General features: G+C 40.0%; 1 long non-coding RNA gene across 1 annotated transcript; it reads left to right on the top strand.

Annotated features, from left to right (window-relative positions):
- The first annotated feature begins 35,579 nt into the window (after positions 1–35,579).
- On the top strand, positions 35,580–42,652 carry LOC121066290. The gene is made up of 4 exons (XR_005817637.1): positions 35,580–35,600; positions 38,006–38,078; positions 38,937–39,142; positions 42,504–42,652. It is a non-coding gene; the product is annotated as an uncharacterized LOC121066290 (long non-coding RNA).
- The last annotated feature ends 29,437 nt before the right edge of the window (positions 42,653–72,089 follow it).

The raw sequence follows: 72,089 nt of genomic DNA, 5'->3' as shown, positions 1-72,089 counted from the left end.
AAGGTCCAGGATGCACAGTATTAGCAGCATGAGACTTGAAAACTAATTGGTGTGCATTGGCCTCCATTGCCAGACAGGATTAGGTAATACACTCTCAATTTAAAAGAAATTTATAAAATATAAAAATATTTTAAAATTACTTTATATCTCATCAGTTCCCTTTTTACCATAAATCACTAACAGTGTAGTGTAAACCAGTTCTAGAGAAACATTCTGAAATGACCTCTACTGCAGCTTATGTAGGTGATGTTAATGACATATACAAAGGCAAGTTGAATCTTAGTCAACATAGACCGCTCTGTGCCATCTACTCCTTCTTCTGCTCAGTATCTCAAGCTGAATTTCATTTGAAACGTGCCATGTTTAGCTGTTTGCTTCTGCCTTGTGCCCAGTCTGGATGCCACAGAAATAATTGAACTGGGGGTGTTTGTCAGGTAAGTGGATTCCAAAAGAGATCAGTGAATGGAGGATGATTGCTCAAGCTGCATTGCAGTTGCAGACAGTTTGGATGGCTTTGCATATTTTTGTAAAGATTTTTTTTTTTCTTTCTATGCACGAAATTGCATCTTGCTTACCTTCGGAAAAACACAACAAACCAACCCCCTTGAGAATATATGCTGAGGCGCTACTATAGCATCTGTGTAGTAGTAGTTTTGCTGTTCTCCTAAATGCACCTTATCGTACTTCCATGCTGAGTCTCGATACAAATGCAGACTCCCAGGATGGTGAAGAATTGCTTGCTATTTTCAGTTAACCTTTGGGCTTTCTGGGAGGCTGGCGAAGAAACAGAGGGGGTTGCATGGCCTGTTCTGAATATCTCATTGCTGCCAACTTGCTTCCATCTGTACTTGGATGTACAGCTTCATTTTTCTTTCTTCCGATATGACCAGGAAAAGCTGCTCCCCACCCTGAGGCATAAACACCAGGCAAGCCAGGAGAGGTGATGTTTCCTCCTGTTATAGTTATGGCTTAGGAGCTCCATGCAGCTTTTCCAGGGGTGAGTGTTGTTTGTTCTTCCTTTAGAGCTGTTTTTATCTCGATTATATTTTTCCTATTATATGAAGCTGTTAGAAATTGCAGATAAAACTTCTCATTTTATGGAGTGGCAGGCAAGCTATTTCCAATCTGAAGCGCCTGGGGCGGGAGTGAAATAGAGCCACACATCATAAAGTGACACTTCTGAGACTTGCTCATGACTTGATAAGTGTCCTGACTTTGATAATAGTGTCTTGGCTTTCTACCTGTGGTCTGAAGTAGGTGTCAGGTCTGAGAGAGATCTACCTGTATGTGGGGGGCAGCATGGGCTGGTTGGGATGTGTAAGTACAAATATCATCTTTCCTGGGCCCAGTGTGCTGGATGAATTCCTGGTATTCATCTTTAATTAAACTGATGCCTGCATACATAAAATACTGGGTATATAATATAATAATTCCTAATACTATGTATAACAACTTCTGGTTTACTTTTAAAGGGGTTCCTCACTGGTGACCAAAGGTCAAACCTTTAATGTTTTTGCCGAGCCTTTGGAAACTGCTGTCAGACTGTAGCAACTCATCATTCCACTTGAGGTACCTGCTTGCTATGGTACTTTGGATGCAATAACTGCCACAGAAAGCTTTAGGCTTTTACAGATGGGTCACCATAGAGCCTCTCTAAATGTCTGGGAATTTGCTTACTGTAAACATTACTTTTTGCAAAAACACATGCCCTTTTCCCAACATCGTTGAAGTGGCAGAATGGAGATGAGTGTCTAGTAACTAGTAAGAGAGTGATCAAAGTAGAAGGCAGATGGTGCTTTTTCTCAGCACAACTTTGCAGTGAAGGAGGGAAAAATAAAGGTTACAGTATTATCAGGAGCTCTTGTCTAGCAAGAAAATGAAACCAGTGCTTGGAAATGCTATTTAATCACCGCTGTTGCAGCACAGGGTTTATAAAAAGCCGAAGAGGCCAAACAAAAACCATTTGTGTTCTGATGTAATTTATTATGAAAATAGTTGTTATGCGATGTGGAGAGAGCAGGTTCCCCAGTTAACTGGCCGTGCAGCCTCCCTTCTGGGCTGCAGCATCAAGAGACCCCGTTTTGTACAGAGCAGCAAGGCTTTGATGGGAGGGCCCAGCTTTTGGAAGAGGTGCCAGGAGCAGTGTGTGGCACGGCCTGGTAACCCCAGGCTCACCAGAGTGTTAGGCCAGCACGCACAGGGGCCCTGTGAGGGACTGGTGGTGCTCTGCTGTACCACTAGGTTGCTCACACCGTAAGAATTACTGTTGATTTCATCCCTTTTAGAGGCTGATTCCATAACCTGGTTTCCAAGGGCAGATCCTTGCAGCAACCTCTCCTGAACTGCGGGATTCAGACTACTGCCTGTTTGTGCCCATGATGATGTTGCAGCAGGGCATGGAAATAAAATACCTTCTCACACAAACAAAAATCTTATTCTTGAGTAACATGCACATAACTAATGAGCTGGTGCATAACTGGAGATTTAATTACCAAACTGATATGCTATTGTCGTTGGGTCAGGTCTGTGGCTTTCTGGGGAAGACTGGTATTGTATCTAAATTAAAAAAAAAAAAAAAGTGTTTTAATTAAGATGTTTACACACACAGCTTTTTTGTTGTTGTTGCTGTTATTGTTTTGTAGAGGAGCAAAACAGCTCTTGTAAATGTGATACTTCACAATCATCTTGTGACTGAGTCTGCTGTTTGGACTTTTTTCCACACAGAATGAACCACCCTGCAGTATGACAATATGCTTCCCTGATTTTGTTACCTGAATTTTTCTCTTGCATCCAAAGAATTATGTGGCCAAATATGTCAATCTTCACTTCCTTCTTACCTAAGCGACATAGGATGGTAATTTAGAAATGCATTACTCCATTTCTATGGTAATGTTTTCTTCTTGAAGAGAAAAGTCAGTTCTGTTGTCTCTGAGTTGTTGTTTTTTTCCCCAGGAAACTGTTTTCCTTTGAATATTTTCTGTCTCTGATGTAACTGCTACTATGTTCTGTTAACATCACACAGCTATACTTGTTTCATCATTGCCTTCCTAGTGGTCTCTTAATTTATTTGATGCATATGAAATTGAAGATATGAAGGGAAGATGAAGATATGTAACATTAAATAAACCTTAAATTTGAGATAATTTGAGTGCTACCTTATTTACTAATCATTAGTCCTTGATGTCAGTGCCCTTCCTGTGCTGACCCATTTCATGTAAATATTAGTGCTGTCCAAAATTATTTTAGGTCCCGTCTGTCCATCCTCCCCTATTTCAGTTGTCCACTCTGTTCAGTCTACATGGGCAGATAAGACAAAACACAGGCTTCTGTAACTTAATTCTTGACTTAGAGTAAATGAGAACCATCTGTGTTCTTAATGAAAGCGACTAGTATAATCCTGCAAAAACTTGTCAGGGTTTGGAAGGTTATTGAATATAAGGGTAGGATTTATTTTTTTTGTGTTGCTAATTTTGCTAGCAGAGCAGATGAAGCTCTTCTGGTAGTTCTGAAGCTAAGAAGAGGTTAACTTCTGCTTTTGTTCACAAGACTTAACAGTATGTTAATGTGTTGTCCTGAAATGCAGGATTTTTATTACATGCATGTGGTTGCATAGCAAGATTTGATTAAGAGGTTTTGCAGTCCTTTTCCTGAACTGAACTGCACTGAAATCACAGAATCATCTAGGTTGGAAGAGACCTCCAAGATCACCTAGTCCAACCTCTGACCTAACACTAACAGGTCCTCCACTAAACCATATCACTAAGCTCTACATCTAAATGTCTTTTAAAGACCTTCAGGGATGGTGACTCAACCACTTCCCTGGGCAGTCCATTCCAATGCCTAACAATCCTTTTGGTAAAGAAGTTTTTCATAATATCCAACCTAAACCTCCCCTGGCGCAACTTTACCCCATTCCCCCTCGTCCTGTCACCAGGCACGTGGGAGAATAGACCAACGCCCACCTCTCTACAGCCTCCTTTAAGGTACCAATAGAGAGCGACAAGGTCGCCCCTGAGCCTCCTCTTCTCCAGGCTGAACAATCCCAGCTCCCTCAGCCTTTCCTCATAAGACTTGTTCTCCAAACCCCTCACCAGCTTCGTTGCCCTTCTCTGGACTCTCTCGAGCACCTCCATGTCATTCTTGTAGCGAGGGGCCCAAAAAATATTTCCAAAGTTTAATGGGCTGCTGTTAATGTAGCATAAAATTGTCTTTTTGCTAAAACATGTTTGGGTCACAAGTTCTTGGTGATTTTACCTTAACAAAATTACTTAGATATTATGGTATTGGTAACTACTCTGAGTATGATACCAGTTCTCCAGTATGTTTACCTTAAAAGCAGATAATTAGTAACTGTTGAACTAATGATGCTAACAGGAGACTCCCTGAGAGAATGAGCTGGGGGCTGGCGGGTTCCCAGTCCGAAATTGTAGTCACCATCTTTGGAGGCCTCTAGCTTGTGGACAGTGGAACTGATGCTGGAAACTGGACATGTACTGATGCATTACTCTTTACTTTACACAGAGCATTAAACATTGAGGCAGAGAGTGGGAAAAAGCACCTGCTTTGGGCACAGAAGGCAGAGGTTGTACCTATCTTACTGAATCAGTACCTATCTCAGTGAATCAGCTATATGAAATGAAGCTGTTGCAGCAAAGCAGATGGAGAAGCTTCCAAGGAAGTCCAGGCTGGAGCTCCCACCTCCCTTCTGGAGAGAGAGGACTGGTTTCAAACTCAAATTAGGCAGATGAGATATTTGAACAGTAGCGTTCACAACCTGATGAGTCTAACCACTGTTTTGAGGCTTGCTGATTTTTCTGTTTTGACCTAAGTTCCTAAATAGCTTAAATGCTTTGGAGTTAATGGGAACTCCGAAGTGTAATAAGTAGAACAGAAATTAAATCCAGCCAGGCAAACCTGATTTCGTCTTATAGGGCATTAGAAGTTAATCCACTTAACACCTAGATAGGAGATATCTCCTGTGCGCACAGAAGAGCTAATATAATATTGTCTTGATTTTTAATGTGGTGCTTTATTGTTTCTCTCTTAACTTTGCTGTAAAATTTCATTCAGTTGGATAGAAGTGGTATCAAGTGGATTGCTACAGAAGTTACTGGATTTGAGATGAAGTTTGTTCATAAAAATGCCTATGAGCAAGCTGTGATTCCATCAGTGCTTCTTTATTCGTTAATTTGACTTAATTTTCTCTTCAGAACTATGTTTTGCTACTTTCTGTGTTATTGTTAGTAGCAGTTATGTAATTAACTGATGTTAAATTTGAGTTTGATGAGCTGCTGTAATTATGTAAGTCACAATCTATCACTTATATATCTTGACTGGACTAAAACAACATTGTAATTAGGAGAAGAACTGGAGGCTACAGGATGGGGAGAAGCATTTGACTCCTGGGGAGCAGCCATAAATGGAGAGGATCAGGAAACTTCTCTTGACCTAAACAGTATCTGAAATGTCAGCCCTAAACACAATGGCCTATTTTTATTTCTGTTCTGAGTTTGGATGTTAAATGAGATCTTCTTTTGCAAATAATTTATATTACAGTAGTTTCTCCCTACACCCAATGGGGGCTGTTGCCCTTTTCGCTCAGCAATGTGCACTCTAAGAGCATCTTGCTTGTTTGCCTGAAATAGGGCCCATCATCCCATATGTGCTGTACTAGCTGCAGAGCCTTGGTGGTTTAAATGCTGAGCACTTTGAGTTATAATTATATCTTGTCTATATGCAATATTGTTTTCTTGTTCTGGGAAGCAGACAAAAGAAATGTGATTACATTCAAGACAGTCATTTGTTACACAGCCTCCTTTAGGTACATACGCTACAGCATAAACAGAATTGCCAGAAGTTATGGACAGCGACAAATGTGGATTTGGTAGGGGGGCAGATCTCAGTATTAGGAGGGGAAAAAAAAAAAAAAAAAAACTGTTCTGATAACTTTTGATTGATACATGCTTTTCCCTGTGAGTAGCTGTCAGCTGGGCCCTTTTGGGAAGAGTCATCAGCTTTGCAGCCCTTCTGGTTACAAGTCGATGATAACTTAAAGATTTCTACTTATGGGTTATGGCAAATCTGCAAGATGTTTTCACCTTTCAGGCTGAGAAACAGCAACTTCTCCCCTGTTCAGTCTATGGCTGACTGTGATTCAGGCCTGAACAGAAGGACCTAGGTGCTTAACTCCTGAGTCTTGCTGGGAATCTTGGCAAACCCAACAGGGAAGGTAGAGGAGGACAGAGCTGCCAAATGTTGCTTCTCTATCAAGGGGGAGGCCTTGGGCCCTTATACTGACTCTGCAGGTTGTATTATCTTAGCTGCTCAGTTGTGTTTTTGGTTCAAGAATTTGTATCATTTTATGACCTGAGTTGCATAGATAGGGGAAAAAGATGTTGTCAGTGTTCCGCAGGCTTTGCTATGCCCGGCTTATCCCGTCCTTCTGGGGGTATATCTGCACTAGCCTTTGGAAAGGCAATAGGCTCTGGCTGCCCAAGAAAATGGGTGTCTTACAGCATCTTAAATCCTCAGATTTTCTGCAAGAGCTGTTGGAGCAGAGCTCCTGTTGTTAAGCTTTCTGTGGACTAACTATGGAAACAGCAGGTGTTTTTCACCAGCTGAGAAACAGCTATCTGAAACAAGGCCGGTAATTGCATGCAAGAGCCCAGGTCAAAAGGAGAATTGAATCCTATGCACATATCTTTAGTGGTGGCTTCATTTGCATCTCCCCCCCCCCCCCCCTCCGTATAATGAATTGTATTTCTGCTGGTTACTGAGGGACTGCTATTTTTTTTTTTAAACCTAGGTCCTTATTTAAAAAAAAAATACAAGCTCCCTATAGCTCTTCACTGAAGTGTTTTTTTCCCCTATGATCTGTATTACAGGGCAATATTTAGTTCAAGTGATTTGTTATTTGTTGGGTTTCCAGTGCTTTTGAAATGCGTGTTCATATTTTTAGATCATTTGTTATTATGGGTATCCTAAAGCTTATAACTCTTTTTCTGTGAAGGTTGGCTGAAATAAGAAGAAAAAAGAATAGATCAATTATTTGTAAGAACAGCAATCCCTTCTAAAGCAATAGGCTTCATAATTTTCTTTCATGAAACTTTATGTTCCTCTTAAGCCTGGTTTTCCTATGGAATTATTTAAAGTAAAAACTAGTAACAGCCTAAAGCATTTAGATCTCAAAGATGCTCTGGAAATACTAGGTGGTACTCCTACTTTGCTATTCATCTTCAAATACAGACAGAAAAGGATGCTGTCACATGCTCTTTACTTGGTCAGCTCACAAGTATTTTGTTCAGTGGAATGAAAGAATAAAATATAGGACTTTGTTCCTTTATCTTCAGCTTGATTAAATTAAGAATGATGAATAAACCACCTGAAATTTTGAAGAATTGGTTTATCTAGACAAGTTATTTCTCCATCTATTTTTCCTCCTCCCCTCTTTTTCTACCTTCAAATAGAAAAAACAAAAAATGTTTAATGGAAAAATTAAATATACTCCATACAAACTTTGAAAAATGATTTGTAGTCTGAATTTAGAATGAAGTAGGTTAGCATATGAATACCACCATGGGCTTCAAACTGCACAGAAAGGATTGTGTTATCTGCATAAACACTATTGTGCAAAATACTTTTCTACACTCTTTGTGCAATACTTTGTGATTTAAATCTTATGTAAAGCAACAGCACAGGTTACCACTCCTTTGCTATATTTTAATTTCTGTCTTCAAACATACCTTCAAGCTACAGTTCCCCAAAGCATAGTTCTCTAATGTTCCCTCAATATTATTTTTCCTCTCCTGATACCTGAGAGAGTATATTTTGCACTCACTAGCTATGGACTGTTATGTAAAAAAAAGGCACGTTCTTTATATGTACAGTTGAGCAAAAAACATGGGGGCTGAAGTAGATTGAAGTCAACAGAATTATTTTGTTGACATAAAACTGGTTAAATGAGACATCGTAATAAAGGCTGTAATAATGAAGGCATAGCAAAAATCCAAGGATTAAGAGGAGAGGTAAGATACTTTAAGAATCTGTAACCAATTTGTGGTGGTGTGGCAGAAATGCCTAGGAGAAGCTCTGTATACGGCATAAGCTCTTTCGGTGTAAGCAGAAAACAGTGGCTGGTTGTGTGTTGGTGCTTTCCACCTTGAGCCTTGGCCAAGGGTGAGCCTGATGGGAACACTTAGATAAGGCCTTGCTGACTGTGAACTGGCACTGAAGGTGTGGTGACAGTTTTTGCCGAGCACATCCCCACCTGTTTGACTAACAGCTCACCAAAGGGGAACAAGAGGTTGTGGGGCCTCTCCAGGAGGTGACCCTGGCACCACTGTGCACACCCATCTACCCTCAGACACACAACGTGCATGGGAGTTTTCTCTCATTTAAAGCAAAGTAAATTCCTGGGGCCAAGCAGTGGCATATGAGTTAGCTGTGTGCTGCCCGTGCCTTCCTGTTGCTCTGGATCAGTGCCTCTGCTTAGATAAAATAAGATCCCCTCTGAGCAGCTGCAGTCGTTGGCTTTTCTCTGCTCGGAGACTGAGCTCCAGTGTCCCCAGAGGGCTGTGATCAAGGGGCAGCTGCAGGGAGCTGGTGTCACAGGCAGGACAACAATCCAACCCCATGTTTTTCAAAGTTTACAAAGGCATAATTTCTCATTTCCTTGCTTTACATGGACTCTAAATTATGTGCAATAGAGAGTGAAAAGTGAATCATCTCTTTCATAAGGTCAGGCTAGAAGAAACGTCCATGACATCAGAACAACTGTACTTCAAAGGAGAGGTTTAACAAATGCCTGCTGGGCTGCTCTTCATCTGTGTGGTAGGAAAGAGGTAGCACAAAAACACTTGTAGGCTTTTTAAATGATGAAAGGTGTGTTTGTGATTGAGCAGCTGCCAATTGTTTAAAAGATGAAAAGGCATATTAATAAAACTGACATTAAAAAAAAAGGAAGGAAGATGGAGATTTAAAGAGATTTTATCTTTCTCTGTTCAATAATCCATCATCAGTGGTCGTTAAACCTCTGCAAGGTGAAATAAATATAGTAATGATTGGATCACAATCCTTTTACTTAAATAGCAAGCAAAGCATCTTCGGGGTCTTCTTGTGGATAACAGCACCAAAATCATGTGTATGCTGAATGAAACTTAAAATGATAGCAATTTTTTGGAGTGATTTAGTTATGGGCTGTTTGGAATCATTTAAAAACCCTAACCCTATAATACAGATGATGAGCATTATGTTAAATGTATATGGGTAAAACTTCAGGGGTTATAAACTATCTGATATTAGCTTTATATGTACACACTGTGTAGTGTCTGCTGGAGTGCATTGGACTGTGAGTGTGTTGAAATCATATTGGTGAGTTCGTAATAATTTCAAAGGAAATTTTCCCAATATCTGTTCGTCTTGGACCTGTTTTTACACCAGGAAAGAAAAAGAGATTGTCATTGAGATCTCTTCAGGTCTGGCTTTTGCCATATAGAGCAGGTGTTTATGAAACTTGCTCTCATGGTCTCTTGTTACTGGGCCTTCTGGCACCAAACACAGGAGGAATTCAGCTGAAGCTTGTAAGTGAATAGCATGGGAAATGGACTGGTGGCATCACTGGATTGTACCTCTCTTTATAATGTTTGCTTCTGGCACTTAAACCGTGAGTATGCAGTTTGCAGGAAGAATACTGGTTATAAAAATTTAGTTGGATTAGGGTGAAGAGGGCACTTCTTTCTTAGCATTAACCCAGAGGAAAAGCATCTCCATCAGAAAGACACCAGACAATCTCACCATGTTTGTGGCAGACTAGAGACTAAAATCAATTCCTGAGCAGAAGGCTGACATACAGGACTCTGTGCTATTGATAGCCATGGGGGAAAGAGAAGGACAATAAACTAGCTTGGCAGAAATCCTTTACTTCTCTGGCAAGGCTTAAGAAGGGGATATGTACCTTCAAGCTAGATAACAGGCTGAACACTTGAGTCTCTTGGAAAGCTAAATCAATAAATATTTGTAACTCACTACTAAAGCACTGAATAGCTCTGTGGATATTTTGAGCCCCTTCTTTGGAGAAGTAGCTGTGGGAAGATGACTGTGCTGTGAATGATTTGGGGTGTTATTTAACTAAGGGCTTCTGGCAGAAGTAGACCTTGGAAAAATATGTTGCAAGAGATGTCATTTTGTGTTCTCTGGGAAACAAAGCTTTTTCTCAGTGAAGTTTGATCCGTTGTAAGGCTCACCTGCTTGGAGAAGTTATGGCAGAATAACTAAAGTGTGGTTTTATGGCTCCATTGGTGACTCATTTTATTCCCATAACACTATTTCTGTATCGGGGCAGCCTTCCCAGTGCAGTACTAGGGGGCACAGGGGGGTTGTACTTGGCACAGAGAGAAGGTCTGTACTCGCTGAGGCCAGAAATTTGTTTGGCAGCCCCAGCATAGCAGACACAGTGGGAGGGTAGGATAGGCTCTGTAATCCCCTGAAGTGTTTTGCTGGCATCCAGTAAAGTTCAGGGGCTTCTGGAACCCGAGGGGGGTTGTTTGTTTACACCAAAATCTTTCTCTAGTAATCTTGAGGCTTAATTTGTTCTGCACAAATTTTCCAGCACCCTTTTTGAGCTCAACTCTTCACATTTATAGCGTCCTGTGACAGAGTGCTGCAGCCTAGCCACCTCTTGCGTGAAGAAATTGCCAGTGTGGGGGTTTTGGTTTTGTTTTTCTCCAGAATTGCTAGCTATCTGTAAGCACAGACCTTTAGCTTCCCTCCTGGAGCCATCTTGATGTTAGTATTGCTGTATAGACAGACACCAACAGACAGTAGTATTATTATCGGACAGACACCAACATGGAGCCTCCACACAGCCCAGAGAGTATGGCTGGGAGACAAAATGATTTCCTGGAGTATAAAACACTATAGGCATTCAAGTTAGCAATTTTTGCTCGTTTATCTTTGATCTGTTAGCATTTAGTTGGAAAGAAATTGCACACTTGCTCTTGCTGCCCTTTTGTAAAGATGAAAGCAAAGACTCAAAGGTGTTTTCCTTTCTAGCTGTGAAATCTTCTTCCCAGAATGAGTAAAAACACGGCTGCACGGATCATAGACTCAGTTCTTGTGAAGAACCGTGAATGTATTTAAAAGCACATATGTTCTTTGGTTTTCAGGTCTTGGGAGATACCAGTAGATGAAATCCCAAACAGTAAAGACAGTGTTTCATATACAGAAGTTAAGGAAAACTTTATTGGATCCTTTAATAAAAACTGGTTTTGAGTTGCCTGCTATCTTAAAGAGCAGGATCAAGCAGCATCAGTCCAAGGAAGACTTGGATTCTGTCTCGTTTTCCTTGCATGCTGTGTTGTTGCTTCTGAATTTTCCAAACAATATTTTCAAAGCAGATTAGAAATCTGCTTCAGTGAATAGTTTGCACTATAACTGCCAATATTCCATTAGCATTTTTCCTGAAGCTCACTCTTATCTGCAAATGTCTGTAAGCACAAATGGAGTATTAGTAAGGTTGACCGCTATAAAACTGACACCCCGTACAGTTCTGATAAAATTTCCCCCCACAAGTAATATTTTGAAAGGCTTTTGTTTTATTGATTTTCAAAATATTTAGCCTGAGTGCCACTGTCTGTGACAGAATGTTTAAATAATGCAACAGCAGAGAAAGATAAACATAATCCATAAAAAACAGCAGTTGCCCAGCTGGAAAGATTAAGGCAGCATTATGACACTAGACCTACAGAAAAAGACAAACTTTTCCTCTCAGAAGTAGAGGTGAACAGGAGGGGTCTCATGCTGTTTCAATAATATATGTGCATTATTCTAGGCAAAGGGAAAAACAAATCCCCAAAAGACCCCAAAGACTATTTAGCAGAGACTGTTCTCTTCATAACTTTTTTTTTTTTTTTTTCTAGTTGAAGGGGCCTTTGTTGGGATTCTGCTGCTGACAGACCAAAAGGAGATCAGCTCTGGGTCTGCATGAGGCTTTCTGAACTGATCCCAACTCTGGCAGCACCAAAGATGCAGGAGCAGCCTTCTGGCATTCAAGGTACAGATGTGGGTAGTGTTGGCATATCGCATGTAGATTAGCAAGCAGCTCCCGGGCTCTGCATGAGCTTGAACTGACTGGGAGATGTGGGGTGATGGGAATGAGTGTCCACAGGCTTGGCAGAGTCCAACAAACAAACCCAACAAATTCCACATTAAGAAGGTTTTGCATTCTGTGAAACATCTTACAAGCAGATTTTTTTTCTAAAGATGAAGTTGATGGCTTCAGCTGTGAGTTTTGCACACCAGTACAGCTCCAGCAGATTTAGATGAGTGCTTGTACCAGCAAGAGCCCCTCAGATTGGTAGGGGATGGTGGTCGGGGTGTGTGTGTGTGGGGGGATATGGGACACACACAAAATGAAACAGAAAAAAGCACTTTCAACTGTGTGCATTTCTAAAGTAGTCTGTATTAATAGTCACCTATGCACTCTACAGAAAGATAATCGTGATCTGGGAATTTAAAAACAAACACACCCTTGAAGAAACAAACAAAAAACATAAGCAAAATCCCCTAAACCAGAGTCCATATTCAATGACTATGTATATGCCTGCTGGATGTTATGGGCTTGAAAATGCTGCTGCCTGCAAGGAAGGAAACCCGTTCTGCCTAGCTCTGGCTAGGAAGAATATGCCGTTTTAGAGAAACCAAGTGTGTAAATTCAGAGCCTCCCACAGGGAGGGAGGAGAAATTCCTCGACTGGCATACCTCCCCACCCTCTAGTTCCCCAGTGGCTGGACTTGGCACTGCCAGCAAGAGCTTGGTGCAGTCATTGCTTTCCTTCAGGGGTGAGGGATGCTGAGCTCATAGGGATGGGCATGGGCTTCCTGTCTTCAGCTCCAGGGGAGAGAAGATCTTGGCTTCCAAGAGCTGCCCCCTTTCACCATGTTGTCTCCACAGCCACATTTGGCTGAGAGCCTTGCCAAATCCCCTGGTATAAGAGTAGAGGCTGAGGCTCAGGTGCTGAGGAGACAATGCAAGGTTGAGGCATATGGTTACCATTGCGCTGGGGAGGTGAGGGGGAAGGCCTCTAGCACAACAGATGTAAGTTATTTGTCTGAACAAGGGTATCTAGTGCAATTTGAGATGCTGTAGAGAGTACCAGTCATATAAGTCAGCCAGTGCTGGGGCATAGGATTCCCCAAGGCATCTTGGGTGGCACCAGGTGCTGAGGTTCGGCTGACTGAGTCAAGCCAGAGCTCAGCACATAGGAGATGCTTGCTAAGCAACAGTGAAAGAAGCTGAAATATCTGTAAGGCATGTGCACAAGAACAGCAGCTGCTTCTGCTGAAATGAGTGACCTTCACATACCCCCACTCCCGCTTTGGGGGCATGCAATGTCTAAACAAACTTCAGTAGCTACTGAAATTACTGATTTCAGGATTTATAAAAATCCTGAAACTTTGAAAAATGTGAACCCGAACACTAGAGAAAAGCCAGAACACACAATTTAGATTGCACAAGGACAAGTAACTGGGTCCACGTGTGAAACTAGTTTAGATAACTTAAATAATCTTTAGAGGAGTTAGCAAATTCCAAAGATAATAGGGTACTGATTATTTTGTGAAAGTTCTGTGAACACTGAAAATAAGTCTAGTATCTTGATGTTCAGCTGTGGGTACATAGATCACCAGGCACCATCTCTGTTCATCTTGTGCCATTTCCCACTTGCATTTCGGCAATGTACTGTGGTCTGATCCCTGGTCAGGAGCCAGAGGTGGTGATGGTGTAACCTCTCCTATGTTCTGGTGTCTTCACACACTCTCCTTGTGAGAGGTCTGTCCTTCCTCTAAAATCTGTTTCTGCTTTGCAACATGGTTGCAGGAAAAAGGCATAACAAGTGGGAAGGATGTGATCCAATTCCAATGAAATAGTGAAAGTTTTCCTGGTTACGTATGTGAACTTTGAACAGAGATGCTTATAAATGCTGGTTTGGAGCTGAGGGTGATCAGAAGTGTGCAGTGTCAGACTGTATATGAGCAAACTTGCTGGTTTCAGGTTATCCTATACCTGGAAGGAATCTACATACACACATACATATATATATATATATATATATATATATATATATATATAATTTCCTAGTACAGTCTTTTAGCTGCTCCTTTCATCTATGCAAACAGTTTTGTGAACTTTGAGAATAGTCCTCTCTGCATTAAAATATATTTGCTGTTGAAATGTTAAATCAAACACCAGCTTGAATATTTTTAAAGGTCATAGTCACTGAAGGAAAACACATATTGCATACACCTTTTTGAACTGCTTTTTTTAAAAAAAAAAAACAAACAAAACATGGAATCCTGAAGAATAAGACAATGCTGCAACTTAAACATGTGGAGAGAAGTCTAATTTTGTATTACAGGAATTAAAAAGCACGATGACTGGCATCTTCCACCTACCTTTCATAGGTGATTAACAAAAAAGAACAAACCAAACCAACCAACCAAGCAACAACAACAAAACCACAAAAGAACGGTGATGATCTTGTTTCAGGAAAAGCCAAAGGCATTTAGTAATCCACCTTTGCACTATTTTCTCCATCACTGTGAGGTCCACGAGCCTTTCTGGGGTACGTGCATCAGTGGCCTAAGTAAAAGCCAAAGTCTGGGAGCACAGTTCTGCAACCAGGGCTGAATGGTGCAGTGACTTCTCTGGCTGTGGTACTGCAGCTCAGTGAGGCTCTAAACAAATGCTCTGTCGTCTGCAGCAATAAGGCACACTAGACATATGCCAGATAAGCAGGCATTCTCTGCAAAGATAAAATATTGTTATATTGGGAAGAATCTCTTTGGTTGTGTCAGGTCACCTGGTTACTGTTAATGTGTTAAATCCCACCTTAATTTGTCTCTTCTGGCTGTCAACAATATGTAAATGTAAATATTTATAATATTTACAGTAGTTCTAAGCACTCATTTATAAAGTAGTGGACCAGTAGAATTGCATAGACTTTGATACTGAGGTTTCTGGATATACTATATTCTTCTGCTGTCCGTTCAAGATAAAGAATTACACACCCAAATGCGAAGACTGATTCATCAGTAGCATCAGAGGGATAATTGTCCTAAGCGTTGTTCCAAGCAACAGACACAAAGCCTGAGAGATGATCAGAAAGTTTAAAAGCTTGCACCAGGGTCAGGTCTCAGAGGCGCAGGCTCTATCAGTTCAGGCTGTCAGCATGGGGCAGTCACAAGCTCTAGCCCATGCCTGCAGGCTTGGTGCTGCTTCTCCTTACTCGAGGTCAAATGTCCTTAGAGTTCTGGTACATGGACCTGTCATCGTCATATCAGAAACTGAGGGGGATTATTTGGACTTAAAATTAATGAGCTAGGATCTAAGTCATTAAATACAAGACCAGTCCGTCCGTCCTGTGTGCATTATTAGATATTTTTCCTTCCTCTTCCTTTTCCTTATTTGTGAATATTAAACACAGGTGATGATGCAATTATTTCTTTCAAGGTAATTAATTCATAACTTTATTTAATAAAAAGCACTCATCAGCTACAGTGGAAAAATCCAATGAAATTAAAAAAAAAAATCTAATCTTCTCCCCGCTCTTGGGCGTGGGATTAGGATTCATACAAATTGCGTAAGTTTGCTTTAACAAACAAAGACAAAAGTGAAGAACTTCATGTAGATTAGGATTTCAACAGCATTAGTTTTATTTCTCACAAGGACAGCAGGGGTATGTGGTCATTCACTGTCAGCAGAGGTTAAGGTCTTGAGTTGCCTCCATGGTGGATAGACATTAGATTGGACATTAGGAAGAATTTTTTCATGGAAAGGGTGGTTAAGCATTCAAATGGGCTGTCCAAGGAAGTGGTGGGCTCCCTATCCCTGGAGATACTTAAGGGATGTGTAGATGTGGCGCTAAGGGACATGGTTTAGTGATGGAACTCGGTAGGTCAGGTTGGTGGGTGGACCCAATGATCCTGAAGGTCTGTTCCAGCCACCAGGATTTCATGACTCTACTCCAGTCGCTGCTTGGAGTGGAAACCATCCGGCAGAGTTTAGTCCCACAAAGTGCTGGGCATCTTTCAGTAGTCCTCCACTCCTGCTACAGGGAGCACTCGGCACCTTATGGACCTTGATCAAACTGATTGTAATTAAGGATTTGGATCTGTGTCCTGCGAGGCATAGAGTCATTTGTCTTGAATTATTTTATTTTGCTTACTTCTACTTGAAGCAGGCACAACATGGAAGGGAAAACGCTTGAACTATGCCTAAAAGAAGCAGCATGATTTTTATTAGCCCTTGAATGTATTATAAATCTGTCCATAAGTCTTTTTCTGATGTAATATTTCTTTTTGTTTCTGTGAGGAAGTCATTAGCTTCCTTGTGCTCCGAATCAAAATCATTTAAATAAGAAAACGTTAGGGCTTTGTGGTGCTAGCACTGACTGAGTTATAATAGTTATTAATTTGACCGACTACCATCATCTAGGCAGAGTCCAATCCTGTAATTAGAATTTCTGTAGTGTAAGCATCTGGTAACAGCACAACATCAATATGCATATGGCTCTACAGGCAGAGTGTTTCAGTAATTCGGAAGAAAGGGTGCCCAAGTCATCTGTGAGGATGCTAGTGGAGGCAACTGGGGGGGAAAAATACCATTTGTTTCTACAGCTGTGAGGTTGTTCATTCATCAGCATGCTTTTGCTCTCTGGAAATACAGAAGTGATGCATTCAAGCCTGAGTACCTCCTTGACTCTTAAAAGACAGTTGCACAATCTGGTGCTATGGATGATGTATAAATGTATAAAGAATGATGTAATTTGTGTGCTTTGGGAATGATCGTGAGCAGCAGGACTGGTTAACAAAATTTAACTGTGTGTGCTTTTAAATAGCTGAAGATTTGGGAAAGTTCTCTCAAAGTATTCATATGCTTCAAATGAAGAAAAAAACTGCAAGAGCAACCAAACATGCTGAAATACTCTAAAATCATTTAACTGAAAAGGAGAATACTGTAGTGCCCAATTAGAAACAAAATGATTTGTCACTATGCTAATATTCATTAATTTGACAGAATGCCACTGTCTGGGCAACATCGAATTATTGTAATTAGTACTTCTGTGATGTAACTCCTGGGAACAACACAGCCTCTGTGTTTTGCCCCTTTCTTTGCATTTTCATTTGTTTCTTCTGCTGGGTGAAATCTTCCAAGCCATATGAGTGTCCACTGGAGCTCAAAACCCCCAAAATTTCATCATGCACTAATTTCAAGTTACATAAAGTCAATGTGAATGCCTCAAATGGTGCAATGCTACACCAAAACGTTGTGAGTAGAGTTACAGAGCCTCTTGTTCCTGACACGTCTTGGTGTGGCAGCAAAATGAACGGTGTGAAATGCCTTCCCCAGCCCCAGATCTGCACAATTTGTGCTGTTGCTGTCTTCTGGCAGTAAAAAGAGGAGGTCATCAGAAAACCAGACCTTGCAGTGCTTGGCTGTGGATTAGCAGCTTTCCTCTGGGTACCGTAAAGGAACTGAAAACATTGGCACTGTGCAGCAGAGCCTTGAGTCTTTGTGGGCTCAGTAGTCGTATGTCACAACCACAGACTAATGAGTGGATGTTTTAAATCAACTATCTGTAAAAATGTGCGGGGTGAGGTGTAATGTAGAAGGCAAAATATTTCAATTCCAGTTACTGCAGGCTTAATATTTGTATGAGTTATTAGAGAGGTGCTGGGAGCGTGTGACTCTTCTCCAAGGCAGGGCAGCCAGCTCTCCCTTTGCCCATTTACTCAGATCCTAGTGTGGAAGACATCTTTTGCCATCTTTTTCAGAGCAGCTTTTGCTGAGCTGAACCATCCTGAAAGGCTGAGTAGTGCAAACCACAGCTGTTATGGCTGAAACTGGAGCAGCTCATTTAGGCAAGAAGCACAGGATGTTTTACGATATTAAGGGCTTATTGTAGTGTTTTATTAATGAGGAAGCGCTAGCTTCCAGAGGAGGGGAGATTGGATGGGGTAGTGCTGGTGGAGAAATTGAGAATAATGGGACTGGACAATTGTCAGCAGACAACTTAGAAATTTTATGAAGGCTGTGGTACACCCTTCATTCTTGGGAGACGCATACACATGTGCCACAGCCTCGTTTAGCCCTTGATGATATTTTGCATCCTCAGCATCATGTCTTAAAAAGGAAAGAAGGCTCTCACCCTGGTGGTCTGAGGCTCTGTGGCTGGAGATGTACTGTAGTCCTTTGTCCTTTGCAACCTATCCCTCTGAGCGGGGTGCACCCTGATAGCACTGCAGGGTCTGGCTGTGCTGTACTCATGTGTTTGTGCTGCTCCACATGTGTCTGTGCCCCAGCAGGCTGTCAGGGTGTTGGCATGAATTGGGGACCTAGCTTTGGTCGCTGCCGTGTTCCCCAAGACCTAGGTGGAGAGAAGCAGGGACCAGCCTGTCTTAGGATATCTAGCTGGCTGCCTGCTTAACATCCCGTCCCCAAAGAAGCCTTTGCCCAAAATGCATGCACACCTCTCCAGGAGGAGGAGAAATAGGTATACAGCAAGATAAACAGAGGGGAAAGGGTTTTGCTGAGCTTTAAGAACGTATCAGTGTTCTGGGAGCTGTCAGACTTACTGAGCTCTTTAGCAGACAAATGGGTAGGCAGTGAGATTAGCGTATTCACGAGTTTCCCAGCAGCTTCTGTCAAAATAAACATTATTTTGTTACCAAAAGAAGTAGCAATGCCTATGCATTGTATAGAAACATGACTATTTTCCCTTCATATTGCAACAACTCTGGAACAAGAAAAGTCAAATAGCACAATCCACTTAATTGCACACACTTTAGCTATGATAAACAGGTTGTTGTCAAAAAAGCTTGGGTGATTTATGAATCGGGATGACATACTTCTGTAACAGCTCAGGCATTAGAAATGTGACATTTTTTGGAAATCAGCAGTACTTACACTCTAAAACTATTTAAATGCTTTTAAAATAGTCTTTAATGATTTAGAAGATAAGTTGTTTAGAGGTAAACAATTAGTTTTGTATTAAATAGAGGTTTAGGCTAATTTTAAGACTATCTTGTGTTCCTGAATCTCATAAGCTAGGTATCTATGTTTATAATCACAACTGGGATCATCTTAATCTATTTACATAAATATTAAATTTTATTACACATCATAGATTGTTTCCAGTGTCCATAATTTAAAATACTTGCTATGTTCTGTTTACTGTTACAACTATTCCCCAACATGCACACCAGTATTCACCATTCCACTCCACTGTTTTTACTGCTGCATGAAAAGTTACTTTACTTTTAAAAAATTGAATATTTTTTTTTTATTCTTCCCAGGGCTGAACCCTCCCCTTTAGGAAGAAGATGAAGCCAGTAATCCAGAGATCACTTGGGACATAAGTCTTCTGATTAAAAGAATTCTTTTAGATCAGATATGTAAAACTATTTCTCACAGCCCTGGCTAATGCTCTCATCATGAGGACCTTCTCAGGACCTTGCTTGCAGGAGGTGAGGAGGCTGCTGTTCTGCAGCTGGATGTTCTACTTGAGAACTATAAAATCTTTCTAGATGACAAATGTTACTTAATTTGACATATTTCTAGAATAAGTTTTGGAACAGCAAATTTCAAGCAATGTACCAGACAATTCCATCCAGTTTTGGTAGCAAATACTCTTGCCATGGTATTGCCTGCAGGCCCTACTTCACTTCTATCATGTACCAACGCAGCGCATGGGAGAGACTCCTTTCCTCAGCAGGGGATCTTCCCTGCAAATGGAGGAGCAGTCAAAGGGCATCAGGAGCAAAATTTATGTGGCAGCTCCTTGCTAACCAGCTCAGAAAGTTACTTTGCCAGGACTGGACCCTACTTGCTGTATTATTTTGTTATCTGCCTAAATTATTTAGGGAGTCATTATGGAACTGAGAAAAGGTTTGGGGCTTTGTTTTACAGCACCAATGCACATATATATATATATATATATATATATATATACACATATATATATATGTATATATATATTTGTTTTCATACACACCTTGTTAGTGAATATTGTTGAAGTCCAAGAGGAGCTTTATGGATGTAATTATAACAGCTGGGGCTGATGGCCAACGTTCGGACACCACTATTGCATTTGTACTATGTCTATTGGGCAGACCTCAACTGAGTGAAAGCTGGCATGATGGTTAAATCAGGGCTACCTTGCTTGTGGACCCCTATCTGGTGTAAGAGGAAGTATTCTTTTCCCCTTATAGAAAGTGATCCTAGCACATACTTTCTGGGATCACAAGGTTGTTTGTGTGTGTCTATCAGATCCATGAAAACTGTGGATAAGGTGCTTCTTAGGCTGGAGGAAAATCTTTTTCCACTCTGCTTGATTTTGAGCAAGGAACCAAGATCAGATGTGCACCCTAGGGAAAAGAGCCAGCTACAAAACTCCTGAATACTCCACGATTAGCCTCTCTGTCTCTTCTTCTGGAAATGTACCACCCACTGCAAAGAGGATGTGAACATAAACGTGCCAATTCCAAGGTGAGTGCTTCTGCAAAAAGGCTTAAGAGAGAGGATCATTTTCATCCTGGAAATGTTGCGTGGCAATGCAGAGAGAGATGCCGTAATTTAGAAAAGACAAGGTGCCATTTTACATGAAATATGTGCCTTTAATCGCTTTACAAATGAAATGAGAATAATGAATATTGCAACAATATCATATCTGAATAATCCAGTAATAGCTCTGCATGTTCTGGATTATTATCAACTTTCATAAAATATTACATTGGAAAGATAATATTTTTATAGATAAAGAAATATAATTTAAAATGTAATTCTAAAAAACATTCTGAGTAAAAGGAAGCCCAACTCAATGGCTTTCTCAATCTTTATTTTGAAACTGAACAGAAGAAATCTTTTCACACACTAATTGAAATGTCCAGGGTTCAGCAGTCCCATGGCCGCAGGGAGTTATACTTGTGACCAACTCTTACATATACATGAACATCTTGTGAGGAAACTTGCCATTAGCTAATATTTCAGTAGGCTTTTATTAATTTGTTTTGTTAGCATTCGGAGAGGAATTAGAAATAAAGTAATTTTGCTATTCTGCTGCCGGGCTAGTTAATCAAAATTAAATGACTGGAGAGCTCTGCAGATCTCTGATAGCTAGCCAGCAGATCTCATTATTCCTTGTTTCTCCCCTTTTTAACAGACAATTCTGCTTGATGTCTGGCTGTTATTTTGGCTGCCTGTCTAGAAAGCTCGCTTGTAAACGTTTTTCTTTTGAAAATGTCTCAGCCAGTCTTAGAAAGATTTCTCGAAAAATTGCTAGCGGAGTTTAAAATTGGCTTAAACTGCTCCATAGGCGTTCCAAGTGTGGAAATGAGTGGGTGAGGGATGGCTTGAAAGTGAATAGCAATTGGGAACTCTGGAGTGATTGTGTCCTGCTTTACTGTACAACAGCTGAGATTTATCTTAGGTATTAAAGTGTAATTTTTATGCTATTGATGATACAAAAGAAATCGCTACGAGGGAAAAGATCTCATCATAAACTATGTGCATTTGATTTTATTGCTGTAGAAATCATGAACTAGAAACTCTGCTAGTTGCAGATACAGGGGCTTTTGAAGTACTTACTGCAGCTCATAAACTCCACTGTAGCTATTAGATGATAATTTTTAAAATGCAGTTAACAACTTTACAGGAGGGGTCACAGTAAAGCCAACATACCAATTCTCAACTATGTTGTTAAAGAAGAGCCCTTGTGGAAAATGTAAGCCTGAGTTTGAGATCACAACATTGCAGCACTCTAGTCCCTGAACAATGCAAGGAAAAAGGAAGGGAAAAATTGAAGTGCATGAAGCCAGATGTGAACAAAAATAACCAAATGTGCTTCTGCCGTAACTGGTCTGCAATGAGCCTGCTGGAAAATGGTACCACCATGGGATAAGTGCTTTCTGTCATGTGAGACTTCTTCATATCAGTTTTTGTTACCAAAGAGATTGATGACACCTATTCAGGCCTGCTTTTCAGTAAAGATGAACTATGGACCAGGGTGTGATGTGACGAGCCTAAACCAAACACTTTTAAAGGAGAAATATGCAATGGTGTTTCTTTTAAATAGTAATTCAGATCGGCAGGATCCATTTCAAGCTTGGAAAGCCGAGAGAGGAATAATTTAGTTATACCTACAGAATAATTTGCTGTGAGCATTTGAAAATTCTGGACGAAGAAAAAAAGCATCACATACACATTGAAGAACAAAGCAATTACATATTAAATGTCTTTGATAGTTTAAAACTCTTGCACTTTCCACAGGAGGAATATCTCATAGTTGGTTCCCCCGCTTCCCCTGCCCCAGAGATCTGCGACCTGTCCTCTGGTCTCAAAGAAATTGGGAGATCACTGGGCGTATAGCTGGATACTTCTGCTGTGTACGTACTGCACTGTTAGAGAGGTGTGAAAGCAGCCAGGTGCATGGTGTCTTCCACAACTTACTGTTTCCTACTCACATAGCAATAGTAGGCAGAAATCCATTCAGGCCTTTCCCTTTTTTTTTGTTTGTTTGTTTGTTTGTGGTACATACAGTTTTCTTCTGAGGACGTTTCACTTCTAAAATTGCCTGACAAATCTGTCGGCCTTCTATGATGGGGTTACAGCACAGATGGATAGGGGAAGAGCAACTGACATCATCTACATGGACTTGTGCAAAGCATTTGACACTCTCCCACATGATATCCTTGTCTCTAAATTGGAAAGATGTGGATTTGATGGATGGGCCACTCAGTGGGTAAGGAATTGGCTGGATGGTCAAACTCAAAGAGTTGCGGTCAATGGATAAATGTCCAGGTGGAGACCAGTAACGAGTGGCGTTCCTCACGGGTCAGTATTGGGACAGTCACCGTTTAACATCTTTGTTGGTGAAAAAGGCAGTGAAATTGAGTGCACCCTCAGCAAGGTAGCTGATGATACCAAGCTGTGTGGTACGGTTGACATGCCGGAGGGAAGGGATGCCATCCAGAGGGACGTGGACAGGCTTGAGAGGTGGGCCTGTGTGAACCTCATGAGGTTCACCAAGGCCAAGTGCAAGGTCCTGCACCTGGTCTGAGGCAATCCCAAGCACAAATACAGGTTGAGTGGGGAATGGATTGAGGGCAGCCCTAAAGAGAAGAACCTGAGGTGTTGGTTAACAAGAAGCTTGACAAGAGTTGGCAATGTGTGCTTGCAGCCCAGAAAGCCAACCGTATCCTGGGCCACATCAAAAGCAGCATGGCCAGCACGGGGAGGGAGGTGATTGTGCCCCTCTGCTCTGCTCTCATGAGACTTCACCTGGACTGTTCAGCTCTGAGGCCCCTCAGCACAACAAGGGCATGGACCTATTAAAGTGGGTCCAGAGGAGAGCCACAAAGATGATCAGAGGGCTGGAGCACCTCTCCTAAAAAGACAGGCTGAGGGAGTTGGGGTTGTTCAGCCTGGAGAAGAGAATGTTCCAGGGAGACCTTATAGCAGCCTTCCAGTACCTAAAGGGGGACCCCCAGGAAAGCCAGGGAGGGACTCTTTGTCAGGGACACAGGAGGGATGATATTAAACTAAAACAGAGTAGATTTTGATTAGATATGAGAAAGCAATTCTTTACTCAGAGGGTGCTGAGGCACTGGAACAGGTTGCCCAGAGAAGCTGTGGATGCCCTATCACCAGAAGCATTCAAGGCCAGGTTGGATGGGGCTTTGGGCAACCTGATCTGGTAAGAGATGTCTCTGCCCATGGCAGGGGGCTGGAATTAGATGGTCATTAAGGTCCCTTCCAACACAAACCATTCTATGATTCTAAAATGCAGTTCTTAACTAAATTATCATCAATCTTGCATTTCTGTCCCCTTGACTTGTTGAAAGCTGGCTGATGTGAATGCTGTTCACAGGGGCTTCATAAAAGTAGTATGTTGTCCAGGAGAGGTCTTTCCTCATTTCACCCTTAAAAATATGTAAAATACAAACTTCCATCGTAAGACTGTCATCATCATTTGCCAATATACTGTGGTAGAACTGATGTTTTGGAATAATTACTAAAGTCCAAAGATCACAGAGCAGACAGCTAAGCCCTATTTTGCTGAACACACCTGTGTTTCAGCTGTTATCAGCAGAATAATCACTGGCATGAGTTGTATCACTTCTGGAAATGTTTATTCCAAGGTGAATGAACAGTAAATGTGACTTCTCAAAATAAATGTGGCTCATTCAAATATACATTCCCGTCATAGTAACTTCCTGACATTAAATCAAGTGGTTTCTATTGCTCCTTTCAGTTCCTTCAATCAAAATGATTTCTGATGGGAAATTTTCAGTTGCACTATGGGACATGAAAAGATGACAGTGTACCTTGTTAAATAGCTGTGTTATAACAATTAATTATAATAATTTTTCTTTACTGATGGATGAGCACAAGATTAATTCTATCCCCTTTAGATCTCTGTTCAGTTTGTTCCAGGCTGTTAGACAAACAGCATGATGTATTTCACAGAAGAGGTTTTTATTATCGCCTATAACCTCCATAACACAAATTGCATAACCTTTCCTAAAAATAGGAGGAAAAAGAATAATTTCCAAAATGTATTTTTAAAATGTTATTGTCATATTTCCAAGGGGAATGACTTAACTACCCGATCTTCTCCCCTGCAACCTTCTGCTGGGCAGAGAAGCTTTGCCTAACAAGTGAGTCCATTCTGTGGTGGGTACATGAGCGTGACATGGTGAAGGGATCTGGGTGATGTTTTGGCAACTCCTGGCCTTGTGTTTAACACCCTGGGGACTTGTCCAAGGGAGGAATGCCTAAAAGCTATCAGCTAACCCCAAACTAGTCTCATCTCCAGATAAACTTTAAGGTGAGAATAGAAATGTAAAGCGTAAGAAACCTGCTCCTTTGTTCAAAGACAGGCAGAGCAATGAAATGACAGAAGACAACACCTGTAATTCTCATTTTGCTTTGACTTCAAGGAGATTTCTGTTACAACCATCTAAGAAGGTTCTGAAGTCAAACTGCCACAGGGCTCAGCTGAGTTCCCTAGACAAGCCTGCAAAAAAAGATAAATTTTGCTTACATTGCCCTTTCTCAGCTGGACTTTTGTGGAGTGAAACCCATTGCTATTGAAAGGTTTTGCCACTATTTATCAGGGCAAAAATTCAGTCCTGGTGTTAGCTGATGGCTCAGCTCATGTCTCCTAATCAATGCATGACTTCCAACTTGTACAGCCTCAGTCTTCATGGTAGGACCACAGTGATGTTTTCTAGCAGAAGTTGTTTACTTGTCCGCAACTATTTAACTTTCCAGTTTCTGTGATTTTGAAAAGTTGCTGTGTATAATGTCCATGAACGAGTCCAGGGTCACCTTATTGCAACTATTCAATACTTAAAGGGAGCTTATAAAAAAGATGGAGAGCAACTTTTTTGTCATTATCAGTCAGATAATGACAGGACAAGGGGGAATGGTTTTAAACTAGAAGAGTTTAGATTAGAGGTTAGGAGAAAATTCTTCACTCAGAGGGTGGTGAGGCACTGGCACAGGTTGCCAGAAAAGCTGTGCATGCCCCATCCCAGGAGGCGTTCAAGACCAGGTTGAATGGGACCCTGGGTAACCTGATCTAGTGGGAGGTGTCCCTGCCCATGGCAGCGGGGTTGGAACTGTGTGATCTTTGAGGTCCCCTCCAACCTGAGCCATTCTACAATGAGGTCTAACAAGCCAAACGTATAAGATCATCAGATGAGCTGCTGAGACTGCTGCTCACTTGGGGCTCTACCAAAGCTACCTGCAAATTCATCAGATTCATTTACAGCAAAAAACTTGCAGAAATGTGCTTGTGAATGGTCAGTCTGTGTCTGTGAGGTCAGACTCCTTAATGAAGTTAATGAGCTCTTGGCTTGTTTATCAGGCTCATTGCACATCTTATTACCCAAAGGGTCTGTGCCTTGTCATGATGTGCAGTACTCAAGGCTGTGCTCAGTAATAACATGCCCTGCTGGGAATGGGTTAGGGGAGGTCAAGGTCTTAAATATATCTCTGTATGCCTATGTGTCCCTGGCCCTTCATGTTTGGGCTCTATGGGTTACAGCCGGCTGATGGACAGCCTGGTCCTGAGGCAGCGGGGTGATGCCCATCAGCAGCTGTAGCCTGTATGAGGGTTTGGTGAGGAGGGCCACAAGGAAAAAAATCCGTGCTTGCACCCTGGTATTTCTAGGAGTTAGCCAGGGATGTTTGGATGTTCCATATGAAAAGAATGGTTTTAAGATACAGCTGTTCAAAAACAGGTATCCTTTCCCTTCAGAGGCAGCTGTGCTTAGCCTTTATTTATTTAAAATAATAAAACTTCATGAAAATGCACTTGTCCTCTCTACAGGGCAATTTGGAAGTAATGGAAAATCCCACTCCTCCTTTCTTATTATTTATTTATTTATTTTAATTTGAGTCATTAAAATGGATTCTTCAATACAGAGACCAAACAGGGTTAGTGCGTGGTGGGGGCAGACTAGATTTAAAAGATTTTGAACATGTGGTTATTTGAGGTTTGAAGGGAGGCACCCTTTATCAATTCTGCTGTTGGAACTAGAGTTGCTCTCTTACAAATCCCGTTTTCTCCACCCATCCAGCTACAAAAAAAAGGATTTTGAATTTTGTTTATTTCAAGCATACAGAATGAAACATCAATGGAAATTCTGCTCTGTCAAAAATGATGACAAAACTCTGGCAGTGAGAAATCACAGCAAAGGGGTCTGTTTTCCAAAGGAATTTTATATTGCTGAATTTAACTCCATAGAATTGCTTCAGTCTTCTTGCAAGGTTTTCCTGGTAAGCATGTTCCTTTCTGAGAGTAACTGCTGGTGCAGAATAGAGGCCATGGTGTAAATATTTTCAGTGTTTTTCCACTAAGACCAGATGCTGGATATTCTATACACATATTGCTTTTATACCAGGTGAGTGCCATTTTTGTCTTCTAGTATAAGGTGAAACTGTTTTGTCCTTTGGGCTGGATATGAATAGGCCAATTTTGTATTTCAAGAAAATCTTGATTGGTGTCACCTGCTGTTGTTTTAGTCCAAAAATTGTGTAATCTCTGCTACTTCCTAAGCTTCAACAACTCCCTTAGGTACCTTGCCTGCGTCTAGAAAACTCACAAGCTTTCATCACAAATCTATTTCTTACTCATGCCAGCAGGTTCTTTAGTATGAGTTGGATGAGATATGTAAGGATAAATTAAAGAATTTCACCCTGGTTATTACAGTCTCACCCATAATGACAAAAGAGTTGACAAAATCTGTAGATTTAACAAAATTTCCTTTATCTTGCAGCTGTGTGACTTTGTCATTGGTGATGCCTGTTCTGCATAGTTGCTGTAAGTGTGCATCCTACCCTGTCACTTATCTACACAGTTAAACCCCATTACTGAGCTCTGGGACCCCTGTAGTTTAGGTGTTGTCATATCCAGAAAATCTGGCTTTCATGAGCTCTTTTTTTTTTTTTTTTTCCAGGTGTCATGGCTGGATGCAGAGCTTTGGGCTCAGGTTGGATAGCTAACAGATGGAGAGAGGGCATCTGCCCCCCTGGCCTCACTATTCCAGCTACAAATTGCTATCTCCAGTTGAGATGTTGTCTGACTGTGCACTTAACCTGTTTCCTCTGTGGGCTTCAAAGCTTTAGCCCCCGTGTTGGAGTGTGGGTTAGCATGGTGGGGTACATCTCATTTTTACACTTCGAAGTTGATCTTGTTACTTGTTTGGTCTTATAAGGCCTTTTCCTTTTCTGACCTAGTGTGCCTGCAGCCCCAACACTGAGTGGCTTATATTAAAGTAAATTGATTCACATCAAAGGTGATGAGATCCTTCAAATGTGACAGAGAGCAGCTAGACACACAGGAGGGAAAGCTCTGCCTGTTCGCAGGGAAACCTTCCACTCACACTGATCACTTCTTTACAGAACAAACTTTTACTTTCATGGACAGAAAAGGCTATCTGAATGTTTTAAGGAGTAATAAGTTTCATAAAGGTATCCAGAGAGGTATAGGTCTGGACCATATCACAAATAAGAATTGGAGAAAGCTTTCTATACAGAATCACAGAATTGTCTAGGTTGGAAGAGACCTCAAGATCATCTAGCCCAACCTCTGTCCTAACACTAACAAGACCTCCACTAAACCATATCACTAAGGACTACATCTAAACGTCTTTTAAAGACCTCCAGGGATGGCGACTCAACCACTTCCCTGGGCAGTCCATTCCAATGCCTAACAACCCTTTCCGTAAAGAAGTTCTTCCTAATATCCAACCTAAACCTCCCCTGGCGCAACTTTAGCCCATTCCCCCTCGTCCTGTCACCAGACACGTGGGAGAATAGACCAACGCCCACCTCTCTACAGCCTCCTTTAAGGTACCAATAGAGAGTGATGAGGTCTCCCCTGAGCCTCCTGTTCTCCAGGCTAAACAACCCCAGCTCCCTCAGCCGCTCCTCATAAGACTTGTTCTCCAAACCCCTCACCAGCTTCGTTGCCCTTCTCTGGACTCGCTGAAGCACCTCGGTGTCCTTCTTGTAGAGAGGGGCCCAAAACTGAACACAGTACTCGAGGTGCGGCCTCACCAGAGCCGAGTACAGGGGGACAATCACCTCCCTAGACCTGAAACTGTAAAGTAGAACCTCCACTACCTTGCTGTCTTTGCTGCTTCCAGTAACTGTTATGAGCTTCTGGTAAGCTTCTTGCAATATTAATAATGGTATATGTTTAAAAATATCCTGGCATAGCTCTGTGTGTTGATTAATTTTGATCAGTTTTGCTGGAGAAGATCTCCAAGTCGCCCACATGATCTGACTAAGAAAAGGCTGAGTGAGATGAAGCTTAGAGATGGCTCCATGGGTTTATGTCTACACTTACAAGCTTCAGAGGGATAGTCTTTTCAAGTGGAGGTGATCTGGATACAAAGTCAAGAGAAAATAGGAAAATTCATGTTCTCTCTCTCTCTCTCTCTCTCTCTCTCTTTCTCTCTCTCTCTCAATATATATATTAAATATAATAGAAGAAATGAGGGAAGAATTAATTTCTTGCATTGATCTGTGTGGTATGGCACATAGGTTGGCCAAATGGGAAGGTTAACACACACAAGAAAAAATCTTTAAAGGTCTGCAAGTAGTAAATAAATATATAGGTTGTATCTATGAGTACGTGTATTTAAATTAGGTAGAAAAGGGGGAATAACAGATGAATTTGTATTCTTTGTAGAAATAAAATATATTCTTGACCTCTCAGGGTACCAGACACTTGTTTGTTGTACTCCCTGACAGCCAAAAAAATACCTTAAACGTGCCCTGAAGGTAAGAAGCAAACAGCCTTATTTGTCCACTTTTTTTTTTTTTTTTTTTGAAGGTACATGCTGCTGTAAATATTTTACTGTTTCAAGCAAGCTGGTATCTCCCCTGCCAGAACCTGAAGCAGACAGATGAATTTCAGAAGCCTTTAGTACTCAGAAGCCTATTAATAAGGCCAAATCAGTTACATTACTGTCTTCAGACACAACCCCAATCAACCCCCTGTGTGAGGAGGGTGGCTCCATCCTTGCAGCAGCCATCCAATGTGCATGGAGATGCCCACAGTCTGCACCTGCTTACCTGCTCCTGGTAGGAGCTGGCAGGGCTGAAGCAGCCTGTCCCTGCCTTGTGATTGCCTTCTGCAGCCCTTCTGAGGTTAAATCTCCTATCAAAGCCACCCAAAGAAATGCCAAGAATTAAGGGAATATAATGCACACACTGGGGTTGGAGAGCCTGGCCTGACGTGGTCTGGTACAGTGCTGCATTTAAATGTCACTAGCATCTTAGGTGTCTGAAAGGATAACCCCACGACATTCAGAAAGACAGGGACATTTAGTACAAGTGATAGAATGAGGTACACTCAGTCTCTTTCTCTATGTGTTTCAGACAGGAGATCCCATAAGTAAGGTGATGCCAAGGTTTTACTACACTGAATTGTCTTTTTGCCTGAGAAACTTTTTTTTTTTAAAGCTTAAGTTTCTGAGTTGTGAAACTTCAGTCACCATTCTTTGTTATTTAGGTGGTCTTTTCCAGCTCTGCTCATTTCAGAAATTGAAATATTTAAAAGTATTTAAATATTTAAGTATTTAAATATTTAAAATATTTTTCAGCCTCTATCTGGGATGAGGAGCCCGTTTCATCAGTGCTTACTGAGTCACTTCCTACAGGCCTCCCAGAACCAGACACCCACGTTCAGTGTTGCCATTGCAGACTAGCACTATGGAGCTCTGTCAGAGTACAAGAAAGTCCAGTCCAAGTGAAAACCAGATCCCACCTCCTCCACGAGGTACTGTAAGAACAGAGAACTAGACGATGAGCTCTGCTCCGGGTGCAGACTCCATGCATGCAGGCGCCAGAGGGGAGCCACAAAGGCCACCACAGACCTTCTGTTTCTCAGTGACCTGCTCTTGTTTCACACCACATGTCTTTCAAATCAAGTATTGGTTGAGTAGAAACTACCTCTGGGGTGAGACAAAAACAGGAATAATTCTCTTTTATGTGGAAACTTAGCAATATCAGAGATTATTTTCTACCTCCCGTGTATGCTTTGTTGTTTCCATCTCCTGTGCCATTTTGAGGCTTTCTGCTTGGGCCTCCCTGGTTGGGTTTCTTGTTATGACTTCCCCTTGGTGTCTTCATTTCCTTGCATGAACTGAATTATATTGGAGGCTGTTATTACAGAATTATTTGTGTTGGTGTGTTAGCAATGCTTATTCCAGATGCCCCGTGTTCATTTTATACGAGGAGTGTGCAGTTCCTCAGGTACTTTTGCTGAGTTATTTTCACACAAATCCTGGAACTGTTGATAGGTTTTTGTTTTGGAATAAATTCCATAAAATACCTTGGTAAATCTGCAACTACTGCAGTTTTATATTAGTACTGAGTTTACAGGTTCTGCAATCATTCAGAAAAGCTGATAAGGACAAAGAAATCTTTATTAATTTATTATCCATGAGTAAATGGCTTTTGAATCCTCTGTCAAGAGGAAGCAAATGCCAGCAGGCTGGAGAGAAAGGGCAGACTGAACCTGCATCTTGCTGTGATCAGTGATTTCCTCTTGCAGCTGATAAACATTTTTTCCTCCTTCTGTGAAAATATTAAACCAGAAGAGGGTGACTGGGGATCAAGCGACTGTTTGCAGTACTTCCTTCAACCTTTTTCTTTCTCTTGATTATTACTTACACTTCCCAAATAGTTTTCGAAGAGTGTGGACAGCTACTTGGTCTCTGAATCATGCAGATGTCAGTGGAAGAATGCACGATTCTCTTAGGAACTTTAAGGCTTGGTGCAGAAAAAGGCCATAACTTTTTAAATGGTTGCTGTTCCGGAGCAGCAAGGCTATAGAGAAATACAATTCTGAATTTCTTGAGTATTTTATAATTTCACAAAATTTTTTGAAAGCCATGTCTAAGAAAAGATATTCACAATGCATTTTCATCACACCTGAATAGTTGAAAATTATGACACTTAATATCAGAATATTTGCATTAAAGTACTGTGCTTCGTGAATGTACCATGCTTTAAATACCCAATAAATAATGCTGTCTTAAAGGGGACAGTTTTATAAAGGCTTAATGCTGTTGGCTGTGCTTTTCTTTGGCCAGTGCTTCCTTCTGAGCAGCCATTTCAAATAGGAGACCCATATACAGCTTTGCAGATTATTTTTCCCCTGAGTTTGCAGTGAGATGGAATCTTCAGCAAAATCCTTGGAGTAACACTGGCACAGCCTTATTCTTTTAAATGCTGTTCTCTCTAATGTACCATCTAATGTTCACATGCATTAATGCTCTCTGCTCTAATGTCACAGTTAAAGCTAAGAGTAACAGAGCTGATGTTATTGCAACTTTTAGGGACTAATCTAATGCTTGGAGTGAGGTGGATTATTCTTGTGGGGAAGAAAAATCACAGTGATATTTTTTCATGGCTTGTAAAGAACATGCACGTTAGCCTGAAATCCCGACTGTGCAAATGACAGGAGTTTGCCTTGCTCACACTTCCAAGCCAGCTTAAAGCTAGCCTGCTGCCCCAAAGCAACTCCCTTGTAGTTTCCACTTGATACCATGTGGCCTTTAGATTTTTTTTTAAACCTTCTCTAGCCTTTCCAGACTGAGATGTAGTCAGACTGACAATCAGACTTTGATGGCATTGAAGAGGGCAGCGTGGAAAAGTTGATTGCTCCCTCTCTATCTTTCTCTCTCCTACCCTTTTCCCCAGAATTTTTCCATTTTAGGTGGAATAACACATTTTGTTTGGCTTTGTATGAACTACTTCATTTACAGCCCTTGCCCTGCAAACTTTTTCTCTGGTCCCATTCTGTGGTATTGAATTCTCCATTAAGCACTATATACTAAGTCAGAATATTTTTCTCACATTATATGATATATTTATATATATTATATCTTCTCAGATTCCTGAATCATAGAATTGTTCAGGTTGGAAAAGACTTCTAAGATCATCTAGTCCAACCTTTAATGTTATGAACCATTCAGCATTGTGTTTGCACATTTTCCTTGAGGGGTTGTGCCTAACAAGTGCGTCATGGCTGAGGAAAGCTCAAGAGTGAGAAAGGGACCTGGGGGTGCTGGTCGACAGCAGGCTCAACATGAGACAGCAGCTTGCCCTGGCAGCCAAGAGGGCAAACTGCATTTTGGGGTGCCTTAAACACAGCACAGCCAGCTGGTCAAAAGAGGTGATTCTCCTTCTATATTTAGTGTTGGTGTGGCCTCAGCTTGAATATTGTTTGTGTTTCTGGGCTCCACAATATGAAAAGGATATTAAGGTCCTTGAAAGTGTCCAGAGGAGCACAACAAAGCTGGTAGATGGGCTGTAAGACATGCCCTCTGAAGAGATGCTGAGGACATTTGGATTGTCTAGTCTGGAGATAATGAGGCTGGGAGGTCTTGTTAAATTTCCAAAGTCATAACAAATTATAAGGATTTATTTATTTTTATTTTTTTTCTCATTAGGCAGAGAAATTTGATTACTTCATTTCAATGGGAAATTTTTCCCTGCATATTTGATTTGTTAGGTTCCATTTTTCATCCACCTCTGCCATGCCGTTTGTTCTTAAAAGCTTTTTTTATCTAAGGATCACCCTAAAACAGCTCTATGGATCTACCAGGGAGCATTAAAAGCTTACTGGGAGAATCTTACTATTTCTAGAGGCTCAGGGTGTTTTTCCATGGTGTATATTTTGCTGAGCTTTGTACAGATTTAGGATCTTAGGATATAAGGTCCACAGACTTTTGCCAAAATGGTTGGCAAAAGAGCAGTGATATTCTTATAGCCTGAGGGTTATTTCTGATCTGGAAGACTTCAGGAAGTTGTCCTCTCAAAAGACTACAAAACTATCAAAGCTATTTACAAAGACTCTTTCCCCCTCCCCCCAGTGCAGGCCCAATGGCAGTGGCCTGCAATAGCTTTTCTTCAACAACCTTTTGAAAAGTTGATTTTCTCAATGAAATCCGACAGAGGAGCCATTAGTGTGTCAAACCAGAGTGGCAGCATGGGCAGAGGGGCTGGGTACTGATTGCTTAATGCACTTTCAATTCACACCGAAGGTGTTTTTTTCTTTTCTTGCTTTCTTTTCATTTTCTTTTTCTTTTGCTTGCTTTCTTTTGCTTTCTTTTGTTTTCTTTCTTCCTTTTGTTTTCTTTTGTCTTTTCTTTGTCTGTTTTCTTGTCTGCTTTGTCGTTTTCTCTATTTTCTGTTGTTTTCTTTCTTTTGCTTTCTTGCCTTTTTTTCTGTTTTCTTTTTTTCTTTTTTTTTTCTCTTCCTTTTTGTTTTCTTTTGTCCTCCTGCTTTTGTTTTCTTTTGTTTTCTCACTGTCTTTTTTTTTTTTTTTGTCTTTGCCTTTTGCTTTCTTGCTTTCTTTTGCTTTCTTGCTTTTGTTTGCTTCCTTTCTTTTGGTTTCTCACTGTCTTGTTTTCTTTTGCTTTCTTCCCTTTTCTGGGTAGGCATTCACTGCTTTGGAAATGTTTGAGCCAAGCATCTTTAGGAGGTCACTGATAAGAACTGGGAATGGAAATAGAAAGCAGCCACTTCTGTGTGGGTGTTAAGTAGCTGTCACTGGAAAGCCTTTTTTCTATACTGTGTGCCTCAGTCTGTGCTTGGAAGCTTTACCCCTTTCCAACCCTCCCTACTTCCACATGACGCTGGCATTGTATTAACCTCCCTCTCCCACCCCCCAAACCTCTGTCCTTGGCATGCTGTGGGAGCTCTCCCATCCTCTCACCTTACTGTATTTTATACATGAGGAAAGCTTGTGTTCAGCTTCAAGTAGGTGAGGCTTTATACGTTTGTCCATTCATTGCCAGAAGTACTTCTGCCTTACTCTGTGACTGCTGTATCTTATCCTAATGGATATTATGTTGTGTATTGCCTGAAGCTCTTCTATCTTGGTCATCATAGTCATCATTATAGTCTCTTTCTTTTCTAACTGTTTTATTGGTGCTGAAAAACAAAGATGCAGGAGAAAGGCTGAAAAGCCATTGCATTCAGATCTCCTGATGAGTAACTCTTCAATCTTGTGACTTAAAAAGCAAAATTCTTTGCAATTTTGTAGCCAATAGAGCTTCCATGAAACATACTGTGGTCATGCTAGCAGAGGAACATAGTCCATATTCTTGGTACAGTGGCCGACTCCTTTTACAAGAGCCAGAAAGCAGAAGATAAGGTGTATATATTTTTAAAATGCTTTTGGTCTTGCTTGAACAACTGATGAATAAAGCTCTGGTTTGTTCCTCTGAGACCCTTTGTCCCCACAAGAAACCTTCATTCCTCTAAAATGAATCTGGAGCAAAAGGTAAATGATATTTTGTCTCAAAATTATGAAGAGACTTTGAAAGCTTATATTAAAGTCCCTATTGTGTTCCTGGTTTACCAGTCTGCAAAGGCAGCTATCCAGCCTCCTATATCAAAATCTCGAAAAAAAAAATAAAAAAAATCATAAAGCCTTCACCTCACCCCTCCATTCAAATAAGTTTTCAAACCCATCAAACTAATCACTCTTAAAATTTCACCATTACATTGTTAATTCTGACATGACTTGCTCTTTAAATGTATTGAAAAGCCACTAAGGTTTTAATTTTTAGAGGAAGCTAATCTGGTCAAAATCTTTTGAGCGTTTTTTTTTCCATTTTGGTCAGAAAACATCATCCAAAGGGTTTGTGTCTTGTGTATAATAGAATAGTTTCAATTAAACATGTCCCTATAAAGGCACCTAAAGTTCAACCTAGAGATTATGGTCAGATTGAGAAGATTCCTAACAGACCTGGGGTAGGTACAGCAGCTGTGTCTGAAGCCATCTCCTTGGGCTGTTTGGGCAGAAGAGGGGGCAGAGTATGGATAATTTGTTTTCAGCTTGCTATAGTGATGGAAACAACGTTGTTTAGATCTCTCAACACCTGCACAATTTTGAGCATCCTTAAGTCAGAGGAAGACAAACAAGATCCATATAAAGCCCCACCTCTGTCATGGGAACACATGGACCACTCCTTCATTGCCTAGGATGATGTCTTCTTCACTGCGTAATATAGGTAAGTGACTCCTGGTCATTTTTGTTTTCCCACCTGAATGTCTTCTGTGGGCCTCCTCTTGCACAGCAATGTGGAAGTTCTGCTCATCTCTTCCTTTAGTTAGGATCTAAATAAAATCTCCATTTTATAATATGTTCCTAAAGCATACTGAGCTTTCATCTCTCCCTGCAGTGTAGAGTCAAAGGTTTCTCCAGGCTTTAGATACATCACATTTAGAGTAGCTTTAATGCTAGCTCCATGACAACACTGAGCACTCACAGTCTCGGAGGGACCAAACCTGGTAATGCATCAGCTTCAGAAGACAGCTGTGGCTCTACAGCAGGAGAAAACACCCCCACACCGCCTGGTTCCTCCCCACAGCTGCAAAGTGACACAGCCTGCACATGTTGCAGAGCTCTCTTCAGCTCGTCTTCAATGCCACGGGTGTAAAGACCTGTTGGTTAAAACTGCCATGTCCATATATTTGTATTGATTTATTATGTTTCTTTCTTTGAAAAGAAAGTGACATAAAAAAATCTAAAGAATGAGATTTTTGTAAAGCCAGCACTGAATGCTGTTACAAATTTGGAAGCTTTAAATGCAAAGGATTGCAATAGTGAAATGCTGCAAGCCCATGTAAGATTTACTGTTGACTCACTGCCTTGTCTCTTATGGCATGCACGCAACACTTTATAGACGAAATATCGCTGAAACGATATCCTTGGATAACTTTGCTGTTTAGATAAGCATGTTTTCAAAGACATGCTCCAGACAGTGATAGGAATTTATGCTGCACCTCAGAGCACAGGATAATTCAATTTTAATTATAGAGCATAGTTCTACATTACTGAATGCTCAGAGAAAACTATAAAAGAAACATGATTTTCATCCTGTTGTAATTAAAGGAAACAATAATTATAATAATAATGTACACACACATACAACAAAACACATAATCATAAATTTGAATTAATGGCAGTGGAAATATATATATATATATTAAGAAATAGAAAAGTTTGAAATACCAGGAATGAAGCAATTGCATTTTGCCAGGAATTAATTTATGAGAAGACAATGTGATTGTATGTCATCAGATTATTATTTTTTTCTTTCTGTTTTTCCTGCATATCCTGCTTTTCTTTTTACTTTTGTATTTTCACTATATTACTGGTCTCCTTGTATTCAGAAGGATCTGGGTTTAAACTGCTTCAGCAGCTGAGTCTTAAAATCATAAATTCCACATCAGGTTCCATACACTAGGAGGGCAGCTAGCAGAAATGATATCTAATCGCTGTTCGTTGCCTTTAGAATGTGGAATGAATGGTTAAGTAAATAGTACTTTTAGTTGTTTGATATACTGCTTTTGCTAATGTGCTTTCCTGTTTTCTGCAGTTAAAGTATTGGCTGTACATGTGCTAAGTGTACCGCTACGCCTGAGTTTCCTGCTTTTAGAAACAAAAATATTAGTGCTACAGATTGTAAAACACAATTTTCTTTGGAAGTATTTCTTAAACTGAATTGTTTTTTACTTTTTTAATCAGGTCTTATTCTCCTTGAGGTTTTAGTAACAGTCTTTTAATCACTCATATGAACAGTACTGATTCAGATATGACTGTGATCTCTGATCAGTATCATTGTATGTACATGGAAATTGACAGGATGTAATAATTTATTTTTAACTTAAAACAAGTGAGATGAAATTGTAGTAAGAAAAATGCCACTGCTTTGTCCTCCAGGTTTTCTATTCTTTTTTTTTTTTTTTTTTTTTTTTTTTTTTTTTCTAGAAACGCCTGTACGAACTTACAACCAGTTGTGGAGAGTTGGTTATTTATTTTGTCTGGACTTAAATATATTGTTTCAGAGTAATTTACCTCTCTGTCTGCAAGATAAATTAGACTGTCTATAAAGCACTTGTGTCTTATTTTGCTTATTATATGTACAGATAAAACCTTGCTTACACAGACCTTTCACAGCAGACCTTGTGGTAGAAATATCATCTTTGCAAAAATATATCATCAGTATAGTTTCAGCCAGTCAAACTCCGTATGTAGCACACTTGCTGCTCTCGAAACAATTTCTTCATCTTGTTCACCAGATAAATCAGACATCTAGAGGATAATTAAGTTACTTAAACACATGAATATGGTCCCCAGGAGGCCTACCTGGAAATGATGTAGATCATTTAAGTTTTGGCATTTTTGATATTGAATGTTTGGATCTGGAAAATAAGATATTCTTACATGAACTACTTTGTATTTCCTAGTTATTATGGCTATTGTTGTTTTCATTATCCTTAATTTGTCATTGAGGAAAAAAACTCCCCAGGGTTGGCTTGTTCTTCTGTTATTTCTTCTTCAAATCACTCTGACATTTGTGTAATTGCCAAGATGTGGTGAAGATAACTGCTTGTACTTCACATTTTCCAGGACTTTATATGAGGAGTAGGTGGACAATATTTCATCCCCATGTGATATCCCTGGTTGAGGGCACTGAATACAGGTGTAGATTTTGGTTTTCATCTCTCTTTTCCATCAGGGTGAGCATTATATACATAGAAAATCACTCCTGTTTTAGTTGTATCATAGCTATAGTGCTTGCTATACTGAAAGATCTTCGTGATTCAAGTTGCCTTGCCACAGCAAGGCAAGATTTGGAGCTGTGTATTTGCTCCTATTGTTCCTCCAGTGATAATTGCAGCCCTCATTTCATGGGGAAAATCTTTCAGAATTCTTGGGAAACCGTGGGCAGTATTAATTAAAAACAAACCAACCCTAAACAACACCAAATGTTAATTTAGTTTTTAAATAAGTACTATCTATGCCTGATTCAGAGTGGCTAAGTTATGTTTTTACACCAAATTGCCCTTTTTCTCCAGAGTAGACAAAGCCAAGAAAGGTGATTTAATCTAGGATAAAATCAGGCCTTATGGCTCTTCCAGGTGAACTGCTTTTATTCAAAATATTGAAAAAAAAATCTGAAGAAGTCATCAGACTATTTTGTGTATCAAACATACTTGACAAAATTCCTTTATTTTGGAAGGCCGAATAATATTTCATCCCCTTCCAGGAACATATTGAAAGAAAGAAGAAAGGAGAGTTTTTCTCTTCCCCTAAATACCAACTGTGTAAATTATGAGTATTGTAAAAAATATCATACTGCATTCCTGGTACTTTTATTATTTCTAAGTGTTCCTGTATGGCAATTAATTTGTTGTTCGATTTACTGATACTTTATGTTTTGAGATCCTTGTTTTGAGTAGGAGAGAAAATAAATCTGTTGGTAGCATGTTGCCAGGTTGATCTGTTTTGTTACCTCAACCAAAAGAGGTTGGCTTAATTCAGCTGCCTGTTTTTATAGCCAGGTACGTGGCCACAGCTGTGTGCCCTTTGAGTGCCGCAGAAGGAGCTCCTGGAGGTTGGAAGAAGGACTCTGGAGTATGGCCATGACACTTGTGGTTAGTGGATGTGGTTGACTTCAGCAGCTCTGAAAGCTCCAAACTAAAGCTTGAGAGCTGAGCTTGGCACCGGGGAAGACCTGTCCGCAGCTGAGCAGAGGAGCATCAGGTCAGTATGGCACCAGGGTAAGATGAGCTTCATTGGCACGTGACTTTATAATGGAAGAAGTCTCTACCCTTTGTGTGATATGGAACCTACTCCAAAAAAATCTGCTTGGATTTAAATAAACAGCAAAAGATTTATCTGCAGCATCCCACATATGCCTTCCCTCTTACTGTCATAAGTGTCATAAGAATGTGACTTACAGGGTCACATTCCCTAGGGACTAGGGTCTCCACTCAAACCAGAGCAAAGTGTGTGTAAACCTACTGGGGCTAATTTTTAGAACATCTTGCATTCAGTGAATTTGATCTATCAGCACAACTTGGCTTGATTTTTAGAGCAAGATCTGAAATTAAAGATGGCTTTCTGTTTCTCTGCTGTTTTCTTGGCCAATTTAGTTAGGATGTGCATCAAAATTCTCCCCCAGGGCTGTGCCTACAGAGTAGGTACCTACAAAATACTTAGAGCTGCAGGACAACATTGTGGTGTCAATGTAACAGGCATGGATAAGGGAAATCTGACAATGTCTCAGTACACCCAAGCTGCTGGCTTGGTGTGGAGGTGGTGTATTAAACTAGATTTGCAACATCCAAGTAATTTTCTTGAGACTTCCAGAATATTAACTCATCGTAATGAGGGAAACCAATGTAAATGAGCATAGTGTGGAACTGGATCAACAAACCCTGGTTTGAGTAGTGTCTCTAGTTAACAGGTAATGCAGAGTCACAGCAGGAGACCTCTGAATTTCATCTCCCTCTTTGCACTGCCTGCCCCAAGCTTGTCCTTCTCATTCTCCATGAGTTATGGTGGTCGCAGACCTAGTGGTCTGGGAAAGACGGCAGAAAAATCTGAACAAGATGCAGTTTGTCAAAATCCACAGTTATCCCCGCTACAGAACTGCCAGTCTTGAGACAATTCTGAATGTACAAAGACAGGTAGCTTCTGCTATAAAAGTCTTGTGGCTGGAAAATCTCATCACTCTGGAAAATGGAATTTTACTGTCTATATGGTTGTCATGCGCAGCTTCCCTTTGAAATGACAAGCTTCAGTGGAAAATTTAATAAACGCTTTTAATCCTAACCAGAATTACACATTTTTATTGATATCAATATAAATAATAGCCTTCTGTATTATTTTAGAATGACAAATTATAAAAATATCTACTTAGAATGAACTGTAAAATAAACCAGCCACATTTCTTGGGTCCTCTCCAGGTTTCTGCTGTGTACATTCCTTTGCCCAGTCTGGAAGCTCACTTATCCAAATAACAAACATTTCAAAATTGATGGTGGTCTCTCAGAAAAAAAATATTTTTGTAAATTATCTCTGAAGTTATGTGAGACATTACTCATTTTATTCATCTCACTCACATAACTACATCTCCAAAATACAAGTGCATACCTCTAATTTATTTATGTGAAATGTGCCCTGCCTGGCCCTTGAAAGTCTCATCCTGCTCTCCAGTTTATTTGCGACTGCAGTGCTGTGCAGATGGCTGCTGTGGCTGTGGGCTACTGCCCCAAGTGAACTTGGCCCCAAGGACAAGAAGCATGGCCCAACTATACTTTTCTTCAGTAGTCTCTGCAGATACCTGCAGTTGATTTTATTTTTTAATCTTCAAAGATCTCCTTGAGATCTGTACCGTCAACACAATTTGTATTATTAATCCTAAAGGTTTAAACAGTTTTTTCCCCTGTGCTTAAGGCATCTGAGTTTCAAAGGAATTTACGTACCAAACTCCCTCTGAAAATCCTGAAGTTATCTGATAGAATTTTTATCTAGATTTGTTTTTTGGATGCTAAAATTAGGCATGGCTAAAGACGTTAACATAAAGACGTCCTCTGTGCTATACATAATTGTATAGCAAGAGATTTCATGCACTGCATCAGTTTTCATTTATGTCTTGGAAAATTTACCAGCTTATCAATTACTGAGATTTTGAAGGATTTGCACTGATGCTACTGACAGCAGTTAGAAGATGGGTATGATATACGCAATAATTTTGGCTGGTAGGTGTGATAGGACTCTGATTAAAGGCTCAGGCTAGAGGGATGTGATTTACCAAGAATTTAATGTCTTACTCTAAATAGAGTGTTATTAAAAAAAAAAATCCTTCTTATTTGAAAGACATGAAGATAATTGTATATAAGAATATTGTATCTTGATGAAAAGTTATACTTGTTCAAGGTTTCTCTTATCTTTCTGCCAAAGTATCTGGGTTCTCTTTGTACACATAGGCTGCCTTTGTACTGAAAACTTTCTTCTGTACAAATCATGCCCTTGTAAATTTAGTAATGATTATGATGTGAATAAAGGAGTTACTTTACCATCAGCTTGGTGAAAAAAGAACCTGACCTTAATGTTAAGATTATATGAGAGTTATGTGGATGAAGGAAAAATGACGCAGTACAGCATAACAAGGGATCTTATTACATCCCAGGACCTGTGTTTTGCTGAAGCAGGTGCAGTCCTGGGAAGGATTTGTACCTGGACAGGAACTGCAGAGCTGTAGCAATCAGTAATAGAATACCTTTCTATGCAGGATGTCTTGGGAATGAGATGAAATTTTAAACTGAGACATGAATATTGCCTTCTGACAATATTCACAGTGGAGACTTGTGATTTTTAGGGACTTAAAAATTGGAAATAAGATTTTGTGTTCAGAAAAGGGGGGCATTTATACCCTAAGAAAATAAAATCAAGAGAGCTGGGTATTTCAAATACTGCTTCTGCCTGTAACCTAAATCTGGTAGAGATCATGCTTTATGTTTCCAAGTCAAAGAGGTCACCATTGCTAGCCTGACCCAACAGCTCACTGCTGGGAACTTGGCTCTGTGGCACAGAGCTGTGAAGGCTGTATACTACAGGAGTGGCACACCTTAGATCTTGGTCCTGCCTTGCTCAAAATCCTGATCATGAACAAAGAGGGAGCACATCTCAATGTATGTAAATCAATAATATATTTTTAGTATAGTTAGAATCTCAGATGTTTGTTAGTCCAGACCTGGTTGTTACAGAAAGGGAAATAATTACTATGCAATTAAAACTGTAGCATGTGCACTTAGTTTCTGCCCCCTTTCCTAGAGTTATGCTCATTCAGCTCTGTGGACTCTTCATTTTTCTTAATGTTTGAATTCAATTTTAAATTTGCATTTTATGTGAATAAATAAAGCCTTATTCTATGAGGCTGTGAGAAGGAAAAGCTGGAAGATGACTGTTACACATCTCTGTAACAAGGGTGAAGGCTGTAGGCTTTTGTGCTGAAGTGAGGACTTGGCCAGCTTATGGTATGTGACAGAATTTATTTTGCCTTCAGTTTACCTTCACAGTAACAAATTGTTTGTGCTTCTCTGCTTCTTTTCCACAGCCAAACTCTACCTTGGGGAATGGCCTCCTTGTCCTTTTGGAAACAATCAAAGAAAACAAAAATCACACTGAGACTTTTTTTAAATTATTGCCTATTTTACACATTTGTTTCAAACTGTTCACCTGAGAGGGGGGTTGCTGCCCCAGTTTGTCTGCTGGGCTGGAGGAGTTTCTGCCTACTGGATTTACAGGTGGGTGTAGCAGAGGTGGAGGGTTGGGTCTTGTATCACAGAATCATCTAGGTTGGAAGAGACCTCCAAGATCACCTAGTCCAACCTCTGACCTAACACTAACAAGTCCTCCACTAAACCGTATCACTAAGCTCTACATCTAAACGTCTTTTAAAGACCTTCAGGGATGGTGACTCAACCACTTCCCTGGGCAGCCCATTCCAATGTCTAAAATGCCCCCCTGTCAGTGGGGCAGTTGCTCACATCTGGCTTATGACCACCAGCTGCTGCAGCTGATGGGGCTGGGATATGATGGTGAGGCAACAGCCTGCAGTTCTGCGCAGCAGCCACCCAGCTACCTGTACCCCTTGGTAGCCATTGGTATGCACACGACTTTAAAAGAGTAGCTAAATAACCTGAATTTCTGAACAGGCACTGCAGTTGTGTTAATCCCCTTGGCCACAGTGGGTTGTGAAGGCTTTGGCTGGGCTTCCCCATTTGCTGTCTGTATGGGCAGTGGTCGTGGCCTTGGGGATTTTGTCAGTGACAATGTTCAAATTAATTTTCCCTTATATGTGCTAAAGGTAATTGAAGAGTTGGGAGATACCAGTGTGATCTAAAGTCATAAGCAAGTTATTTGTAAGGGTTGCGACACACACGGTGGGAACAAACTTTGGTAGAGGTTCTAAAACTACTCTTAGAAACTGCTAAAATTGAAAGTTCTCCAAACAACTTTTACCCACTGGTATTTTCAGAGGGTTATAATTGTAGTTCTGACCTCTGTAGCTGAGATCAGCAGTAATCTTGCCTGTCTTCTGTATGACACACTAGTACAGTCCTTCTCATAAAGTCTGTTTCAGTACTGGAATACCAAGTATTTAGAAAATATTTGTTTATATTTACAACATTTTCTTTAAATTTCTAAATGAGGAAGCATAAAATAAATAACCTGGAGAGAGAACAATATTTATCAAAGTTTCACTTCTCTGTTTGTAAAAATGCATTTTCCTCAGGAGAATAGAAATCTGTTAGAGGCAGACCAACTACTAAACTCTCTTGTGAAGACAGTCCCTGTTTCCTCAGTTGAAATGTAGTGAATGATTAAGTGGAAATAACTCATTTTGACTGGCTGCTGAAGTCTGTCTTCAGATTTTTTAGTTTCTTCCTGCTGGAAATATATCAATAATTATTCCTCAACTTCTTCTGCGTCAATATATCTTTTTTATCATACATCTAAATTATCTTTCTCTCAGACCTTAATTTTTAGGATAAAATTGTGTTAGAGTAGCCTTTTCTATATTTTCTTTTTGCAGTTCCGTCCGCAGTCCTCTAGAAAGGTCATTGATATATATATAAGTATGTATATATATATATATATAAGTCTGTGTTCATATCTCTCCAACAGTGTAATGACAAGGGCTGATTAGAGGGAGCAGCTTTCCACAACCAAGTATTTTTACTCAGAGCTCTTGTTTACTGGAAAAAGTTATTTTGCATTTAGCAAGAGTATGATAATTAATAGCAATCCAGTTACTCTCAACTAATTTCCTTATGATCACTCTGACCATGCACTAGCTCTAAGGCTGTCTATTACATTTTCAAAGGTGAACAAAATCCCTCATGTGATGATGCTCTTGGGGTACAGATGCGTAGTCAAGCTAAACTGTGTTTCAACACTTTTTCTTGTCATTTGAAACTCAGGTGTCTAATGCAAGTTAGATAGATACCCAGCATCTCATTACAAACACTTACAACCCCAGCATTTGCATTTGAAGGACATTGTAGATGAAACTTAGCCATGCAACTAAAAGGGGTCACTAAAGGTCACTTGTCTTCCATTAGTGTTCACATGCTAATATTTTCAAGATGAAAAACTTACTGTATAATAGTAACAGGCACAGACACTAGTCTTATGCTTTATGCTGTGTATTTATGACTGCTTTTCTTATTGACTTAAATTTATAAGCAAAGGATGTAAAAACAGAATAACATGGTAATGCTCAGTGCAGTGGGCTGCTTGTTCCACATGCAGCAGCGATCAGGTGACAGAAGAGGAACATGCTATTTTTAAAATAAAGAAGTGGCAGAATTATATGCAGGATGTTACTACTAAATAGGTAGATCATCAAATCCTTCCTAATAGGTGCAGAATCCTTCCCAGAGAGAGGAGTCTTCAGGAACATCTAAGTGCAGACAGTCTCTCTGGAGCTTAATCGCTCAACAGGTCAAAGAAGATTAAAGCAGATGTCGAATATAAAAAGGAAAATAACCTCCCTTCCTTGGTGCAACATCTGCTCCTTTCTGTGTTACCGGAGGCAGCTACTCCGCTGCTTCCCACAGCTGATAAAGTCAGCTAAATCCACTGAAAAAGCCCACTGCTATTTTTTCAAATATGTGCAATTTGTAAAATTAAAAATGTATGCGAGTTACATACTGAGAAAAAAATTCTGAGCACATATTTATCTGGAGGCTCAAATTTTAAAATTCCTGTATAAAACCCTGTTTGTAAAGAGAAGTGAGGAGAACCAGCAGAAAAACGAACAGGTAAAGAGAAGAACAGTAACAAATAACTGTTGAAAAGAAAAAGTGCTCGGTGAGCTAATCTCACTGAACTGAGTGGCACTTCCCTTCCTTCAGTAATTATTCAGTATATTCAGTATATATATATATATACACACTATATATATATATATATATATAGTATATATTATTCAGTATATTCAGTAATTATTCTCATTTGGGCTCATTTCTTTCCCCCCACATTTTACAGAACTCTATATGGAGATGTGCCTTTATGTATCTCTTCTAGTGACAAAGTTGATTGAAATTGGCAAATGGTTTCCAAATTATCTTGAAATGCTGACCCAACACAAGGCTTGGGAATGTATTTCTAAGAAACTCAGTCTTTCCCTGGCTAGGAAATCTTTGTTGGTTACAAACTTTGGGAGGGTTTGTTATTTGTTATACAAAACTTCTAGCATTTGCACAGCGTTTCTAAATTGGAGACCTCTTAAAGAAGCTTTAAATGATAAATCGCAATGATTTTCTTTATTCATGGCACTGGAAGTGAGAGGAAGTGAAGAAATGGGTTGAACTGGAGCAACAGGAAATTCAGCCACAAGACAGTGGACTGAAACTCTGAAGTACACAACAACTCTGCTGATTCCATGCATCTTTCTGCAAACAAGCTTTTAAACATATACATGCCTTAAAAAAAAAAGTGTTCTGTATTTAATATGACTTGGTTATAAATTATTAACATATTATGTATATTATATAAAAATTGTCTCTCAATCTACATGTGGATATCTATGTATATATAATTATGCTTTTTTAGATAAACGTGAAAGTGTAATGAAGGAATAAAAAAAATGTAGAGATTTGAAGACCTTTGGGAGGTAAAGGAAGAAAACAAATAATATTCTTTCTGGCAAAGAAACATGAGACTCAATAAAAGGAAGAACACAAGCTAATAACAAATACTTTTGTTTATTGCTCACTAGCCTGTTGGGTTTATTGCACCCAGAGTTACAATATTTCTAGGAAAGAGGAGCATTTTCCAGTTCAGCCATGGCAGTGCTGTAGCATGTCAAGACAGAAAGCTGACCCTTTCCTCTAATTTTTTGCCCTCCCCAAAATGGTAAATATATGAATATAAGATTAAATAGATCTATATCTATATTTGTCCCCTAAAGTATCAGGTTTATTCATTAGAAATCAGTCTCTTATTCCAGAAATGTTCTCCAAAAATCACAAACTACTTCTGGGCTAAAATATTGATTCACTATATTCGACCCCTTTTTTCTTTAGAAAAAGAAAAGTCAGTTTTGGAAAAATGACCGTCCCTCTTTGTGATGTCCTATCATACAATTTCTTGCATTATTGCTTTTTTTAAAATTTAGCTTAATTTAATCTTATTATTTTTTCCTAGTAGTCTCATGTTCTCTGTGAGATAGTACAATAGGATTGCAAGCCACTGGCCACGGTTCTTTTGATGGGTGCAAAAAGATTTCAGATTTTTTTCTGCTTTTTCAGATTTTTCTGCTTTTCAGATTTTTTTTTTCTCTTGTGTTGCATAATGGAGTCTTTGTGTTTTTTGTTATTGACCTGAAAACAGCGGGATGTGTTACTAACACTGCACAGCTGACTGGACTGTGACTTAATCTGCAGTTAGCACAATCTATCTCAGTGATGCTTTCCATTGCATGCAATTTTGTATTGCACGCATTTGTGTACATTTGGTCAAGATAGTAAGGAATAGATTTGCGTTGAAATGTGGAAAAGAAATACAAATCTTGAACTTCTTCCAGATGATGATTGACATTTGAGAAGCTGATCTGAGTGGAGGAGTCTTTTCAGCATTCCTTCAAAACCCAAAGCCCGATAGTGACACCTACAAAACTCACTGTTTAGCCGTAAGGAATTGATACAACCCGAAAGGAAGCTATTGACCTTTAATGTAATTTTTCCAAACTAACAGTAGATACATAAGGCTGCTGGAGATGATGACTAGACAAAATCATGGCAAGGTGATCGAGGAAATAGTTGATCAGATGTGAGACCAAAAATTGCCCAGAAAAGCAGAATGGTGGGTCACAGTTGGAAATTTTCCTTCTGAGACCCTGGGGGGAGGCCAGCAGTGGATCTGGCTGCTGATCAAGGAGTGAGTGGACATGGGCTGTGTTTGTGTGGTGGCATGTGTCCTCACTGAGTTATGTCACCAAATTGCTCAGGTTGGGAGGGACCTCTGAGACTTATCTAGTCCAACCTCCCTGCTCAGCCTGTCTCTTCATAAGCAGGAGCCTGAAAAATGTGGCTGTGGGAGGACCAGAGCGCCTGTAATGGGAAATATGGGCAGCATTTTGTGCTCTCCCACAATTTAAAACAGGGTACTTCATTGAAAATAAAAGGCGACAAGCTCAGAGACACTGACATCTGGTTACACAAGAGACTTCTGTGTTTACTTGGGGCAACTAGTGCCCAGTGTGCCTAAAAATCAGGCCCTGTGGTGTGGTAAATGGTTAGTGTGATCCCACTTGCTTTTAGCTGGCTTCTTCAGAGTTGCCACAGTGCACCTTAGATAAAATTCTGGCGGTGCAGATTGACCTGGAGCTGGACAAGGGATGGGAGTACACCTGCTCCTATGCGAAGTGACTGTGGAGCAGGAAATTCACAGTATGAGCAGAAGGCTGCAGCCAGCTCTGTGTATCATCATTAGTCAGAAACAAATGTTTCTTAGCTCCATGCAGACCAGGTACTTCTGTAAACAAGCACTTGGAAATGTGTTTGTCTTAAGGCAAATGCATTTTATTGAGCAGGTTCTATATAAGCTAACATTTTTTTCAGTAACTGCTTTTCTTTTTTTTTCAGATTCTAGTTTATATTGGATTCCTAGCTGGAATAAATCACTGGCATTTCAAAGGAGCAACCTACCCTGTAGCTTCAGTTGCTTTGAAATGAGCAACTTCAATTTACACCAGCTCTAGAAATGGCCTAGGAAATTAACAGTTCTCAGTGACATTAATGTAAATTTACTTTGTTGTGCATGCACTTTTAAGTGAGAATAACGATATTTATTACCTTATCTCCTCCCTTTCAGCACTCTTCTGGTCAGGATCAAGTAGAAATAGCTCTGCAGAACTGACAGACTTGGTTCTAAAATTGAATGCTGTAATCAGTAATAATGAAGATAAAAGGAAGGGTGACTGGTGAATTAATTCTGCTCTGTGTGTGGGTGACTGTGCAACCTTATACTGAACCCCCAAGAAACAGGGAAAACACATTTTTGCAGGCGTCTGCCTCTTGGGAATTTACAGACTAATCTATTTAATATTTGAAATGTAGTACATCTAATATTATCACTTCAGCTTTGTGCACCAAAGTACTGGGTTAAAATAGTGCTTCAGAAGAAACTGCTATTTTATGTCCAAGGGAAACTTGGACTTGGGACTTACTTCTACAGCCCTATTCCAGTTTGGGGGGTATCAGGACCTTTCATGGGGTATTTAAGTCAGCACAAAGTTTTTAGCTGTTCAGACAAAAGCCGCTCTTGTTGTCTTCCTCTTTCACTTCTGGCTGGGAGGCTGGTCACCTGTGAGCTTCCCCAGAAATGCTGACTTTAAGCAGCATGTGGTTGAATGATTCTGAAATGTTTCACTGGCAAGAACCTCTTCTAGGTGACTTAGGGGGGCTTTCTTCTTACTTAAAGTTGGCTCTGCCTGTGGCCTGAGAAGCCTGGGCTGAACAGCTGGTTACACACCCCCTCCGGATAAATATGTACATGTATATATGTCTGTGTGTATATATGTGCATTTTGGTTATGTAACTTCTCAAAGCTGTATGTCTGTGACGAATAAACAATTAACTTGCCACAAACAAACATCACTTTATAAAATATTCATAATTAAATAACAGACTAGGACTAACAGAATGAGAACATTTAATTTACACTGACAGAGCTAATAACTAACAGTAATGGAGATACCTGCCCAGCAGGGAATTAACTTAATCTTTCCTCATCTTCCTGAAGCCTATCTGAACAGTCACAGCCCCGAAAGTCCTTCTGATACCCTGCGATCAGGACATTGGAGGCAGAGCTGGTTGAGAGCTGCTGCTCCTGAGGACAGTGCAGGCTGATGCTGTGCAAATCTCTGCTTGGCTCAGGATGTCCACTGTGGGTTCAGGAACCTGGCTTGGTGATGTGGTGCCTGCAGCATGTCAGCCCTGCTATGGGTCCCTCTGCAGCATGTGGGAAATCTTGTTTTCTGTTGTCAACTAACAGCATCAAGCCAGCCGCAAACTCTGAAACGTGGCATTGATTTTATCCAGTTTCTGAGCTGAAGGCAGAAAGATGAGGCAAAATTAACTCATACAAAGCCTGAGTATCATCTTATGTGCTGGGTAAGGATTAAGGGACGAACAAATAAAGGGGATGTTGTTGTGGGAGTCTGTTACAGACCACCTGGCCAGGATGACAACACTGATGAATTATTCTTTGCAGAACTAAGAGATGCCTCGAGATCAACTCCCCTCGTCCTAATGGGGGATTTTAACTTGCCAGACGTCAACTGGGATCACAACATGGCTGATACGAGCAAGTCTAGGAGGTTCATAAAGCACCTAGATGATAACTTCTTGGTGCAGGTGCTAAGTGAGCCAACTAGGAAAGGCGCCCTCCTAGATCTGTTGCTGGAGAACAGAGAGGGTCTTGTGGGAGACGTGGCAATTGGCGGCCATCTTGGTCATAGTGACCATGAAGTGGTTGAGTTTAGAATTTATGGTGACAGAAGGAAAACAGCCACCAAAACTTCAGCCCTGGATGTGGGGAAAGCAGACTTCAGGCTGCTCAGGGAATTAGTCAGCAAGGTCCCCTGGGAAACTGCTTTTGAAGGCATTGGTGTCCATCAGTGCTGGTCCATCTTTAAGTACTGCCTCCTAAAAGCTCAAGATCAGGCAATTCCAAAATATCGGAAGTCAGGCAAGCGGGGCAGAAGGCCGGCCTGGCTGACCAGGGATCTTCTACTGGAGCTTAGGTGAAAAAAGAAAGTGTACGGCTGCTGGAAGGAGGGTCAGGCGACAAGGAAGGAATACAGGGATACTGTTCGTGTTTGTAGGGAGAAAATTCGTGTGGCCAAAGCCCAACTAGAGTTGAAGCTGGCCATGTCTGTGGGAGACAATAAAAAAGTTTTTTTTAGATATGTGAACAGAAAAAGGAAAACCAAAGAAAACATAGGTCCGTTACTTGATGGGGAGGGTCTCGTCACAGACAATGACATAGGCAAAGCAGAGATGTTTAATGCCTTCTTCGCCTCTGTCTTCAATGCTGATGATGGGCTTTAGGACCCAGGGTACCCTGAGCTGGAGGACCATGGCAGTGGGATTGACAAACTCCCAACCGACCCTGAACGTGTGCGGGATTTGCTGCTCCACCTGGATCCATACAAGTCCGTGGGTCCAGATGGGATTCATCCCAGGGTGCTTAAAGAGCTGGCAGACATCATCGCGGGACCTCTCTCAATTATTTTTCAACGATCTTGGGAATCTGGTGAGGTCCCAGTAGACTGGAAGCAGGCAAACGTTGTGCCAATTTTCAAGAAGGGTAAGAAAGAAGACCCTAGCAATTACAGGCCTGTCAGTCTCATGTCAGTGCCTGGTAAAATTATGGAGAGGATGATCCTTGAAGTTACTGAAGCGCACCTGGGGGACAATGCAGTCATTGGTCCCAGCCAACATGGGTCCTGCCTAACAGATTTGATTTCCTTTTATGATAAGATCACCCATCTAGTCGATCAAGGGAAACCAGCTGATGTGATCCTTTTGGACTTCAGCAAAGCTTTTGACATGGTTTCCCATAGGATCCTACTGGACAAAATGTCCAGCATACAGCTAAACAAAACCATCACACGATGGGCGAGCAATTGGCTGATGGGCAGGACTCAAAGAGTTGTGGTAAATGGGGCCACATCTGGCTGGCGGATGGTCGCTAGTGGGGTCCCTCAAGGCTCCATTTTAGGGCCAATCCTCTTCAATGTTTTTATAAATGATTTGGATGTAGGACTAGAAGGTGTTCTGAGCAAATTTGCCGACGACACTAAACTTGGAGGAGTTGTGGACTCGGATGAGGTTGGAAAGGTCTTGCAGAGAGATCTGGACAGATTGGAGAGCTGGGCGATCACCAACCACATGAAGTTTAACAAAAGCAAGTGCCGGGTCCTGCACCTGGGACGGGGTAACCCTGGGTATACGTACAGACTGGGCGATGAGACACTGGAGAGCAGCCCTGCAGAGAGGGATCTGGGGGTTGTGGTTGACAGCAAGTTGAATATGAGCCAGCAGTGTGCCCTGGCAGCCAGGAGGGCCAACCGTATCCCGGGGTGCATCAAGCACGGCATTGCTAGTCTGTCGAGGGAAATGATCGTCCCGCTTTACTCTGTGCTGGTGCGGCCTCACCTCGAGTACTGTGTGCAGTTCTGGGCACCACAGTACAAAAAGGACGTTAAACTGTTGGAGAGTGTCCAGAGGAGGGCGACGAAGATGGTGAAGGGCCTAGAGGGGAAGATGTATGAGGAGTGGCTGAGGTCACTTGGCCTGTTCAGCCTGGAGAAGAGGAGGCTGAGGGGAGACCTCATCGCAGCCTACAACTTCCTCGCGAGAGGGAGTGGAGAGGCAGATGACCTATTCTCTGTTATCACCAGTGACAGGACTCGTGGGAACGGTGTGAAGCTGAGGCAGGGGAAGTTTAGGCTGGACATCAGGAAGAGGTTCTTCACCGAGAGGGTGGTCACACACTGGAACAGGCTCCCCAGTGAAGTAGTCACTGCACCAAGCCTGTCTGAATTTAAGAAGCGATTGGACTGTGCACTTAGTCACAGTGTCTAAACTTTTGGGTAGACCTGTGCGGTGCCAGGAGTTGGACTTGATGATCCTTATGGGTCCCTTCCAACTCGGGTTATTCTATGATTCTATGAGGCAAAATTAACTCATACAAAGCCTGAGTATCAGCTTATGTGATTGCAAACTGAGGTGACACAGATAAAATTAGACTCTTAGTTTAAAAGGCAATTTAGTAGGCTCCAAACCCATTTGATTGCTTTAATATCCATTTTATTTCTGAATTGATGTATTAGATTTGTTAGAGGAGACTTTACGTTTGAGACTTATGGAAGGTGCCAGAATGACAGTCCTAGACCTCGGAGACTGCTAGCTTATTGAATGTGCTGGAAAAAGGCAGTCAAGCTTCCCATTTTTAAAACCTTTTAAATCTCTATCTATGTATTTATATAGAGATATATACAGTGTTATGTAACATATATTGAGTTACTTAGCTCAGAGCTGGAGCATGCAGGTCTTTTGAAAATATCCTTCTAACAAGAGTATGTTTGCAACACATCCACAGGTATAACAGAACGTAAAAGGCATTCAGATCAAAAGAATAGCTCAGTGCTACCTAGACAGATTAGAGTTGGTGACAAAACACTGTAAAATCACATTCAAATTGAAAAAATGCAAATGAGGGTGGGAAGGTGGTTGGAAAGTTCCAGACAAGGTACAAACCTTGAAAAATGTAACGTCAAAAAACCTCACAGTGACAGTGGGCAGAAGACTAGCTAGAAATTATGATATTCTTAACCCTTTGTAATCCAGTGATGGTTGTTAGAAAACATACAGAGAAAAACAGACAGGGCTCTGCTGGTCTGCAGATACAAGAAAATGCTCTCAAAAGATTTAGAGGCTTTCACCACTTATCAGATATAGAAATGCAGTATGCTTGACTGTCCAAAATAATACTTTTAGAAAATGGCAATATAGAAAGAATTAATTTGCAAATACAAATAATCTTCATTATTACATGTTTAGCTAAGTTTGTTCTTAAGCTTCGTGTTAGCTTTTTTTAAAATAAAATTAGATTTTTTTTTTTTTTTTCTGAAGGTGAAAATGCAAATGCCATCTGTGGTTTGACTGCTTATGCAATGAATCGTCTGTAATAGAGTTTTATGATTATTTTAATTTGGGCTATAGCATGTTTTTAGCTTTCAGTGAGTCTCATGTTTGTGATAGCAGCACAGATGTGTGATCAGAGATATAAAATGCCTGCTTCAGAGAGATTTTCTTCTAAACTTTACACAGGTTTTCCCCATGGGTCTTAGCAACCTGGAGTGTCTGGGCAAAGAGCAGTAATCTGGTACTGTGGCTCCAGGGAAGTAGCACTTCCAGAGAACAGGAACAGGGCCCGAGATGCTGTGCTCTTTAATTTGATCCTTGGGATGTCTCGAGGTGGAGAGTAGGCCCTGTGGGAGGAAAGCTCTCTGAGCACAAATTAAAGCTGTAGAGTAGCTCCAAGACCCAAACACATTGTTTTCCCTCTTATATGTAAGTGCAAATAAGAATGGTAAGATGTCACTTACTAAAAGAAAAAACGCATTCTGGATCCAAAAGAATGGTGTGTGGTGGAAGTTGCATTGCTCAGGCTTCTGAAGTCAGAACAGGGAAATATTCCAGAGAACTACCCTGCGTCAGGAACTCTGCTAGATAGATAGACTACTTCTTGACTGATTTTACAAATAAAGAAGCAGTTGTTTAGATTAAATGCAGATATTATATTAAAAAGGGAAACCCTGAGTGGAAGAGTACAAAAATAAATCAATGCAAATTAGGAGCTGCAGAGTTTTATCATGATGACAGCAACAGAGCAGGTTATTTGAGGGGTTTGGACCTACAAGTTATATAGCAAGAATAAATCTGAGGGATGAGATATGCTATTGTCTTCCAAGGAAGTCATTAAGCTTATAACACAGTTATGTTTATAAACTTTATACACATTTTTAGAATGTATAAAAAGATGTGTATACACGATCACAGGAACATGCACATCATCCCCATATAGTACTTTCAAAAGGTATTGTGAGCAGAAAGTTAGCTACTGCTCTGCTGTGAAATAAGGAGGCATCCATGTGTTTCAACAGTAATTGACTGAAGCTGTCACTGATCTCTTTAACTGGTGATCTGATGCCCCTTGGGATAAATTTCTTCTGGCCAAAGGTAACTGCTATTCTTGTAGCACCATTGTTGATTCAGTTCTCATACTTCGTAGACAGCTGCAGATGCAGCCATAGTTATTTTCTTTTTCTATTTCCTTTAATTTCCTGTGAAAATTTGGTCATTTAAAGCCTAAAAGACCAGCAGCAGAAATAGCCCAACTATCCCATAAGGTTCAGACTAATATGTCTTTCTATTGTGAGATATATATCAGTGGCATTTTATGATTGTTTATTCCCTGCACAGTCTCCCATGGTTTATTGGTCACTATTCGCTCTTTTTTGTCCGAATGTCTACATTATTGTTTTGGAGCCATGAGCACTAATATGGCCTGGTACAATATAAATAGTCTTGTGTAAAAACAAGACTGTTTAATTTGATTCTTCTCTTTCTGTGACATCTGCAAAGCTCAGTTAATCTGGCAAGAAACCCAAGTTAGGAAAAATCTCACTGTCTGTCAGATTGGGATAATGAAAGGCCCAGCACATTCAGCAGAGGTGTGCTAATTCATTATTTGTCTAACAAGTGTTTTCCTGCCACTGCAAAACCTTACAAAGTGGTTGGGTAGTTGTGTTTAGAAGGTGGTAGTTAATGGGTCATGCTCTACCTGGAGGCTGGTGAGAAGCAGAGTACCACAGGGGTTATCCTGCAGCTTGTCCAATTTTACTTCTTTATCAATGATATGGAGGAACACACTGTGCACCATAACCAGACGTGCAGAGAACACTGAACTGGGGATACCAGTCAATATGCTCAAAAGTAGGGCTGACATCCAGTTTGAGATGGACAGGCTAGAGTGAGCCAACAGTAAACCTATGAAATTCAGTAAGGACAGCTGTGAAGTCATGTCCCTGGGAAGGCAGAAAGGCTGAGAGTGCTGCAGGCTAGGGATGGACTGGCAGGGGAGCAGCTCTGCTGAACAGGCCCCCAGGGCTGCAGCAGACCTCAAGTTGCACATGAGCCCGGTGTGCCTGGGTGGAAAGAAGGCAAATGGCATCCTGGGTGGTGTCAACAGCAGTACAACACATAGGCTGAAGGAAATGATGCTCTCGCTTTGTTCAACACTCATTAGGCCACATTTAGATACTGCATTGAGTTTTGCGTCCCTCAATTAAAAAAGGACATTGATCAGCTGGAGGGAGTTCAGCAGAAGACCACTGAGATGCTTGGGGGCTGGAGCCAGGCATTTCCCAACAAGGCAGGGCAAGAGGACATGAGACAATCGGTACAGGGGTTTTTCCCTGACTGGATGAAGCCCTGAGCAACCCGGACTGTCCTCATGGCTCAGCCTAGTTCAAGCAGGCAGCTGGACCCCTGCAGGCCCTTCCAACTTGAATTTTCCTGTGTTCCTCTGGACTTTTTTTTTTTTTTTTCCAGATTAACCTGAGCTGCTTATCATAATGATTAGAAATTTGCATTACTCTCCGTGTCTTGATTTTATATTCCCGTGTCTGAGTTCTCTAGTCTGTGGACTTTGTTTAAAGTGCTCTGTTTTAAAATTATGGTTTCTAGATTAGCAATGATTGCATGCAGCCTACATAGTGAATTTCATTGCTGCAAGCACTTTATAGAATACTTTAAAGATTAAAAAAATAAATATTATGTATTGGTATATGTGGTATCTATGTACACAAAAATTTGACTCTTCAGTCAGAAATGTTTTGTTCATTTAAGCGGCTTAAAACTTACACTTGTTCTTTCTATTACAACTATCTCAGTCAACATTTCCCTTTAAAATTATAATGTGAAAATTTTCACATTGCTTATTGTCTTGTTGCTTGTCATCTGCTTCCCTCCAAACTTATTTTGCACTTCCTCAAACAGAAAGTGCAAAGGATGTGCACAAATCCGTTAACAGAAAATGTACAAACCTCTTTTGCCTGCATGAAATGTATTCACTACCATAAAGATCATCTGATATGTTTAATTCATACCTCACATCTCTAATCTGCTCATTTGACTTTGTTGATATACTGTCAATAACACTGGTGCTTGAATAATGAATAATCTGTTCTAGCCACTAGACTGATTTACTGCCTTCACCGTGGGTTTTGAAAAGTGTCATGTCATTCAGGTGGTACTAAAAGTGAATGATGTGGTGTGATGAAGCAAAATGGTAAATATTGCCTTTAGCAAATGCCAAAGATATTGGAGCAAATACAATTGCAAAAAGATTCACAAAATGTTTCTCTCTTTCCTGTAAAGTATAATGATAATTCTTCAGCACATTTTTTTTTTTTTCCCCGAGCACTCCACTTCGTTTCATGAATCTTGTTTCTTATGCATTCTCAAGTACGGAGGAGGTCAGGAGTTGTTCCAGGTGCCAGAGCAGAAGTCCCCTTGTGGCCTGTGGAGCAAATACCCAAGCTGCAGCCCGTGGAGGATCCCACGGTGAAGCAGTTCATGAAGGACTGTGTCCTGTGGTATGGATCACAAGCAGGGGAAGAGTGTGAGGAGAAAGGAGCAGCAGAGGTGAAGTGCTATGGACTGATGGCAGCCCCCATTCCCCATCCCCCTGCACTGCTTGAGGGGAGGAGGTAGGAAAGTTGGAATTGATGGAATGAAGCTGAGCTTAGGAAGAAGGAGGTGATGGTATTTTTAGTTTTGTCTTTGTTTCTCTCCCTTCTACTCTATTTTAATTGTCAATAGATTAAATTAATTTTCCCCACGTTGAGTCTGTTTTGCCTGCAATAGTAAATGGTGAGTGATATCCCTGTCCTTATCTTGACCTACGAGCTTTTCCATCTTATTTTCTCCTTTTGTTCTACTGAGAAGGGGGAGTGAGAGAGCAGCTAGGTGGGGATCTGGAAGCCAGATGAGGTCAACCCACCACAGACACACGTGGGGTATAAATACCATTTAAAAACCAGTTGGGAGTAAAAGAGAACAACAGATTAAAATTTAGAAAATAAACGTAATTTTGGCCTGGTTCCAAACTAAAGAATTTCTGATCTGACCCGGAATTGAATTAAGACTTCACTTTCTTTTACAATTTTTCAGTCTATCACAAGTGAGATGCTCTTTAGCTCAGCCTCAACTTGTCATTGTAAGGCTGAGGAATATTACTGCCTTCTTGTTAACAAACATGATATCCAGCTGGACTTTTTCAAAGTCATAAACAAGTCAGGACAGATAAAAGTGGAACCTGAGCTCCCGCAGGATTTCATTGCCTCAACAGCAGTGGTGGGACACTGGTGCCAGTTCGTGCTAATCATGGCAAGTAAAGCTACAGTTATCTTCTCACCGCATCTCTCTGATGAATATGTACCCTGTGTGAAGCAGAAATCCTGAAGGTAATGAAACATTTCATCTCTTTTAAAATCTCCATGGTAATGCACATGCACAGGAAGGAGAGCTGTGCAAATGAAACCAAGTCAGAACCAAATATCTTCCCCTTTGCCTTTTCTGTTTCTTCCATGTTCTGCCTGGCGAGCTCCCCACACTGAAAATGCTGCTCTTAAATAAGTGAATTGCAACCATGATAATTCAAGTTAAACATTATTTTCTCAATAATGCAAAAAGTTTTATGGGAAATAAAAGCAGCACAAAACAGCTTTAAAAATTTAAATAAACTTTTATAGTTTTACATATGCATATTTATGTGTATATGTATGTTTGCATATAATAATCCACTTGCAATCACACATATATACATAGACAGTATTATGTATTTCACAAGAAGTTGTGAGATTCCCTCAGATCAAAAATACTTTATCAAAGTTTTGTCCATTAATAAATATGTTCTAAAAATATTGTCTGCTTGCCAATAAAGTTTAAAAGAACATTTTGATACCAGAATCAAGATTAAAAATACTATTAAAAGAAAAAGAAAAAGTAAAACTTGGATCAGAACCAAGGGCTGTTGAGATGAAACATTTTTTCGTGTTCATTGCAAATATGTATGCACATTACAAGATGCACAACACTGCTGTTGTTTGACTACTCAGCTTTTTATTGTTTGGATTGAATAAGCGCTGAGACAGGTTCTGTGGCAAATATTTATTCAAGCATTTGTTTTAATTGAAATTGTTTTTTAAAGATACAAACTGGATTTTTAAATATATTTTAAGGAGAAGTCAGTCTTCGGTTTGGACTTGTGTTTTGAGTCCCAGTGATATCTCAATAATAATCCAAATGTGAAGAAAACTGGTTAGCTAGTTCTGGAAACATTTTTGTAGTGGTAAGAGCACTGACATTAATACACGTTGTCTTACTGGACAACATTGATGTCTTTCCTGTTTTATGCCAAGAAGTTGTGGTTGAAAAAAAATCTGTATTTTAATGTAAGAACAAAGATTATAGCTGTCATTACTGGTGGTAGAGTTTAAAAGCATCAGAAAAAATATCTTAAAGGTCTCATGCTCACTGTCTTGATTTTTTTTTTTTTTTTTTTTTTTTTTACTTGTACAGCTTTGCAGCATTGTTCATTTGTGTAACTCATGCCTGGCAGCATTCAGAAGTAAATGTCACACTTCCATCCCCTGCAGTAGCATGCGGCTAAGGCAGCACAAAGTCCCATGTGTTGCTGGCGGGTGCCTTGCTGGCCATGATGAGGGGACATGTACTCCAGAGCATGAAGTCTTCAGCCCGCTTTCAACAGGGGAACAGGTGCTCCTGCCGGCATTACAGACACAGTAAAGGGGCAAGGTTTAAAAATTGTTGTGTGTTTAAGCCTATCCATCAACATTTTTTCAGTGTAAGTATAAAACATTGTCATTTTGAGTCCTGGTGGACAACCAGCTGGATGTCAAAGAGCAGTGTGCAGTCTGCTGGTGCTACAGACATTTTGTTTACACGGTTAAAAAGCACAGCTGTGCTATACTAAAGATAAATTGTTTATAGAGTCACAAAAGAGCATTTCTCTGAAGCTCTTGTATCTGCTTGAAAAATTGCAGCCTGACTTCCTTATAGTCCGTCATTTTTCATCGGCTGAGGCTGGCAGAAGTGGCAGGTGATGGCTGACAATTTTGGATACAATCGGATTTAGTGAAACCAGGACTTAAAACCCTGACATTCTCATAAGAAATACAATGTCTGATAACTAAAACATTTTATTAAATAATGTTGAAAGCTACCTTACACTCACCCTAGATAATAACAGTTGTATGAAAACAGATTGTTTATTATTAGTTTTACAGTCTTTAGAAATTCACCATGTTAGAAAACCTAGGGTAAGCCTTGATCGGGTGAAATAACCTTTTGATCATGTTTCCAAAACGCAGGGACTCCTAGGGTAAACCTTGTTCAGGTGAAATAACCTTCTGATCATGTTTCAGAGTGTGACTCGTCTTATTCAAGCAAAGGACCAGTTAGTGCCACAGTAAAGAAATATTAGCTGGTATGATACATACCCTCTGCTGAAGGAGGTGATGAGCTGTTGAATCTCATTGTACAAGGTATGACAGTGTTACAGCTGTCACAAAAGCAGATGGTAAGGACACTGGAATTACTGAAATATAGCTAAGGGTAAGATTTGGTCTACAAAATGCTTATTCTTGGTCATAAGGAAAAAAAGTAAATAAAAAGAATATAAAATCCTCCTAGCCTTCCAGTTTGTGCTGAGTCTCCAAGGTGAAGATGGTTAAAAAAAATGCCTTTTTATTTCTAAATTCATGCACACTCTATCGAGACAGTTATCATGACAATCAATAGTGCTATTTTTGCAGTACCTTACGAACTAGAGTATTCCACATATAGTGAAAGAAGGCAACTCTGTGGAGATATTCGATATCATTTATCTCCTGGTGACAAAAATAATTTTAATTCAAAAGTTCATTTCTTACATTCAACTGTAGATATGTACTGATGCACTGGAGAAGTAAAATATTACAGCAATTTCAAAGTAATTTTTTTTTTTTTTTTTCTCAAGATGAATTTTCAGGGAAAATAAACAGAAACAAGAATGTTAAATTCCATGGGCATGGAAATTTTCTCAGTGATCACAGTCAACTTTAGCAGGTCAGGGACCTTCCTTCATTCTCTCCAGACAGAATATATTCCAGCTGGAGAAGGGGAAAAAATAACTGTCTGTGAAACATCAATGAATTTTTTGTACACTGTAGGACCATAGTCTCCATAGAGCAGTGAATATGCTCTGAACTTTTTATATGTAACACCAGAATCTAACATGTACTGAATGGATGTGGATTTCTCAGGGAGAAAGATTTTCAGTTCTCAAGAATTTTTCTTCCATATTTAAAAATAACTTTAATATCAGGGAAGAGAATAACACTAGGAGTCTGCAGGCATGAAGTACTTGTCTAATCAAATGGTGCAAATCATCTGAACTATGTGATTGATAAAAGTGATTATTAACTTTTTAAAGGAAGCAAGAAATAAAGCACTGGCCTGGTTACAGTGGCTATAGACTAATTTATTCATCAAGACCTAATAGAAATCCCTAAATTTATGAAGCATTTTATTGACCTCCTAGCTACAGAAGTATGGTTCAGTCAAGCATTCTTTGGAGAACAATTTTCTATTCTTTTGGGTGCAGCAACAGTACTTTGTTTTAGAAAAGTTAATGTCATTTATTCTGTTTATAGCCCTGCATATGCTTTGGGTTTTTCTTCAAACTGATTTTATGCTGGGACTGAACTCTTCTCCAAAACACAGCCTTGAAGTGAACTGCATGATTTCATACAAAATCACAGAAAGGCTTGGTTTGGAAGGGCCCTTAAAGATCACCCAGTTCCAACCTTCCTGCCATGGGCAGAGACACCTCCCTCCAGACCAGGCTGCTCAAAGCCCCATCCAGCCTGGCCTTTAGCACCTCCAGGGATGGGGCATCCACAGCTTCTCTGGGCAACCTGTTCATGATTTATTGCTGTAGATTTAAGAAATATAACCTGAAACTTCATGATTTAGTAGCCATCTTCAGCACCACGTCAGCTAACCTCATTGGTGTCTAAACCCACATCTCTCCCACTGTCTGTGGAGGAAATTTAGAGCACTAACTTTGAGTATTTTAACAGCAAATGCTCAGTGCACTGAGAGGGACTCCCAGCCCCAGAGGTGGGCTGCAAGGTCTTTTTGGTGTATAAGCAATTTGCAGCAGCTGTAGTCTATTGCTCTGCATGCATAGAAAGCTCAGAATAAAGAATATTAATTCTGCCACATGCTAAACTTTCTGCTAATGCACACTGATGCTACTATGGATATGGAATATGCTCATGATTCTCCTGTGAATTGGACCATTCAAGCACTTTCCATTGCAGTGGTTGTCTTTCCTGTGGGTACTGAAAACATATATGACCATGAGTCATTACCTGCCACAAGTCTTCTGAGGCACTCCTGATTTATAGGACAGGCCTTGATATTTATATCTCATTCGGAACTGGAAGTTGGGAATTATTTAATTTCTCTCTGCTGGGGAGAGAGGGTGGCTTGGTGACTCTGTGACTCCGTGCTGTACAGAAGTAGCATATGCTAAGAGGAGATAACAAATTTCCTTGCTGCCTGTAATGGCAGGAGGTAGTTATGGATGTTAAATGCTTCTCATCACACTTCTCTTTTAATTGAAAATTTACAGTTTGGAAGAAAGGTCAGCACAGAGTAACTTTGGGAGTTCCTGGCACATAAATGTCAGACGATAGATCTAAAATGTTGGAGACCTTGATTAAGAAAAGCAAACCAAAACAAAACAGTGTGATTAATTCATACTGAGTGGAAATAATATAGCAAATAGCCGGGTTAGGCAGAAGGAAAGCTCCTGTCACCTATGCAGCTGGCTTTAATGTGTCTCTTACCACTAAAAGCAGGAAAAGTAGTTTGTGGGTAGAGAAAAGTATTCTTTATCTTCCTGCTAGCTTCCAGTACAGTAATTAGGACAACAATATAACAGATGCCTAACATGAAGGCACCTAGACATAAGGTTTCTTTAAGTCTTGATCGGGCAGCACTGCTTCCCCGTGTCAGGCCCATGGGAATCCCAGCCCTGCCTCAAAGCTGAGAGCTGTGCTCCTGGCCTGTGCATGGGGAGTGGGCTGGGCCCTGACCTGTGCTGCTCTCAGCCAAGGAGGGTCTCTGGGGTCTCCGGTTCTCCAGAAGCCCCTGGTGACCACATCTAGTAGAGCCATGAGCCTTTTCCAAGCTCCTTGATCAGCTACTTGAGAAGAAAATTGTTTGCATCCGGATCATACGAGCCTGATTCAAGGATCAGAAGTGTCCTAAGCTAATTTTAGCAGTTTTCTTTTTGAACAAATTTGCTTTTCTTCACAGCTTAGGCTAAGGACCAGAGTCTGTCACTACAATTTGCTTTGCAAAATATTTCATAGGATTTATTTTATCTGTTTTCTTTCGCATACATTACCCTTTATAAATAATAATTTCAGTGCAAGTTTGCCATCATTTCTGAGGATTACATCCTTTCCCTTGTGATTTAAGAATGTCCTAAGACTTCTGCCAGTTTTAGAAATGTGTTTATAAAAAAAATCTTCAGTCTACATTATTTCCATAACTAGAAAAAAATCTCTAACTAATCTATGACCTGTTATAGATTACACTTTTAGCTGTGCTGGACAAAGAAAAACCAGTAATCTACTTTTTTTATTTCTTAGTTTCAAATCCTTGTTTCCTGGTTTCCTGTTTCCTACTAAGTTTGAAACTGAATTTTCCAGACAAAGTATAGATATAATGTAGGTCTTATGCATTATTTTTTTTTGTAAAGTATCTTCTTTAAACCTCTCAGAAATTTAATAAAAATAATGTATAATAAATGTAACTAAAATAAATAGATTGTAAGCTTACTCAAAATACTACCAATACTGTCAATGGTAGAAACATTACAAAGGACGCAAAACTAATTATGTTGGACAGAAAACCCATAAATGTTAACGTATTTTAAAAAACAAACAAAAAAAAAAACCACAACACAATGTTGATTACTTGGACCTTAAACAATGAAGCAGGTATAACAATAATTGAACTGAAAGCCATCAGCATAATATGGTCTTCTGAAAATATAAGTAAGATATGGCTTTTTCTTAGAATAGCTAAGTTCGGAGGAAACTTCTAAGTAAGTTCTAAGTTCCAAGTTGTTTGTTGCTTTCTTATCCATTCCAAATCTTTCATCTATGTAGCTGATCATTGCTTATTCCTAACTGCAGAGAGCAAAAGCGTTCTCATTATTGCACTTCCTTCTCCTTTTAATTAAACTTCTTCCAGGAGAAACAAAACCAAAACCAAAAACATCTGTTTCTAAAACCCTGGTCTTCTCCATATTTTTTAACATTTATTTTCTCTTTAATTTTGACCTTTTCACAATGAGACAGCACTTCTGTTCCTTCACTGACATTGGCTGCCCTTCAATGCCCTTGTCTCATTTTGGTGTGGCTGCAATATGTGAGGAAATGCTCTCTTTCTTCACTACCCACAGATGAGGCCAGAGTACAATAAAATTACTACCTAATATATATTTTATTTTTTATGAACAATCTTATGGTTTTCTTCCTTTATTCTGAAACCATATTTTTCAAACAAGTTCTTGCTCTTATTGATCTTCATTGATTACAGGTAACATTTTAACTTCATAAATCTTGGATAATCAATTTATCTTGAACAAGCAGATTCTGTAATTAAACTAGTCCTGGATGGGATAAAACCCCTCGTAAGGTTTTGTTGTCACATATAGTTTTTTTTTTTTTTTTCTTGTGAGTTCACCTTCAGGGCTTTTATTCATTCATTTTTTTTTCCCTCGACAATTCTCCCGTTTTCTCTCTCATGTTCAGACGTTCTTCATCTTTTATGGCACCTAACATCATCTCCCTCCTTCTGGCAGATGGAAGCAGTGAATCAACATGTATGTTGCAGACGGTCATTAGTTTGTACCTATCAACAAAATAGATTACCCAGTCATTGCTGGATGATAATGCTTTTCTTCTGCTGTTGCTACAATCCAAATCTCCAGTGAATTCCACTGTAGGGACCCGTTATTCTACGTAACATTCCTCTTGAAATGGGAGAAATTTCTATGCATTTTAACCTCTCTGTCTTCTTTTAATCTCCAACCATATGCAATTGATTAACTGTGAAGATATTCCATGATTGGCGGTGCTGTACTGTTACTTTCCTACATATAGAGTATCTATAATTCAGAAGGTTTTAGAGGGAACTAGTTGTTTTCAGTTAAAAATGAACAAAACCAAATGCCAATTTCTACTTGTATCTCTCTCTCTTTCTCTCCTAATGGCTTTAAACCTATTAGTCAATTTTAAACCAGCTTGTCAAAAGAATAATCAGAAATATTTAATAGATGTGAATGAGTTTGGTGTAATTGGATGGCTGGATAGAGAACAGAGCACACATTAGGAGCCCCACATGATAAAGAGGTTGAAGAAGGAGGTTTTAAATAGGACAGGAATTGTTTCAGTGCTACTAGGACAGTTTATTTTATTCAAATGTTTATGAGTTTTGAAAGGTCTCTGTGATGACCACTGACTTGGCTTGGTTTAGATTAGTTATCTGGGGCACAGTGTCCTCTTTTATTATTTATATCTGGAAAATAGAAACAGACAGAAGTGATATATGCCTAATTCCTTCCAAAGTGCACTTAAAAATGTACTATATGATGAAGTGTTTAATAAATTTGTGTATTCTAAATGTTGGTTTGAGCATCGTTTATCTACTTGGAACAGTGCATTTTTGCCAATCCATTACTGCTTCTAAGTCTGTGATAGAGTGGTTCACTGGGAATAACATGTTGATTAACTTCAATATCAACATGTTGCTCTGCATTTTTCTCTAGACTGGGAACGTGTCATCTCTGTAGAACATATATAAACCAGATAGACTATTATGTTGTTTTATCGCTTTGCGTTATAGATTAAACATGAAGATTATGTGTGCATTATTACAAAATAAATATTTGTTACATCAACAACTTTTCTGATATTAAAAAATACAACAGGATATCCATCCTTGCTCCTCCTTTCAAATATTAAACACTCTATTAAATCAAGTTCATAAACACAATAGGCTTCAAAATTAAAAATGAACATGCTTTCATACTAAATTAATGTTCTTTTCCATAAACAGTTATGTATGATGGCTAATTTTTGTAGGTTTAATTATAAGCACACAATGTCAGAGTAACTGTCCTTCCATATTCAGATTCTTCTGTTAACAGCAAAGAAGTAATTCATCAAACTCTTGTGAAAACTTACACAAAAGGTTTTCCACATAAGAGCTAGGTGAAAAACTGTCTAAAATTAAAACAAACAAACAAAACAAACATTCAAAAATTCAGGATGAATTTTTAAGCAAGAATTGAAAAATTAAATTTAGAAATTTTCCATCTTTCATGTATTAAACATTTTCTTTTCTACGTTTTCTAAACCCCATAAATACTGGAAATTACAGGCACTGTCATGATGGTCAAGCAGCCAGTGGATGTTTTTCTGTTGACTGGAAAATAGTAGGAATTTTCCCTCTATTTTCACTTTTGCTTTTATTATTTCAGTTTTATTAGTCCTGTTGGCTACTGGAACTATGTAGCTAGTTTGTGAAATAGTGACTGTTTTCTTCTCTAGGTATCTCAGTGGACCAAAGACTACAGGGTCTTGAGGGGAGGAAAGTGGAAGGGAAAGTCAGAGGCAGGGAAAAAAAAGCCTTCAACCAAGAACAGATTTTCTGCTGTTTTAAAAAAAATCTTTACTCTGTCAATGTCAAAAAGAAGTTAATTTCATGGTGATGGAGGTAAACCAGCAATTTGCCAAGGCATTAGCAAGGAACAAAGGTTTTTCAAAACAATGGTCCTGCCTGGGAAAATTTACTCTTGCTGCTGTAACAATTTCTCTGTACAAGACTACAGAAAAGCAGGTAATCAATGGGGGTAAAAAATGGGGCAACAAAATGACCCCACTGGATTACCAGGTTACTACTGGGAGCACTATTGAGTGCCTGCAGGCTTCAGGGCAGTGAAATCACTAAGAAGCATAGAACTTCAGAAAATCATTTGTTTCAAGTCCAATTTCAATTTTTCTAGAGAGATTTATTTCAAAGCATCCTTTTTATAAACCTATAAAATTTTACTAGAAAGAGATAATTTGCTCATCTGCCTTGCAATGAGGTGGAAAATAAAATAATCTATGGACTTCTGAACTAAAAAAGTAACATGGAAGAAAGCATGAACGTAATTATTGAATGTTTTTGCTTGGGAGACATCCTGCTGGACAATGCTTGCAGAAGAAAAGTAGACTGTAAAATGGTTTAATAGAGGAGAGAAAGAGTAAGTGTTTGGTAAAAGGAAATTTGCCAAGACCAGAGAGGAGGAGGTCATGTTAGTCAGACCGGATGTGTATGAGGGTCCGGATCACAGAAGTAGCTTGTGCAGGAGTGTAAATTTCCAGATCTTTTCAATGTCACTCAGGAAAAACAGTTACTGTTTTCTACTGTTTTTACTGTACAGGAAAAACAGTAACTGCCTGACAGTTACTCCATCCTTGTGGTCTTTTCTGCCTCTACCTCTCCAATTCACAAAAATTCCTTTTCAGACAGTTTCCAACCCTGACTGAGGCCATTCTGTGACTGTATCCTTTCGTTGTTCTCCAGAAACAGCTCTCAGTTGTGTCTGGACTCATTGAAGCTGTCCTAGTTGTTTCCAGTCCACTTCCAGTTCCTCTGTCCATTTTACTTCACCTAACTCTTCGCACCAAATTCTTATTTACGTATTTATTTATTTATTTTTCCCCTACAGAATGACCTGAGCCCTGGATCTTTGCCCCTTGCTTTTAGTCTGATTTGGAGAGCCTTAAGCTGCTCCAGGCTAGATGGACTAAATCTTCTGAAAGGTCCTGCTTTATGTCCGAATTGTGGAAAATATTGGGGAGATATTATGCAAACCTTTGCATTTTTAACTGGATTTACTCTATATTATGCAATTATTTGTATGCTGAGTGGCCACTGAAAATAAGGAAATGCTAAGAAAAAAATGTTGATGTTGAATAGGTAGGAAAAAGTATGTAAGTGATCATAACTATAATCTTTACTGTTTCTGTTCACAAGCTAAAAATCACAGACTATTTTCCTCAACAGTAATCTCTTGAGAGATTATCATTAAAAATCAGATTTTCAATGTAGTTTCTACAGTTATTACTTCTTACTCTAAGTAAACGCTGCAGGCAGTCAGCTGCTTATGTCAGCCTCTATCTCTACATCCCATCTCCCCAGCCTGATAGCCCTCCTTCCCTTCCTTCCCCTCAGTTCTTCTCTTCCTGGCTGCCTTGGCACAAGGGCAGGACCTGATATGCTGAGTTCTACTGCTCATGGCCAGCAGACTCTATGGAGATTTCACCTTCCCAGATCTGACAAGTCTTTTCAAGGCACTACGTGAGATATTCAAAAGCTTTCAACACAGCACCATTTGGGGAAATTTCCACATGAGCTGCATTCTCCCAGCTCAGGGTGATTCCTTCTGAAAATATATGAAGTCTTTCTTCTGGTGTCAGTGTCAGAGTGCCTCAGCCAAAAAAAAAATAAGGTAAAAACAAACCGCCTAACCTTGTTCTCTGAAGTAGTTAAGTACTTTTTTTTTTTTTTCTCTGCTAATTTATCTCAAAATCTTTAAACTGAAGATAGAAAGTTAGCATGAAGAAAAAAATAGAGCTAGTACTGAAAGTTGGTCAGAAAACTGAAGAATAACATCTCAGAGAGGACAATGTTTGGGAGGCTTTACCTGCTGCAGTGGTGACTTTGTAATAGGTAATTTTAAACAACCTGAAAAAAGCCCTTTGCTGGGGCTGTGGAAGGGACATGAGACTTTCTAATGCCCTGCCTGTCACAGGGGGAAGTTGGTAATTTTTCTTCAGAGACTGTTGCTCATGCCTTTTTGTTGGCTGCAGTAGGGCAAGGCTGGTGGGGCACAGATTTGTGCTTATTTTGCTGAACTTGGTGATTCCGTGAAATGGCTTAATTCTGCCAACTAATTTAAACCATAATTTAGGAACCATTTGGAACAATTAAATGTGTCATCCTTTCTTATTTTCAGGTTTTATTCTTTGGTTGCACTGAAAAGATCACCAGGCTAAAACGCGTTGAGGATTTGCTATCTCTCGTGTATCAATTCATACTTCCTAAGAGATCCTTTTCAAACTTTGAAGAGGTGTAAAGGCTTAGCAAAAAGCGGGTTTGATAACGTGTAATTCATTTGTCTTCTGGGAAGTAAAATGAAAACTAGAAAGGCAAATGGCATGTCCTTTTTTTTTTTTATAATTGTAATTAATTGTTATTTATGTTTTTCAATTTGAAGTAGAAACGCCTGTACTAATGATCAACTATATACGTGTACTAAGTACATATTTCTATTTGTGAAATTATTTTTTTAAGACTGGTGGCTGAAGCACTGTTAGTTGTTAGCATTGCTACCACTGAGTTTCTGAAGTTATTCTCACGCACATTCGTCAATAAATCTTTCTGTCATAAAGTTGCAGAACTGATAAGTCATGGTTTTTATACTAGAAAAATTTCTATTAGTCTGTAGTTTAATACATTGTTCACATAATCCCTTTCATTCTCCGGTGTGGAAAAGAGATGTATTCAGACTATGAAAGTGACAAATTTCCTGAGTATGCAGGTAGTGTGAAATAGAAAGGATAAATATTTCCACAGAGTATTGTGTTAGGCATGTTTTTATTTTCCATCCTTCTTCTTGATCTGGAATCAGAAAAAAAAAAAAAAAAAAGCACTGTGTAAGGGTCTGTCTTATAAAGCCTTCCTTACAGAGCTAATTCATTATCTCAGACCAAGTCCTACCAACCGCTAGTGGAAATCTTTTGTCAGAGATGGACTGTTTAACTCACAGAGCATTTGCATGTCTGATAAACCAGTAAGCCAGTGATATTAACATGGGTTAAAAGCTTTAGGAAGAGGAATGACAGGAAAGCCTGCAGAAAAATGAGGCACACAACCAGGTAAAGAAAAGAAGAATTAGACCAAAAAAGAAGGGACTTTACAGCCTGCTTCTGTCCCTCTTACTGACTCCTGTATGTCTGGAAGCACACTGTAACCTTTATGTGTTTTCTCTGTCTTAGAGATGGTGAGTATTTTTAGTTTATCTGCCTCACAGCAGTATTGTGGTGCTTAAGCAGGTTTCTAACACACTGTTTGTGTCAGAATTAATCAGAATGAACAAAATGAAGAAAGTCCCTATAACCAATGGCATTTCCCTTCTTCCTCCACTCAGGACTGGTTCAGACAACTTTGCTGGCAGAACTTATTTAATCTTGTTCAGTCGTGCAGAAAACAAAGCCCACAGGGAAAAAAAAAAAAAAGAGTATGGGGATTTCAAAATCTTTTGCCTACATGGACAAATAATTACAACGACAATTGTTTTAGTTATTTTTAGAGAGTACCTCTCTAACTCATTTAGTGCATTGCTGTTAAGCAACCTGGGACAATCACAGAGGAAAAACATCAACTGTCTGTGTATATGGTAAATAGGTTAAAAGTGTTGAACCTGGATCCTTTCCTAGAAACACCTTCTGTACAGGAAGAATTATTAACCTGGAAAAGGTTTAGGTTCTTACCTATGCTTTAAAGTGACAAAATCTGCGAAAGAATAATGCTAAATAATACTGGCCTCCAATTAGTTGAAATAAATTGCTGAAGAAACAGTCTCTGTAGAAAGCCCATGTTTTATAAATAAGATTACTATTTTGCCTGATTATGACCATGTTACCTTAGATACAAAGAAATGTCTGGGTTATCATAGCTCATCATTAAGTAGTTATTGCATTCCCTTACGATTACTTCCTTTAGATACAGGTGCTTGGTATAACATGCTAACCTATGGTGTAAACTAGCAGCTGCAACGTAGGAATTACAGGGACAGCAGGACCCAGGAAAACCAGCAGTTTGAATGAAGGGCTAACAAGCCAAGGCAACCATGGGCACGTAGGGGGTCAGCTGGAACACGCCACAAGCCTTCAGATTAATCACAGTGCTGAGGGACTGTAGGCTTTTTGAGCCAAACTGCCAGCTGGTAATTGCACAGGAAAGGCTTATCAGAGCAGAGTTACTAAGAAGCTTCCATGGCAACATCTGCAAAAGAAAACCTTCACCTGCAACCCAGCATGTGCGTGTAAAGCACTTCCAAGTATGCCAAATCAATCTGGCCATGGGGCTGCGCTAAGCACGAGGGATGACCATGAACTCTGAAGATCCCGGGCTATTTTTGAAGCAATAGACATGTGAAGAAACAGAAAATCTAATTATAAGAACTGTTTATCACCTTTTTTTCCCCCAAGACACTTATGGGAAGTCAGGAATGTAATTCTTTGCTGCAGACTTAGATTCGTAATAAATTTTTTTTCCCCAGCAGAAACAAAGGTACAAGGACAGAAGCCTATGCCTGAATCTTTCTACTTTCAAATGGTTCATTCTTGGTTTTGTCCAGACCATATACAAAATTTAGAGTGTCACTTCTCCCATAGAAAAATGGCTCTTCACTCTTCTTTCATCCTGTTCTGTTCCCAAAAGCTGGTCCTGTAGTTTTCAGGCCAATTGTTATTTCAAATAATGGAGGAAAAGTTAATGATAAGAGGGAGCCTTCATTTTTCTGAAGAGTAGAAGGGAGAACACCTCATTCTGATTCTTGGTATTCAACAGACCTGTCTGTGAAACTCAGACCCTTGTTTCCTTGGAAGCAGGATTCATCCCTGTGATCATCTAAGACAGGCTCTAAAATGCTGTTTTGAGATGCTGTGTGTAAGAAGGGATTTCTGAAACAATATTGTGTGGGTCACTGACATGCAACACTAGAAGGATACAGATTTTGTAATACTGCAAGACTCTACAGAAGATTTTTGGGAAGTCACTTGGTTCACCCCTTGCTTCAGGTCCTTATTTGTAACAGAAGGACTCTCTAAAGCAGGGGGGTTATGAGGAGAAGAGGGTGGCAAAGCGGGAGGGGAGCTGGGGGTGGTGGCCCCCGCCCTCCATCGTAAGGGGGTTGAGGGTAAAAGAGAGGGGAAATGGAAACGGGGTGCGGTTGGGCCTCGGGATGCAGGACCTATGCCTCCTGCCAGGAATAAACATCCCAGAAGAGGAAAGGGTGCTGTCGTGAGGTGTTGGGACTAGAGGGAATGGCCTCAAGTTGTTCCAGGGGAGGTTTAGGTTGGAAATTAGGAGCCATTTCTTCTCAGAAAGAGCAGTCAGGCATTGGAACGGGTTGTCCAGGAAGGTGGTGGAGTCACCATCCCTGGAGGTGTTCAAGGAAAGGTTGGACATGGTGCTTAAGGACATGGGTTAGCGGGTGACATTGGTGGTAGGGGAATGGTTGGACCAGATGATCTTGAAGGTCTTTTTCAACCTTAATTTTTCTATGATTCTATGATTCTATACTATGCTCACCTGACTATGCCAGTACTGCAGGACATTGGTTGTCGATAGGCAGTTTTTCTTTCTGACTTTTAGCCTCTTACATAGCAATTTTAACATCATAAATAATAAACCAATTTTGCTAGTGGGCCCAAGATTGTGTCTGAATTTACCATTGACTACTAAGAGAATAAATTTAATTGGAATACTTTTTGAGAGTTTTTTAATTCTTTATGAGTGTAAGAGGTAGACTAAGTATTCTATAAGCATCATGTGTTTTTAAACTATACAACATGCCATAAGCACCTAGAAAAATTCAAGGTAAATATAATTCAAAAACTATAGTCAGCACTTCAAATTTGAATGATTTAAATGAGATCATAATTTTAATGTCATTTCATAATTTTGGTTCCTACGGAGGAAAAAATCTTTTGTATTCTGATGTGAGGAGGGAACAGAAATGTGGGTAAGAATAAATAAATGTAAATAAGGTCAGGCTCACCTAGATGGACTGATACTCTAGTGGATAGATAGAACATGTGGACAACAGGTGGGAGAGCAAGAAAGTC

This window comes from Cygnus olor, chromosome 2 (assembly GCF_009769625.2).
Source record: "Cygnus olor isolate bCygOlo1 chromosome 2, bCygOlo1.pri.v2, whole genome shotgun sequence".
In the NCBI taxonomy this organism is placed as follows: Eukaryota; Metazoa; Chordata; class Aves; order Anseriformes; family Anatidae; genus Cygnus; species Cygnus olor.
The sequence above is the reverse complement of the archived record's forward strand: the minus strand, read 5'-3'. Positions and strand labels throughout refer to the sequence as shown.